The 60,333-nt window shown below is 41.8% G+C and overlaps 1 protein-coding gene across 1 annotated transcript; it reads left to right on the top strand.

Moving 5' to 3' along the window:
• Positions 1-595: 595 nt before the first annotated feature.
• Positions 596-40,899, top strand: adat1 (adenosine deaminase tRNA specific 1; the record flags this gene model as incomplete). Its single annotated transcript, XM_084172063.1, has 8 exons — positions 596-607; positions 753-865; positions 1,026-1,096; positions 1,220-1,274; positions 24,498-24,643; positions 25,969-26,068; positions 26,501-26,587; positions 40,878-40,899. The coding sequence occupies 8 exons, from the start codon at positions 596-598 to the stop codon at positions 40,897-40,899; spliced, it is 606 nt and encodes a 201-aa protein (XP_084028189.1).
• Between the last annotated feature and the right edge of the window lie 19,434 nt (positions 40,900-60,333).

Below are 60,333 nucleotides of genomic sequence, written 5' to 3'. Positions count from 1 at the left end.
GGTTCGATTCCCACGGGGGGCCAGTATAAAAAAAAAAAAAAAAAAAAAAAATGTAATCACTAACTGTAAGTCGCTCTGGATAAGAGCGTCTGCTAAATGACTAAAATGTAAATGTAAATGTTGAAGTAAGCCTAGGCCGAAGTACCAGAGTAGGCCTACAGCTACATAACCTTGAGTGTAGAGTAGGCTTACATCGATGCAGAGTCATGATTTGCCATACAATTTTGACAAAAGATGTGCTCGTTTTCATAAATCCTTGTCGGTTCAGTGTGACGATAGAAAAATATCTAATCAGCCCTGAACTTTTGCATTGTCAATGGGCATGTGAGGAGCTTGAACACACAATTTGGAGGCAATACAGAACTTTTGCCTCTGGGGGTGCTCTTTAGCCAAAAGGAGTCAAAAATTGGCTGAAATATTGCGCAAGAATTTCCGGATTAGACAGAATGGTTTATGTTATACTTTTTTTTATGTCGTGAACATGAGATAAATCGTGATCTTGACATAAGAATGGATATTTTTTCTTCTTTCATATGTCCTCTCTGGAATTATGTAAGTATTAGAGAGAGAAGTGGTCTGAAAAATGTGCAATGCAATGAATGTATCGGTGAGATACAACTATAATAAAAGAGTATAGCTTTTTAATTAAATTAACTAACCACCACAGCAGGGTGCTCCTGCCACCATAGTTAGCTAGCTAGTTGGTTTAAAACTCACTGCTACTGCTGCAGTATGTGGGCTGCTGATGCCAGCTGTGCTACGAGTGCTTCAGCGAGTTGCCCAACAGAGGAAAGCCCGAGCCGGGCAGAGAGTGGACGCTGTTGGCCGCGATAGTAAAAGTTTGCGTCCCCGAATCAAGAGAAAGGTCAAATATAAATGCATGTCGTTGACATTGTTTCTTCCCCTTCAGTTCATAATACAAATATCAGAGAAATAACTATATATGTAGGCAACCCAAGCAAAATTGTACTTGATTTTCTATTAAAGTAAATGCCAGTACAATAAGGACTTTGTTTTATCTCCACTGTTGAGAAGGAGGTGGTGTCTTTGGGAACTGGCACCAAGTGTATTGGGCGCTTAGCCATGAGCTCAAAGGGTTGGTATACCTGCACAGCCCCACACTTACACACACACTTTTTCTCACACACATGCTCTTACACAAACACACACACATAAAGCATAGACAGGTAGTAGCTCACTCACCTTCTCATCCCATCAGGAGATATGCTTAATGACAGCCATGCAAAAGTCATTGCCAGGAGGGGCTGCATTAGGTGAGAGCGTGTCCAACCTGGTCTCATAGACTAGACATAACATAGTAAATGTAAATCTGGGACACTCAAATTAGTATGATACCTTACGTTTGGTATGGTTACATTAGACAGATGGCAAAAAGGCAAAAACAGAAGAAGGGTGGTTGGTCGAGATGTATGGGTGGGCGTATAACGTGAATGTCTAGCAGCCCAAAGGTTGCGAGTTCGATTCTCATCACGGACAACTTTAGCTAATTAGCAACTTTTCAACTACTTACTACTTTTTAGCTACTTTGCAACTACTTAGCATGTTAGCTAACCCTTCCCCTAACCTTAACCTTAACCCTTTTAGCTAACCCTTCCCCTATCCCTAACTTTAACCCTTGGTATCCTGGTGGGTAAGAGTGTTGGTGATAGATTAATTATTAACGACTAATTATTACACCCTGAAACTGAGTGAAATGTGTTAGAATGTGTGAGTGTAGGACCAGTAAAGACTATGACATTGAGCTACTATTTAGCAATGTGAGTAAGAGTTAGACCAGACAACAAAGGAGAACTGTCTAAACCAAGATAAAGGGGCCTCCCAATTTAGGGAGGAGATAAACTGTTAGGCTTTTTGAGGAGTATGCAGGATATTGTGAGGATGCGATAACTGAAGTTTGCCACCTGGCCGAGCAAGGAGTAGGAAAAGATAAGAACAGTGAGTAACCTAATGGTCAGGAGAGCAGAGGAAAACATGAGCTGAACCGAAGTGTGTGTGCTTACAAGATTTGTATAGTGGAAAAATACAGGCCGCCAAAGGGGGGGGGGGGGGGGGGGGGGGGGCAGGATGTTTGTATGACATATGAGTATAAAAGATGGACTCTGAAATTGTGATGGCAGAATTCTCAATGAATAAATATCTCTGACTATGCAGACCGGGACTCTGTCCGTTACTTAAATCCCAAAAGACTTACAACCTTTTGGGAGACGCACAGAGACACTGAAATAGTGTAGTGTCGAGTCAATGTTGCTAATTATTGCTGTTAAACAAAGGAGTCTGCTTATACTGAACTTTGATCATAAGTTTTATTCATATCACAAGATTTCAGCATAAGTTTACAGATGTCATGATCACCCGGAGAGCAGTGTTTCCCAAATTGTAATGGCCGCTCTGCTCTTCTTTGTCTCCATCCAGTACTTATAATATTCCCCAAAATATGGGTGGCTCCCTCTACTGTCCAATCCCCTGTCTTCTATGGGGCGTCACCCTACAAACGGCTCCCTTTCTTCTAAATAAACATCCTCTCAGGTTCCACTTAAAACCTTATCAAAGTCATAATCTTAATACACTGCATATTTCCCCCCTTCGAGACTAACTAAAAGTCTCGAAAACAAAAAGAATAGGATTATGACAAGTAACAATTTCTCTTATTGAGTATCTTTAACAATAAACCCAAAACACTTTTCTCTGGAGTGTAAATACCTTTCTATGAAATATGAACAAATCTTCATGAAGTGTGAATACATTACTATGAAATATGAACAAATCTGTGTGAGAGTGAAAAACCTGTCTGGCAGCCTTCTTTCCAAATATCCATCCATCAATCAAGACAGTAAAATTCTCTCACGGCCCCTCTGCCCCAGGCAACCACCTAGGTACTCCAGATCAATTCATAAATCTTTATCAATGCATTTGAAACTATGATGCAATTAAATACACATGAAAGCCCCAGCAAACAAAATACTATCCAAAAAATGTCCACACTAAGGCTGGTCGACCCATCGGACCCTACGGTGGATTATCTCTATCCCTGCCTAGACTCCATGTCCCTAAGCATTCACGAAATAAACAAAAACATCTAAGATCCCCACATGTATCCAATAACATCGAATATCATTCTACAAAAATTAATACAGAAAGAATATGACACAAATTATGTATTACACATGCAAATATGTCTATATATCATTGCAGACACTGGAATGTAGTCCACTACACTTCATCTCCTCAGCAGTGTCGACTTCCAATGCATCGTTGATGATGGAATCGGAACATTTCCACACCTTCCTTGTTCCATCTCCTCCAGTCCCTTCATATTGTCCTTTCATATTGTTCTTGTTTGAGTATTTCAATCTCTACATATTCCCCCAAATGCTTCTGGAAGAAAAGAAAAGACCAAACAGTATATTTTAAAACATCAATATCAACTAAGAATATAAAATGATATAAAATGATATATGAATCACATTATCCTATTTCCCCCCTTTGATTCATAACAAAATACTAAAATCACACTAATATTGAAAAACATTTGAAAAATCATCAAATAATCAAAAAGGATATTTATCCATCAATACTCCTTCCAGTCCCACTTGTCCCTCTTCATCCAGATCAGGAACAGTCAACAACGGCATCTGAGTGTTGTCTCCAGGCATCACTACTCCAACCCATCTCAATATCATAGCCTTCTCAAAGGTCAGTAACAAAGTACAAAAGCAAAACATCTTCGACAGAAGATTAAACCCTCTTATCGTTTCATTTGCCAAACCCTTCAAAGTATAGGTAATATTATCAATATGATCTGCCAAAAATGTTACACCATACCATGGAAAAATCCCCACTTCTCTCTTAGACTTATCCTCTAATGATAGGCTTCCCAGACTATGAAATTCCTCTAAAATTGGTGCTGGAGCTATCTGCTCCCTTGTAATCAAATGCGATATATTTATGGCTTTAATAACTATCAATGTTGAAAGAGTTGAATTGCTTCTCAATGTTGTTTTAATATGCTGAAGTGTTGATGTCATTGTTGTTACTTCATCCATTCTCCCTAAAGCTTTGAACTCCTGACTTGTATTTCCATCTATCACCACTAGTGTCACTCCATTCACTCTCTTACTACTAACTAACATTGAAACTTAGCTTACTGTCCTAGAGTTCCTTTAACCCTAGTTCTCATAACTTTTTTTAAATCTAACTTTTCTCCTAACTTTTAAAAACCTATTTTCCACTGATTTATTCACAAAAGCCTTTACCACTAAATTTTAGAATATGTGATCGGGTAATCCCCACCTGCTTCTGACTTCTTTACACACAGACTTGGCAAACGACCGAACATCTTTTAGCCTAGTTTGAAATCTCTTGGTGTAGGAATGTAACCAAGAATAACAGTCACCCTCTGTAAACATTATTTTTCAGACAGATTGTGCACCTTCCTATCATATAGTCAATCTGTTCAAACAAATATGGTTCCCAAAAACCCTACTCCTTTATGATCTTACTATCAACCCCTCATGGTTTCTCCCAAAACAACAATTGATTCCTACTCTAACGATTTTTATATTGTCTTCAAAACACCTGCTTTTGAAAGTCCTTCAATTTCTAGTTCAATCCCTTGGATTGCTTCATCTTTTAATGGATACTGATTCTTCCAAGGAGGTCTGGCTCCTAAAAATCTTCACTCCTCCAAATCGCCAAATTCTCTTTCATCGGTACGAAAACAGCTTTCTCTGCTTCTGTCATAATTTCTCCTATTTGCTTCTGGTCATAGTCTTCCGAAACCAACAAGGTCACCTGTGGCACACTCTTCTCAATCTCAAATTCTTTATTCAGATAATCATCTGTGTTTATCTTCATAGCTGCTCCTTGTGGTCCTAAAATAATGCAACTTGAGCTAAGTTGAACATTCTTAGGTTGATGACTCAACCATTCCTCTGAGTCTGGTTGGGCAGCATTCTTGAAATACTTGAGCGTACAATGAAATGGATATTCCGGAAGCCTCGCATCTGGCATATTTGCAACAATAAATCTCTCCCATATCTTAGCCTGCTTCAAAAAATCTTCACTGAGATTTCCAATCCAGAATACTGAAGACGAATCCATCTCTGTCATCATCAACAATTTGTAAACCTTTTCCTTTGGCACTTCTACCAGACAGCCGTCTGGTGTACATCTTATTGTACAGTTCAACTTACACAATGCATCTCTTCCCAACAATGCAATATGTATATGTTCTGATACCAGTATGGGTATTGTAATTTCTCTTTGATTTTTATAGCAGAGCTCAATTGGTTCCTTAAGAGTAATCAACTGTTTTACTCCCTCAAATCCCTATCCTAATTAGTTAATTTTACATAGTGAGATGTGTAACCTCTTTAGGCTGAACACAGATAAAAGCTTTTCCACTATCACTTCTCATAGTCCTTTGTTTTCACTTCAATTGTTAGATATTTTTCCTTCCTAATTGGTGCTACCAGCTGACACCCCCCTTCGGATCTTCTAGGCACTCTAGAATCCTTGCTCCTTTAAGGGTTCACCTGTCCTCCAGATGATCTTCACTTGCTCCTGTATCTTCCTCTGAAATTCTTTCTCTCCAGAAACGATCTATGGATATGAAACAACTTGTACCACTTGTTGTGGCTGGTACAATTGCATTTGACCTTGTTCAGTTGAAGCTGTAGCAGTGATTGTTGATTTGGTTCACCCTGATTCTTCATAACCAAAGCTTCTCTTCTCCTTCTTATTCTCCACCAGTTGTATTTGATTGAGTTTTCTGAGAGTTTCTTGGTCCTGCTCTTTCTTGTTGTTGACATATCAGTATTCTTCAAAAGGTTATATTCTAAGTTCTGTCCTCGAAATATCATCTTCCATCATCTTCTTACTAGTGGCCTTTTTCCTTGGCCTCAATGTATATTTTTCTCAAATTCTTGGGATTATTTTCTCAGCAGTTTCTTCTTCTGTATCTTCAGCTTCTTGAGTTGTTCCTCCAGTTCTTTTACTTCTCCTAAATCATTCGCTTTATCCAGGCATGATACGCATCGGTCTATATCTCTTTCTATTTCTTCTGTGCTAGTCATTGTTGGATAAAATCCTCTTGAATATGAAGCACCTTTAATCTCCAAGTCTTCATCTTTGTCTTCATCTTTCCGAACCTCATTCTTCTCTTAGTTTCCAGACATCTCGGTTTTTTCTTACTTCTGGAGTTTTGGATTCATTTTTATGGTCATTTCTGCTTGTCCTCTCTCTATTATTCGTTCATCTTCATCTCTGATGCAATAATCACCCTCCTGGATGATCACCGGAAGCTGAGGATAGACGTCCTTAAGCTCTACTTCTTTCTCATAAGGTGGGGGTCTTTTTGCTAAATCCGTATGTGAGAAAGGTGTACTGACTTCTGCCATTAGTTTTTCTGTCGCCTTTCCTTGTTTCACCATTCTCTCTATACCTTTGTTTATTTTATCCCTGGCATCTTTTATCAGTTTTTGTCCTTCATTCTCAAACAACTTAAGAACACCCAGCTCTCTTTGTCTCTTTTCTTTACGTTGTTCCCTTTTTTCCATTTCTTTTGATCTGCTTTATGAATTGACAGAAGCACTTTCATTATGTTGATTACATCAGGGTTAAGAGTCCCTTCCACTGGCCATGGTTGTTCAATGTCAGGCCAACGTTTGTTCCATTTGCCGGATAACCTAGCAATACCATTAACTAAAGGATTACTATTTTGTACTATATCAACAGGTGTAATTACCTTCATAGTCCTTACGTCCTTTTTCCCCATTGTAACAACTCTTTTATATTCCTTTATTGTGAATAATTTTATTATTTTAGAATATATAGCTTATAGTGTCCTCCCTTTAATTATTATTTTTTAAATCTAAATAATAAAAAGTAATCAATAAAAAATATGCATATTCAAAAATAATTTTTATTTTTTATTAAACAATTAATCAATAAATTTATGAATAATCAAAAATTTGTTTTTTTTCTTCTATTTCCTATTTTACTAATTTATCAATTAGTGGCTATCTTACCACCTTCAATCAGGAAAAGTACAGGAAAGTAGACAACTTCAGAGCAATCCAAAAAGAAAACAACTATGATCCTACAGTACTCATAAACACTACAGTACTCATAAACACTACAGTACTCATAAACCCCATTATTTAATAAGCACCCAATTATCTTAATTTTACAGAATAATGTCAGTACTAGATTCCCAACACAACTCTAATCAAACCCACTCATGCACAAAAACTCCAATAAGCAATTACTTCAATTGATCAGTCTTTTGCCAAGTCTTTGTCAAATTGTCATAACATCAAACATCCTGTAGGGGAAGGCTTTGTAAACAGAACAGCACTAGCCTGATTCTCTTTTGACTTGATCCTGTCGCAGCAGCCTCTTGTCGCGTCACACCCTGTCACATGATGTACACGTCAGCACTTCCTCTCTTTCTCTCTCTCCTCTCATCTCGTTCCTCTTATCGTCTCTCATATGACAAAAGAACAAAGGAACAGACAATAATTTAGTAGTTTATGCAATCACTGAGTTACTTCAACCATTCAATATTCCTCCAGTCACATTCACGCTAAGAAATAAGCAAACAACTTAACTCAGGAATATTTATAGATAGCTCAATAACATTTTATTGTATTTATTTAATTATTTAATTATTTTATTTATTTTTAATCCGTCAACATATCTCTCTCATTTATCAATTCAATAGATCTCAACAAATAGCTTCATCATTAAGCAACAGCCTATGTAACAACTAGAACATTCCATTCGTGTTCAAATCTCTCTCTGTCTGCTTCTGAGTCTGCGTCTCCCAGCACCCAGTGTAGGCAGTGGCATATTCTCCCTACGTAACTCTAAAGTCATAAAATCACACGCATGCGCAGTTCATTCACCAATACGATTTCAGCGTGGACGGAGCCCTCAAGCAGCTCTCTCCCCAAGCCAAACAGAAAGTTAACAGTCCCGCTGTAACTCCGTTTTCTCCTCATAGCCAAACAATAACATTTAACAGAGCTCACAAAGCATAGAACTTAAATTCTACACACACAAACATAATTTAAGAGGCTTTATTCCATCTCAATGGCCCTCCAAGGTCACATGTTAGCATGTAGCATGTATGTAACATGTGGCATGTAGCATGTAGCAATGTAATCTACATTGCGCCAAAATTCCTGTTCCTTTGTCCCTAACTTTATGCTGCCGCGAGTTATGGATATTCTATGAGCGGTCACATCAAACATATACCTCGTCAGCTATAAGATGAGCACTAACTTGCAATATAATGTATATACCACAGTCTCCAGTCCCCAGGACTCACCCATTCCATCTAACATGTTACAGGATTTCCGGTCCATCCTAGAGATCGCCTTGTTTAGAGGTCTTTCCAGATTCGCAATGTCCTAATTTGTATACATATACCTTGGCCTTATTCCCGTCAAATAATTGTTATTGAATTCCTATTCAAGCAAAATATCTCTATAGACACTCCCCCCTATTTGCGCCGTTTACCAGTGCAAACAAATTTAGAATAGTTATGACAGACCCCTAGTCAACAGCAATAACAGCCACACCAGCACACACAAGTACTTTACACGGTACATCTCCCCAGCGCACACTCAAATAGCCTCCGAACTAACAAATGCCCAAAGTGGTGAGGAAACTCACCCTTATCTGGCCATGACTTCGGAACGAGAGTCAGCTTGGCGCCCATGAATGGAACAAAGGAGAGACGCAGACCGGTCCCTGTTCGGGCGCCATTTTGTAGTGTCGAGTCAATGTTGCTAATTATTGCTGTTAAACAAAGGAGTCCGCTTATACTGAACTTTGATCATAAGTTTTATTCATATCACAAGATTTCAGCATAAGTATACAGATGTCATGATCACCCGGAGAGCAGTGTTTCCCAAATTGCAATGGCCGCTCTGCTCTTCTTTGTCTCCATCCAGTACTTATAATATTCCCCAAAATATGGGTGGCTCCCTCTACTGTCCAATCCCCTGTCTTCTATGGGGCGTCACCCTACAAACGGCTCCCTTTCTTCTAAATAAACATCCTCTCAGGTTCCACTTAAAACCTTATCAAAGTCATAATCTTAATACACTACAATAGTTTGTTAAATAATTCACATAACAGCTTGGTCCTTCTGAGCCGGAATCCAATACCTGCTTCTGTTATTCCAGGTAACTCTGAAAACCGTCGACGGGCGAATGATCCATTCGTAAATAGAAAGTCCTGCCCTTTGACATTAAGGGTTAAAACAGGCCAGAGGACACCTGATTAATGACAGAGACGGTGACGGAATTCAAACCTACATTGAATCTCGGCTGCAAGGATAAGGTCAGTAGTCTTTATTCATTACTTGGTGAAATTGATTTGAGAACTTGCTAAAATATTGAAAAGTAGCAAATTGATCAATGCGTAGCCATTTTAAGTGAAATGTATGGGACTGTCAGGAATTATCAAGATTACATTGTAGGGATAAATTCCTCCGTAGAGTAGGAGATAATTCTGGGGGACTAGTCAACCTGTTGGTGGGTCCGTAACGATTCACGGTAATAGGCCATTACCAAAAGAAACTACCCGGTGTTGAAATAGAAGGAACTATTAAAAGTACACCTAAGGGATGTAACCTGTAAGAGATTATAGAACAGTCAACAAATAATCCGGGTTAAACAAATACAAAAAGTACACCAGAAGGAATTAAAATAGCATGTGTGAGAAATAGAATATTAGTAAAGTCAAAAGTCACAAACAACTGTAGATTTTGCCATAACTCTATCCATTTCATGAAACTGGAGCCTTACAAACTCCGGGTTACCGATAGTGTTAACCAATAATCATGTAAGGTTGTATACGTGTGAGACCTAATATTTCCTCAAAAGTCACATCTATGAATAATTCCAGGTGGTTGTATAGAGAAGAGGGAGAACCCATTCCTGTTGTATGAGACTGTCAGGAATTATCAAGATTACATTGTAGGGATAAATTCCTCCGTAGAGTATGAGATAATTCTGGGGGACTAGTCAAGACTACATATACAGGAAGGGGTGGTTCCAGGTGGTTGTATAGAGAAGAGAGAGAACCCATTCCTGTTGTATGAGACTGTCAGGAATTGTCAAGATTACATTGTGGGGATAAATTCCTCCGTAGAGTAGGAGATAATTCTGGGGTACTAGTCAAGAATACCTATACAGGGAGGGGTGATTCTAGGTGTTATGGTGTGAAGCTGTTTTGAATTACTAGTTATATTGACTTGTTATATAGAAGATGTGGCTAAGGGATTTTTAACAGTACCAACCATGTGTCAAGGGCTGATGTAAGTGTGGTGTGGAAGTCAGGCGCAGGACACCGAAGCTTAGTCCAACAAAGTTTACTAGTGAACCACTAGGAAAAAATACAATAAACGGCCTCAAAACACACAGAGGCGAGCGATTACGCAAAACTGTGCGTAAACACCAAAACAACAAACAGAGCAAACACGCAGCACAAACTGACATGCGAAAAACAACACACAACCTAACCAATACAAAACAGGCAACTTATAGAACACATAATCAGACACAAACGGACACAGGTGCAATAGACAGACAAAAGCAATCGAACATAGAAACATTCAACGGTGGCAGCTAGTACTCCGGGGACGACGAACGCCGAAGCCTGCCCGAACAAGGAGGAGGAGCAGCCTCGGCAGAATCCGTGACACCATGGGGGGCAAATCCTCACAAGAGGTCCCAGAATTTACTGGGGACGAGAAATACTTGATGCAATTAAACTGGAATCCATGATTAAACAAATGCATGTAAATTGTGGTACTGATCTAAAGAAACAGAAAAGAGAGGGCTTAGAAACAGCCAGGGTGTGGCTAGTAGAAGCTAGAAAGCGGGAAGAAGGCAGGAAAAAAGAGAAGTGAGTGAGAGTGAAAGAGAAGTGAAGGTCGAGGTCTCAGTGCCTCCCCCAGAGCAGAGGGCAGGAAGGTTATATCTAGTCCTGGCAGAACAGGCTTGGAAAGGGAACCCAGATGATGGGGTTGTTGTGTATAGAAGAAGAGTAGGACAGATCCCCGCACCTCCCCCGTCATATGATGGCAAAGCTGGACTGTTGAAGGAGGAAGGAGCGGGGGGGGGAAGGGGGAACTCAGAAAACTTAGAGAAAGAAGGGAGAATAATAGACAGGACCGAGTAAGAAAAGAACAGAAGGGAGCAGAGTATTTAATAGCCACACTAGGCGAGATAGCGGGTAAGGGTAGAAACCCAGGAAAGAGTGAAGGCTACAACGGGGGCAATAAGTGCTTTAACTGTAACAAGAGGGGTCATTTTGCAAGAGAGTGTAAGGCACCTTGTACTTACTGTAATAAGACAGGGCATCAATCCCGACACTGCAGAAACATAGGAAAAAGCAGACAAGTGGAAGGAAAAAAAGAATAGGAGGGATATGAGAAATCTTGTTGGAGAAAAAGGTCATGTGTACGGGGTTGAGCATATGACGTCAACACATTGTATTTCGGTTAAGCTTCAAGGGGGTAATTAGATTTGAGAAATGTTGAATTGCATTGTTTAAGCAAGAATGGTATTGAATTCATGCTTTCTAGTTATGTCTATGAAAATATGTTATTAAGTAGTAATGAGTTGTGGTTACAAGTACTAATGACATGATTTCGTAAGAAGGAAGATGATTAGGGCAGGTCCCCGCGCCTCCCCTGTTGTGTAGGAAGGAGCGGGGGGGGGGGGGGGGGGGGGGGGGGGGGGGGGGGGAGAGACAGTACATAGTTAAATGTATGCTTATCAACGATAGAAAGTATTTGTTTTATTAATTAGGGCCTAATCAGAGAGAACAGTTAAAGAAATTGAATAGCGAACTGAAAATTGCTATAGAGTTGGGACAATTATTTGAATTGAGAAAAAAAATCATGGTTCTAGTTCGCGGGTAAAAGAGTTGTACTTGCTTGACTGTATCGAGCAGAAGTTTGAATAGTTGAATGAAAAGCATTTCTTTGACAAATTCTAATGGTTATTACTTTATTGTATAGGTTGGGTAACACCAGCGGTGTATGAAAATAATTGGTGATTTCTAAAACGATAATCTGTTTATGGTACGTTGAACAATGGGATATAGTTGTGACTATTAGGATGATGAATTAAATAAACATTGGTTATAAGTATGAAGTTTTTAAACAATAGGCTTATATTTTAAAAACATCAATGCAACAGGTTGCGATTATTAAATTAATAGAAAGGGGTTATAGGTTTTTATTAGAAGGTGTAGTGAACTTAATGAAACGTGGTATTATATAGTGTCTTCCAGGATTGATGGAAGTCTCCTATAGCATTATGTTAAGGGGATGCCTGGGATAAAATATAATGTCTTACTTACACGGAGTATGTGATTGTATTGGCTAATGAATGAAATATGACATTTACAGGGGTGACAGGACAAATAGAAGGGGAGACAGATTTTCCTATGGTGTTGATCAAATAATTGATCATGGATCATTTGAGATGAGATCACATGGAGCAGATTTAGGGGTTCAATAATCATTGTGAGATTTAAAGAGGATATGATCTGAAGGGTAATCAATTAAACATAATCATTGTATACTCGAGGAATTTTGAGTGGTTTTATGGATTAGTTATGAGGAATTAGATTGATACAAACGATTATTGATGAGTTAGGACTGGGGATATCTGTATCATGTTTTGTGTGTACTTACCATCTTTAGATTACTGATGGTAATTGAAGGTTAACAAAATGAATAATTTCTCTTCCAGGAGAAAAAGATTCGCTTATCTCATTGGAATGTTGCCCAGTGATAGGGGGAGCAGTTTAATGGAGGTAGGCAGTATTTACGTCGTAAAAGTGAGCTACCAAATTAAGTGGGGCCTGGCTATTTTTGGTTGTTGTTTTTCAATTGGGTTTTTCAATTGGGTTTTTCAAATAAAAAAACAACACACCTAGTATGATGTTTATAAAGGGTTGTTATTTTGATTCTAGGGGGTTTTCAACAGGTCAAAGGTGATAAGTCTTAAAGGAGCACACACAGTGAATTTTATGGAGTTTTTCGGTTTTGACTGAGTTTAGGGTATACATGATTTCTTATGAGAATAAATGTAATGAGGACTTAATGAACACTTGGGATAAGTAACATTTATGAAATATTTAGAATGATGGTAATGTTTAGTATACTATGGGATGGAACAGTTCGTTGAATAATTTCAATTGCCTCTGAACTCTGTTTTGACTTTCTGGTGTTAATTAATCATCCACACTGGTAAATTCTAAAGGCATGAGAGGAGGACTTTAAGATAGTTTATTTTACCAAGTTGAGGGTAATTTATAATACAGTGAAAAGTGTGAAGAAGATTATAATTTGGTAATAATATATATAATTTGAACCATAAAACAAGAGAAGAGAGAGAGAGCTTTCCCTGAATGAGGGATACCTGTTGCTAGTAGATTGTACTAATCTTGGATTACTTTTACGGGATAGAAGTAAGTTGAGCTATTATCAAATGTTGTCATTCAAATTTCATTTTTATTATGCTTTAATAAACAACAAGTTGGTATTTGAAACTAAATTAATGCAATGAGCTGCAGTAATCAGAGAAAGGCACAATCTAATGCGAAACAGCTATTACCTAGATCATTTATTTAGTAATGAGATCAGGAAGATAGGAGCAATAAAGAAGCAAGGGACAGTCTGAAAAATAAATAAGGGATGGCAATTGGATGATGAATTAACAATATTACCTAAGTGATTGTTTAGGTAGGTGGTAATATTGACACATGGGCAGTGATGTGTCAAAAGGAGGGATGGATGGTAGAGCAGATTAGACAACACTTGGTTGCATATGGGATTACTAATTATTTAAAAAAAACTTTTGTTCAAGATGTGTTATCTGTGCTCAAAATAATCACCAGGGCAGACAAAGGGCACCTCAGGGTGAGTATCCTCCGGCTAAGTACCCTTTCCAGCAATTGGAAATAGATTTTAAAGAGTTATCACGGAGTGAAGGGAAGACATTTAGAGTAACCCCAGATAAAGATGGGTTATCCCCCTTTGAGAAAGTGTTTGTTGCCACAGTTGGCAGGACCAGACAGGCAGACATAGAACTAGAGAATACACTAGCAGAACACATGAGAAAGTTGTTCATTAACCGTATGTCTAAGAATTTGTGTCCTACAGGAGAATTAAAGGAGAAGGTGATTCATAGTATATAACCTGGAGACTGGGTGTGGATCCAATCGTTTAGGAAAAAGGATCGAAAGCAGTCACGCTGGGAGGGACCATACCAAGTCCTATTGGTAACTGCCTTCGCTATAAGAATAGCTGAGAGAGCCACTTGGGTCCACGTTACCCACTGCAAAAAGGTAGGCCCACATACCAACACCGTTGAACACACACAGAGTTAAAGAGAAGAACTGAACCATTAGGGTTCGGGGGTAAACTCTGTTAACGAAGAAACCCTACCCCGACCTTTCATCACTGTGGGGTGTTTATGGAGGTGTGGGTATGGGGAAGTACCAGGCAGGTGGGTCAGGGACAGGATTGGGATGGCGGTTTTGGGGATTTTGGGGGACTCTGAGCTGCATCATCATGTTAACCATATTATGGATTAATCCAGGTCAACCTAAACAGGGAAATGATGCACTGATTCGATCTTGTAGAAATACTGAAACCAAGAAAGACTATTGGGGGAATTATTATTTTAATAGTTAAAGTCAGTTTAGGACAAGATGGGAGATTCAAGATACCATTCGACTTCTCCCATGAAGAGATAGGAGGTTTTGGGGGCTTTGGTAAGAAGGGGGCGTGTACAAGAAAGTTAGGTCCTAGAAGGAATGGTAAATACATTTGCACTGGGGAACGCTCATGTCCTTGGGCAAGGGTGTTTAAACATACCTGGGGAACATACTATGAGAATGGAATGGACGCAGTACACCAATGGGGAATTAAACAAACCCATGATAAATGTAAAACGGAACTGGTGATAACGGTAAAGTCAATTATGCAAGATGACATAGCAAGGAACTATTGGGCCTGTGTTGATGATTTCGGGGCAGATATATGTTTGAGGTTCATTTTTCAGGAGAAAAATGAATCTTCCACCTCCAAGACAGATCAGCAGGTAGATCCAATGTTATCACCAGAGGTATCAACAAATAGTCTAATACCCCTTGGAAGGCCCTCAGAAGGAATCCTAAATAGCACTAAACCACCAAGGGTAGAATATTTCCTCTTGCAGGAAATGAACCAAGGAGGAGTAGAAGGAATTTCAAATGAGAACTTCTGGGTAAGGTGGATGAACTACACAGCTAGGGTGTTGGGTCAAAGTAATTGTTATACCTGTTCAACAGGTAGGCCAACCCTTGTAACTGCACCTATGCCTCAGACCATGTTCTCTTGAGTGATAGATTTGGGATCAAACCAAACCTCACCTAATTGTTCTGATATTAAAATAACCACTCTTAAAAAGGATAACACTAAGGCACCCCATTTCACCATGAACCCCAGAGATTATCAATGTTATAGACACCAAAGTAATGCGAATCACAGATCAAATTGGAGAAGGGTTTACAACAACGTTTTTCTGGTGGGTTACAATTGATAAAAATGTTGACTGGATTAATTACATCTACAAAGGTTCGTTAATTAGACAGGGGATGCAGTGAAGAGAATCTCAGGCCAACTATCCGCCACCTCACTCATGACCTGCAGAATAGTTTGGTTCTCGAAATGCTTTTAGCAGAGAAGGGCGGATTTGCAAGATGGTGGGAGGTCATTGTTGTATGTTTATCCCCAACAATACAGCCCCAGATGGTACAGTAACTAGAGCACTGGCAGGTGTCACTGCATTATGTAAAGCATGGGCTGAGAACTGGGGGGTGAATACATCAATGACTGGTTGGTTTGATAACATGTTTGGTAAATGGAAAACTATTGTTGTAACTATTTTAGGCGCGGCAATCACGTCTATGGGTATGCTTGTTCTTTGTGGATGTTGTCTTATTCCCTGTGTCCGAGGGTTGGTGAGCAAGGCGTTGGAGAATGCTGTATCACAACAAATGGTGAGATACGGCCCAATCCCGGACTCCGACCTAAGGAATGAAGAATATGACCCACCAGGCTTGGTGGAGGATGACAACTATTCAGATAGTTTGAGACTGGATGAAACTTTTCTTAGTTCTAATGTGTGAAGGTTGCAGTGAAAATCTGACGAAGAACTGTGACTGGATGTTTTCCTAGAACTATAGATCTCTAGTTTATAAGTTATTGTAATTATCTTTTGTGTATTAAAGTCTTGTTTTAAGTATAATGTACTAGTTAACCGATGTTGCAGGATGTGATGAAGCAAATGTTCTTTACTATAGGCTTAGACTGTTGTTTCCAGATAGGGGGTAAACAGGTTAGGTACCATTGCTAAAAAGTAACGTTACACTTTTAATCATGGGGTAACCCTGACGAACCTGTATTGAATGAGACAATTTTTTATGTTTTTATATGCAAACCAACTTATATGCTTCAATGTGTGTGATTCATTTCTATAACAACATATATTTTGTATGTGTGTAATATTTAGTCAAAGGGTGGATTGATAGATTAATTATTAATGACTAATTATTACACCCTGAAACTGTGTGAAATGTTTTAGAATGTGTGAGTGTAGGACCAGTAAAGACTATGGCATTGAGCTACTATTTAGCAATGTGAGTAAGAGTTAGACCAGACAACAAAGGAGAACTGTCTAAACCAAGATAAAGGGGCCTCCCAATTTAGGGAGGAGAGAAACTGTTAGGCTTTTTGAGGAGTACAGTGAGGGAAAAAAAGTATTTGATCCCCTGCTGATTTTGTACGTTTGCCCACTGACAAAGACATGATCAGTCTATAATTTTAATGGTAGGTTTATTTGAATAGTGAGAGACAGAATAACAACAACAAAAATCCAGAAAAACGCATGTCAAAAATGTTAGAAAATAATTTGCATTTTAATGAGGGAAATAAGTATTTGATCCCTCTGCAAAACATGACTTAGTACTTGGTGGCAAAACCCTTGTTGGCAATCACAGAGGTCAGTCGTTTCTTGTAGTTGGCCACCAGGTTTGCACACATCTCAGGAGGGATTTTGTCCCACTCCTCTTTGCAGATCTTCTCTAAGTCATTAAGGTTTCGAGGCTGACGTTTGGCAACTCGAACCTTCAGCTCCCTCCACAGATTTTCTATGGGATTAAGGTCTGGAGACTGGCTAGGCCACTCCAGGACCTTAAGGTGCTTCTTCTTGAGCCACTCCTTTGTTGCCTTGGCCGTGTGTTTTGGGTCATTGTCATGCTGGAATGACCATCCACGACCCATTTTCAATGCCCTGGCTGAGGGAAGGAGGTTCTCACCCAAGATTTGACGGTACATGGCCCCGTCCATCGTCCCTTTGAAGCGGTGAAGTTGTCATGTCCCCTTAGCAGAAAAACACCCCCAAAGCATAATGTTTCCACCTCCATGTTTGACGGTGGGGATGGTGTTCTTGGGGTTATATGCAGCATTCCTCCTCCTCCAAACACGGCGCGTTGAGTTGATGCCAAAGAGCTCGATTTTGGTCTCATCTGACCACAACACTTTCACCCAGTTCTCCTCTGAATCATTCAGATGTTCATTGGCAAGCTTCAGACGGCCCTGTATATGTGCTTTGTTGAGCAGGGGGACCTTGCGGGCGCTGCAGGATTTCAGTCCTTCACGGCGTAGTGTGTTACCAATTGTTTTCTTGGTGACTATGGTCCCAGCTGCCTTGAGATCATTGACAAGATCCTCCCATGTAGTTCTGGGCTGATTCCTCACCGTTCTCATGATCATTGCAACTCCACGAGGGGAGATCTTGCATGGAGCCCCAGGCCGAGGGAGATTGACAGTTCTTTTGTGTTTCTTCCATTTGCGAATAATCGCACCAACTGTTGTCATCTTCTCACCAAGCTGCTTGGCGATGGTCTTGTAGCCCATTCCAGCCTTGTGTAGGTCTACAATCTTGTCCCTGACATCCTTGGAGAGCTCTTTGGTCTTGGCCATGGTGGAGAGTTTGGAATCTGATTGATTGATTGCTTCTGTGGACAGGTGTCTTTTATACAGGTAACAAACTGAGATTAGGAGCACTCCCTTTAAGAGTGTGCTCCTAATCTCAACTTGTTACCTGTATAAAAGACACCTGGGAGCCAGAAATCTTTCTGATTGAGAGGGGGTCAAATACTTATTTCCCTCATTAAAATGGAAATCAATTTATAACATTTTTGACATGCGTTCTTCTGGATTTTGTTGTTGTTATTCTGTCTCTCACTGTTCAAATAAACCTACCATTAAAATTATAGACTGATAATTTCTTTGTCAGTTGGCAAACGTACAAAATCAGCAGGGGATCAAATACTTTTTTCCCTCACTGTATGCAGGATATTGTGAGGATGCGATAACTGAAGTTTGCCACCTGGCCGAGCAAGGAGTAGGAAAAGATAAGAACAGTGTGTGACCTAATGGTCAGGAGAGCAGAGGAAAACATGAGCTGAACCGAAGTGTGTGTGCTTACAAGATGTGTATAGTGGAAAAATACAGGCCGCCTGGGGGGGGGGGGGGGGGGGGGGGGGGGGGATGTTTGTATGACGTATGAGTATAAAAGATGGACTCTGAAATTGTGATGGCAGAATTCTCAATGAATAAATATCTCTGACTATGCAGACCGGGACTCTGTCCGTTACTTAAATCCCAAAAGACTTACAACCTTTTGGGAGACGCACAGAGACACTGAAATAGTTTGTTAAATAATTCACAAAACAGCTGGGTCAGTAACTGAACGTTTGCTGGATCGAATCCCTGAGCTGACAAGGTAAAAATCTGTCGTTCTGCTCCTGAGCAAGGCAGTTAACCCACTGTTCCCCGGGCGCCGATGATGTGGATGTCAATTAAGGCAGCCCCCCGCACCTCTCTGATTCAGAAGGGTTGGGTTAAATGCGGAAGAAACATTTCAGTTGAATGCATTCAGTTGTACAACTGACTAGGTATTGCCCTTTCCCTTTTAGCTAACCCTTTAATCTAACTCTTAAACTTAATCCTAACCCTAACCCCTAGCCTAGCTAACGTTAGCCAGCTAGCTAACATTAGCCACCTAGCTAGAATTAGTAAAATATCATACGTTTTGCAAATTCGTAACATATTGTACATTTGCAAATTTGTAACATATAATACGAATTGTAATTTGTGACATATCATACAAAATGGGTGATGGACATTCACAAATACATACATACAGTACCAGTCAAAAGTTTGGACACACCTATTAATTCTAGGGTTTTTCTTTATTTTTTAAAAAATTTCTACGTTGTAGAATAATAGTGAAGACATCAAAACTATGAAATAACACATATAGAATCACGTAGTAACCAAAAAAGTGTTACAAATATGTAAATATATTTTAGAATTGAGATGCTTTTCCAACAGTCTTGAAGGAGTTCCCACATATGCTGAGCACTTGTTGGCTGCTTTTCCTTCACTCTGAGGTCCAACTCATCCCAAACCATCTCAATTGGTTAGAGGTTGGGTGATTGTGGAGGCCAGGTCATCTGATACAGCACTCCATCACTCTGCTTCTTGGTAAAATAGCCCTTACACAGCCTGGAGGTGTGTTGGGTCATTGTCCTGTTGAAAAACAAATGATAGTCCCACTAAGCCCAAACCAGATGGAATGGCGTATCGCTGCAGAATGCTGTGGTAGCCATGCTGGTTAAGTGTGCCTTGAATTCTAAATAAATCACTGACAGTGTCACCAGCAAAGCACCATCACACCTCCTCCTCCATGCTTCACTGTGGGAACTACACATGTGGAGATCATCCATTCACCTACACTGCGTCTCACAAAGACACAGCGGTTGGAACAAAAAATCTCCAATTTGGACTCCAGACCAAAGGACAGATTTCCACCGGTCTAATGTCCATTGCTTGTGTTTCTTGGCCAAAGCAAATCTCTTCTTATTATTGGTGTCCTTTAGTAGTGGTTTCTTTGCAGCAATTCAACCATGAAGGCCTGATTTATGCAGTCTCCTCTGAACAGTTGATGTTGAGATGTGTCTGTAACTTGAACTCTGTGAAGCATTTATTTGTGCTGCAATTTCTGAGGCTGGTAACTCTAATGAACTTATCCTCTGCAGCAGAGGTAACTCTGGGTCTTCCTTTCCTGTGCCGGTCCTCAAGAGCGTTTATGGTTTCTGCGACTGCGCTTGAAGAAACTTTCAAAGTTCTTGAAATTTTCCGGATTGACTGACCTTCATGTCTTAAAGTAATGATGGACTGTAATTTCTCTTTGCTTATTTGAGCTGTTCTTGCCATAATATGGACTTGGTCTTTTACCAAATAGGGCTATCTTCTGTATACCACCCCTACCTTGTCACAACACAACTGATTGGCTCAAACATATTAAGAAGGAAATAAATTCCACAAATTAACTTTCAACAAGGCACACCTGATAATTGAAATGCATTCCAGGTGATTACCTCATGAAGCTGGTTGATAGAATGCCAAGAGTGTGCAAAGCTGTCATCAAGGCAAAGGGTGGCTACTTTGAAGAATCTCAATTCTATGTTTAACACTTTTTTGGTTACTACATGATTCCATATGTGTTATTTCATAGTTTTGATGTCTTCACTATTATTCTACAATGTAGAAAATAGTAAAAATGAAGAAAAACCCTGGAATGAGTAGGTGTGTCCAAACTTTTGACTGGTACTTTACATACCATACGAAACTTAACATATAATGTGTCTCGGATTTACATACAGAATAATACGAAATGCTCTGAGACCAGATTGGCATGTCAAGCATGAATTTGCAGGAATCTGACTGAGCAGCTGCGGATGGCAGTATGTGGGCAGGACCGCACTGTGTTCTGTCAGGGAGATGAGAGAGGAAAGTGGAAGGTGGAGTCAGGGGGGGTCTTTCCTGTTCTTCACTAGTCACACACCATGTGAGTTGGTTGTTTGCCATTTTTTTGGTTCATGAGAACTATAGGTTCTATATCAATATAATGCACTTAGTCTTTGTATTTCCTAGCATTACATGTGTACATACACTACCGTTCAAAAGTTTGGGGTCACTTAGAAATGTCCTTGTTTTTCGAAAGAAAAGCTAATTTTTTGTCCATTAAAATAACATCAAATTGATCAGAAATACAGTGTAGATATTGTTAATATTGTAAATGGCTATTGTAGCTGGAAACGGCTGATTTTTAATGGAATATCTACATAGGCCTACAGAGGCCCATTATCAGCGACCATCAGTCCTGTGTTCCAATGGCACGTTGTGTTTGCTAATCCAAGTTTATCATTTTAAAAGGCTAATTGATCATTAGAAAACCCTTTTGCAATTATGTTTGCACAGCTGAAAACTGTTGTGCTGATTAAAGAAGCAATAAAACTGGCCTTCTTAAGACTAGTTGAGTATCTGGAGCATCAGCAATTGTGGGTTCGATTACAGGCTCAAAATGGCCAGAAACAAATAACTTTCTTCTGAAACGCATTTCCACGTGGAGTGGAGAAATAATAACAAGTAGGGCACTGACAACTGCCAGTTTAGCTAGCTAGCATGCTAGCCTTATCTAGCTAGCTAATGTTATATGTTGTTGCTACACCATATTCAAAAGATTAGCCAGCTGGCTAGGCTACTGTATGGCTGGTTCTGGAGCTCTATTTGTCATAAGTATTTAGGGAAAACTTCGCCACAGATGGATAGGGGAAACCAGTATCTTTGACTTTGCCATCTATTGTTATCTCCAAAGTTTTGGCATGTTCCATAAATAACGGCCGTGAATCTACCATAGAGATAGAAAGAATAAGATTAAGCACCGGTAATATGGATAGCCTAACTATTGAACGGTTTGGACTAGCGTCTACATTGTAATGGACACGGTGTAACCTTTGGTAGGCTTCTGGCAGTCTGCGCTACAGCAATGCAAAATCATCCCGTGGACATGCCATGGTTCTCACAGCTAGGGGAAGTGAAATGATAGGCTACAATGACTTTGCTCATGATGCACTCCGCAAATGATATGTAACAACACCCTGAGTGCATCGGAAACGAAACACCAATACAAATGTAACAACAGCACAAAATAGATAAAGAAGTTTGTGGAATTTTATTTTGCGGGTGCCTTTTCATTATAGGATAGACACTTGTGATTTCTAGCTGCACCAATCAAAGCAGTGGAGCATGGTAAAAACCATTCATTTTGGGCGATGGGGGGAGCGGGGTTGCAAAACACAATCCTATTACACGCAATTGTACCATTTATAAAATGGTCATACATATTTTTTTATACAGACTAGCTAAAAAAGAAGTTAAACTTGACAATGATAATTTGCTGGTAAAACAAATAAACCAAAAACATAAGTTTGCACCCCATATTTTAATTTGCTCCATGGCTCAGGCGGCCAAGTGGAGGTTACAGCGAAAGCTGTTTGGCTCAGCCAAAGATTATGTAGTATATTGCTCAGCTCAGTCGCGACTCGCGAAGAGGAATAACTCTGCAGGTGTTTCCGATTAATAAACAATGCCTTGCTGGTGGGTGGTAACATTCAAATAAAACCCATCCCTGAAAAGAAACAGACTGAAAAGTATTAGCACATCATATCATATGGGAAGCACACAGAATTGGCCACTTCGGATTTCCCCCTTCAACCCCAAATATATCCTGCGTCATTCTTCGGAGGTGGAACCTTAACGAGAAATTCCGCTATAGGACAGGAATTACATCGATATAAGGGCACCATTGCCCTCTGGTGGGGGCCTTTAAAGCGAAATATCTACAATTCAACACATTTTGAATTATGCCATGTTAAAATGATATCTGAGTGACAGTGACTAACAATATCAATGTGGGCCCCCTGGAGGTCAGGGCCTCTGGGCACGTGCCCTGCGTGCCCGGTCGGTATTCGGACATGATTACTACAAGTTTAGATAGCTGGCTAGACTAACCACCAATCTAAAAATTGACATGGCTAATTGTCAGCTAATTGAGTGACTGACATAACAAGAGAAACATTGCACCTGGTGTATTTTATTGAGTCGGGGTAAGCTAACATTGACTGAAACCAACTAGCCTAGAGCTAGCTTGCGCTTAGCCAAGCTACATTTGGTTAGCATCAAGCTAGCGAACTGTTAAATGCTATTTTTGTACAAATATTAACACTTTAACATATTTTATCATGACATCACATATTTACATATACAGTTGAAGTCGGAAGTTTACATACACTTAGGTTGGAGTCATTAAAACTCGTTTTTCAACCACTCCACAAATGTATTGTTAACAAACTATAGTTTTGGCAAGTCGGTTAGGACAGCTACTCTGTGCATGACACAAGTAATTTTTCCAACAATTGTTTACAGACAGATTATTTCACTTATAATTCACTGTATCACAATTCCATTGGGTCAGAAGTTTACATACACTAAGTTGACTGTGCCTTTAAACAGCTTGGAAAATTCCAGAAAAGGATGTCATGGCTTTAGAAGCTTCTGATAGGCTAATTGACATCATTTGAGTCAATTGGAGGTGTACCTGTGGATGTATTTCAAGGCCTACCTTCAAACTCAGTGCCTCTTTGCTTGACATCATGGGAAAATCAAAAGAAATCAGCCAAGAACTCAGAAAAAAATGGTAGACCTCCACAAGTCTGGTTCATCCTTGGGAGCAATTTCCAAACGCCCGAAGGTACCACGTTCATCTGTACAAACAATAGTACGCATGTATAAACACCATGGGACCACGCAGCTGTCATACCGCTCAGAAAGGAGACGAGTTCTGTCTCCTAGAGATGAACGTACTTTGGTGCGAAAAGTGCAAATCAATCTCAGAACAACAGCAAAGGACCTTGTGAAGATGCTGGAGGAAACAGGTACAAAAGTATCAATATCCACAGTAAAACTAGTCCTAAATCGACATAACCTGAAAGGCCGCTCAGCAAGAAAGAAGCCAAACTCATGGACCATGTAGTTAACCATGTTGCCTCAATATTTTGAGTCATATTGCACTTTTGCACATTACATACCTGAATTAACAAGGTAAAATTATGAGACAGAGAGAAATTAGTAGTGTTCAGTAGTAGGCATTCTCCAAGATTGAAGAAGAAACCTCCAAGACCACCCGATATCACTAACGCTCCCCATTGACGCCACAGCTTCCCCTAGCGGCAGTAATCATTTACATTACTTTAAATGCAAATACCTGGGAGGCCTAGAAAATGATACAAGGGATGGCCCCATAAAATAACAAATGAAATAAAACATAAAAAATATGACCATACATATTTGTGTGTCACATTATGTGTGTTTCTGTTTGATCGTGTGTGAGAGACAGAGTAGGGAAACAGAAAGTTATTAGTGACCCCCACTGTTTAAACAGATTTGAGTACAACTAGAAGTGATTGGTTCTTCTGTGTTTCTCCAGGTGTTCTGACGTGACAGCCCTGCCTGCTGGCTTCACAGTGCAGGCTCCAGAGCTCCTGCAGTCCAGCCTGGAGTTTGCTCACAGCCAGGCACAGACGGAGCACAGTCAACAGCCCGGCCAGGGCAGAGTCTCACCCTGTGGAGCAGGTGGGAATACTGTTGTTTTACCCCCCTCAGTCACTGTCTCATTATGTAACACTTGTCCTTCACCCTATTTGTCCACTGTCATCCCATTTCACCTCATGTGCCCTTTCTAACTGTCCTAATCTTTTCTCAGCCTAAGGCTCTGTCGTAGCCGGCCGCGACCGGGAGACCCATGGGGCGGCGCACAATTGGCTCAGCATTGTCTAGAGTAGGGGAGGGAATGGCCGGCAGGGATGTAGCTCAGTTGGTAGAGCATGGCGTTTGCAACGCCAGGGTTGTGGGTTCAATTCCCACGGGGGGTACGAAAAAAATAAAATAATGTATGCACTCACTAACTGTAAGTCGCTCTGGATAAGAGCGTCTGCTAAATGACTAAAATGTAAATGTAAAATGTTATCTGGCACACAGTACATGACATCTGTTTATGTGGTTTATTTGCTGATATACATCAGTGTTGGGGAAGCTACTCTGAAAATATAGTTTACCAAGCTACCAAATACTTCACACTGGAAGACATTAAGCTACACTAAAGCTACCCTTAAGAAAAATATAGTTGACTTAGCTAAAGTTTTTTTGAAAAAGTAGTTTACTACATCCAGACTACTTTGTGATAAATTATAATATCTACATCTGAAATGTCATAGACTACAAATTGCAAGGACAGATCACTCTGAAGTCAGATGTCAAACAGAATGTGTAATTTAGTCTATTAAACACTATGTTTCAAGCACCTTAATTGGGGAGAACGGGCTTGTGGTAATGACTGGAGCAGAATCAGTGGAATGGTATCAAATACATCAAACACATGGTTTCCAGGTGTTTGATGCCATTCCATTTAATCCGTTCCGGCCATTATTATGAGCCATTCTCCCCTCAGCAGCCTCCACTGGTTTCAAGTCAGAATTAGGCAGTTCTGATGCCAAAAAAGAAAGGAAAGTATTACCTACTTCACCCATATGTTATTTTCTTTTTGAAAAATGTTTTATGTGTAGTTCCCCTGTTGCTCAGTTGGTAGAGCATGGCGCTTGCAACACCAGGGTTGTGGGTTCGTTTCCCACGGGGGACCAGTTTGAAAAATTTATGCACTCACTAACTGTAAGTCGCTCTGGATAAGAGCGTCTGCTGAATGACTAAAATGTAAATGTAGTTCCAGTAGTTAGCTAAACCGCTACATGGTAAAAAAAGTAATTAACTACTGAAAACACTACCAATATTTTAATTTAGTTTAACTACCACCAATCCACTGCAAAATGTAGTTAAATTACTAGTTAAACTACTTGTAGTTCACTTCTCCCCAACACTGATCTACACTGAGGCATGAACGTCAACTATCAACTGGTACACTGTGTCGGATCAGCCACTAGATGTCACTGCTAATGGATACAGACATGGAGTGACCAAAAAGGCTCGGGACACAGCAAAAGCACGGTAACAGAGGCAGGACATGTAGTTTAGGCACAAGTTAGACAAATTAAATCTGACCAGTTCCAGACCTTCTGTGCCCCCTATTTCAATGCACTCATCCCATCATATCCCGAGTGGCGCAGCGGTCTAAGGCACTGCATCTCAGTGTTTGAGGTGTCACTACAGACCCCCTGGTTCAATTCCAGGCTGTATCACAACCGGCCGTGATTGGGAGTCCCATAGGGTGGCGCAAAATTGGCCCAGCGTCATCCGTGTTTGGCCGGTGTCGGCCGTCATTGTAAATAAGAATTTGTTCTTAACTGACTTGCCTAGTGGAATAAAGGTTAAAAAATATATAAAATATCCATCTACATATAAGAAATGATGAGGCTGCCCCTATGTGTATTGTGTTAAGCCCCCTGAACTTGAGATTGACGGCTGTATATATCTTTTCAGGTCTCTTATTTGTAAAGTGGAACTTTTTCAGTCTTTCCTGTCACTGCTGGCTGCCACTGCCAAGTCCGACCTCCCTGAATCTCTAAGGTAATCGTCTCCCTGAGATCTGAGGCATTGTGTTGTGTGACAAAACTGCACATTTTAAAGTGGCCTTTTATTGTCCCCAGCACAAGGTGAACCTGTGTAATGATCATGCTGTTTAATCAGCTTCTTCATATGCCACACCTATCAGGTGAATGGATTATCTTGGCAAAGGATAAATGCTCACTAACAGGGATGTAAACAAATTTGTGCACCAAATTTGAGAGAAATAAGCTTTTTGTGCATCTGGAAAATGTATGGGATCTTTTATTTCAGCTCATGAAACATGGGACCAACATTATATTTTTGTTCAGTATAGATCAAAGGTGTGTGTGTGTTGCTGAGAATCCACTCCCAACGGAACAGGCACCCTCTGTTCTTCAGCTCTCCACCTGATAACCTGAGCCTACATCACCCCTCCCCCTTGGCAACCCCTCCTTTGCATTTCAGCTTCTGTGCCCTCTGAAATAATGATAGGATTTATACAGCAAGAAGGCCTGTTAGAAGAACACAACATTCATTATAAAATTTACAGGCAAATCATTATGGAATCCTAGTCTCCCTTACTGTATCTTTGGTGCTAACATTAGCAATGCTAGCTAGCTACCCAGCTAACAACAAACGTTCCCACAACTTGAGAGAACATTCCCTTAAGAGTCTCATTAGGTCATTAACTAATGTTTTCATATGAATGTTCCCGTGATGTGAAAGGAATGTTTCCAAGAGACCATTTCCTTAATGTCAAATAGAACTTACCCAGAACGTGGTTACCATATTCTCAGAACATAAAATATTAATGTTCTAGACAAGTTTCATGGAAACGTTGCAAGAACATTCATGTGTCCAGTTTTCTGTTGGTTAGGAGAATATTCAATCAACGTCACACCAAACATACACAGAACATGTTCTCAGAATATAAGAATATAAGATATTGATGCTCTAGACTTTTCATGCGAACGTTGCAAGAACATTTCTGTGTATCAGTTGTCAGGACGTCGCCTGATGGTCCCATAGAAACATTCTCCCCCCCAAAAAATTTAATTACACATCACGCCTTGTTACTGTTGCCGAGCCAATCAAGGCCCTGATTGGTGAACCACTGATCCATTCATAGCTCTTTGTCTGTTGGCAAGGTTAGGGATACTCACACATAGGGCTGTAGCGGTCACTAAATTTCATCAGCTGGTGATTGTCAAGCAAGTAACTGTCGGTGTCACGGTAATTAACGTAAATTAACATAAACACATTTAGCATCCCCTGGCTTCCACACATAGCCTACAAGCCACTAATGCAGTCTAATATATCCATGTAATATAGCCTACACCTTCACAATAAATCCATTATTTATTTTAGACAGATCTAAAGATGCATGATATTAAGAACATTTAGTCTATTTCAGAAGAACAGTATAGCATACTCTTGAGTTGTCCTTATGTTAGGTCCTGATCTAGCTATTCCAAATGGCTGTGGGCTACACAAGTTCATTTAGCAGACAAGATTTGCTTAGAATTCCGTGACATTATTTTATATTATTTTATAATATGAAGAATACAATTGAACAAAGCTGAATAAAATAGAAAGGATCTTTTCTCCAAACGATTTGAGGGAGTGAGCACATGCAGCTATTCTGTGTTGAGCAGTTAAATAGGTACTCCTATAATTTAGAGTTATTAATGTAACGTTGGGCTAAATGTTTTGATTTTTAATACATTGTAAGGCTGCATGATGTGACCCTAATGATGATTTGAAAAAAGTTGCTTGAAAGGCATGAGTTCTGCTTTGTTTTTTTGCGCAGGCTGTACACACTTTATCAGTCTCTCATTCACAATTTGACAAGCATTTGATAATGCCTCGAATTTCACGGCAGCCTCCCATTTGTGTGGCTGTAATGCACCCTAAAAATATCCATGCCTTTTGCGGCCAGTGGCACCTGGACTAATGTTCAGTCGTGTGGTCAGGTGCCACAAAAAGGGACTTCGAAAAATTGTAATTGGCTCAAAACAGGGCAGCACGGCTGGCCCTTGGATGTACACAGAGAGCTAACATTAATATGCATGTCAATCTCTCCTGGCTCAAAGTGGAGGAGAGATTGACTTAATCACAACTTGTATTTATGAGAGGTATTGACATGTTGAATGCACCGAGCTGTCTGTTTGAACTACTGGCGTACAGCTCGGACACCCATGCATACCCCACAAGACATGCCACAAGAGGTCTCTTCACAGTCCCCAAGTCCAGAACAGACTATGGGAGGCGCACAGTACTACATAGAGCCATGACTACATGGAACTGTATTCCACATCAAGTAACTGATGCAAGAAGTAAAATTTTATTTTAAAAAAACAGATAAGAATACACCTTATGGAACAGCAGGGACTGTGAAGCAACACAAACATAGGCCCAGACACATGCGTACACACACGATAACATACGCACTATACACACACGTACACAAGGATTTTGTATTGTAAATATGTGGTAGTGGTGGAGTACGGGCCTGAGGGCACACAGTGTGTTGTGAAATCTGTGAATGTATTGTGATGTTTTTTTTAATTGCCTTCATTTTGCTGGACCCCAGGAAGAGTAGCTGCTGCCTTGGCAGCAGCTAATGGGGATCCATAATAAATACAAATACATATAAACTGGCCACTGATTGTATGTTAATTTCATTATTTGGCAACAGTTACAACACCTATCTGATCTAAATAAAATTAGTTTATCAATAGCTAGGTTTCCATCCAATTGGTGACAGATTTTCCTGTGAATATTCTAAAATCTGCATTAAAAATGTTTTCCTACCAGTGCTTTTTCCACCAAATTGACTTGTTGTCAGTGTGTGATGATGTAGTGCACACAGAATGTACTTTTCCGCTTAAGTGTTCATGTACCAAATAACTCTACGGATAGTTTAGTGAAAAAAACGGTTCCGTTAAATAGTCTGGTCTTGGCACGTGCACTCTAGCCAACAGTTTGCAGATAGCCTACTATTGGATAGTCTACAATCAGCATTCAGGATTAGACCCACCCGTTGTATAATGCAGAACAAACATGTCAGTAACCACGTTTCCATCCACAGTTGGCAGAAACGCCTTTATGTGCAACTATTGATATAGTAACTGTCAAATTGAAGTAAACTTGGGAGTCACGCGACAATATGGTGTGTGGTCCTCCCACTACTTCTCGGAAAACCATGCAGTTTATTAAACTAGAGATTAAATAAATTATTATGAACTTCACAGGGTGGTGAAAGTGCAAGATGATGAGCTTGATGCTCCTTTCCAATAAATATCAAGGGTCTTATTCTGGTGACATGATGATCGATGCTTGACTGCCGTTTGACAAATAAAAATATGGTCGCTCTTATCCATAATAATCTCATCATGTTTAAAACCGCATTCCAGTCGATGTCTATTCCACAAATTACCACTGGCGTTGAGTTACCTATGACGTTGAAATGCCTATTTACTCTGTTCCATCTGATTGCACAATCCACTGTCTCATCAGCTCCGGCATGCACTTTATTACATTTACATTTACATTTTCGTCATTTAGCAGAAGCTCTTATCCAGAGCGACTTACAAATTGGTGCATTCACCTTATGATAGCCAGTGGGACAACCACTTACTTTTATCCTATCCCAGGTATTCCTTAAAGAGGTGGGGTTTCAAGTGTCTCCAGAAGGTGGTGTGTGACTCCGCTGTCCTGGCGTCGTGAGGGAGCTTGTGCCAGAGCAGCGAACAGTTTTGACTGGGCTGAGCGGGAACTGTGCTTCCGCAGAGGTCGGGGGGCAAGCAGGCCAGAGGTGGATGAACACAATGCCCTCGTTTGGGTGTAGGTGTAGGGACTGATCAGAGCCTGAAGGTATGGAGGTGCCGTTCCCCTCACAGCTCCGTAGGCAAGCACCATAGTCTTGTAGCAGATGCAGGCTTCAACTGGAAGCCAGTGGAGTGTGCGGAGGAGTGGGGTGACGTGAGAGGACTTGGGAAGGTTGAACACCAGATGGGCTGCAGCGTTCTGGATGAGTTGTAGGGGTGTAATGGCACAGGCAGGGAGCCCAGCCAACAGCGAGTTGCAGTAATCCAGACGGGAGATGAAAAGTGCCTGGATTAGGACCTGTGCCGCTTCCTGTGTAAGGTAGGGTCGTACTCTGCAAATGTTGTAGAGCATGAACCTACAGGATCGGGTCACCGCTTTGATGCTAGCAGAGAACGACGGGGTGTTGTCCAGGGTCACGCCAAGGTTCTTTGCACTCTGGGAGGAGGACACAACGAAGTTGTCAACCGTGATGGCGAGATCTTGGAGCAGGCAGTCCTTCCCCAGGAGGAAGAGCAGCTCTGTCTTGCCGAGGTTCAGCTTGAGGTGGTGATCCATCATCCACACTGATATGTCTGCCAGACATGCAGAGATGCGATTCGCCACCTGGTTATCAGAAGAAAATTAATTGTGTGTCGTCTGCGTAGCAATGATAGGAGAGACCATGTGAGGATATGACAGAGCCAAGTGACTTGGTGTATAGAGAGAATAGGAGAGGGCCTAGAACTGAGCCCTGGGGGACACCAGTGGTGAGAGCACGTGGTGCGGAGACAGATTCTCGCTACGCCACCTGGTAGGAGCGACCTGTGAGGTAGGACGCAATCCAAGAGTGAGCCGCGCCGGAGATGCCCAACTCTGAGAGGGTGGAGAGGAGGATCTGATGGTTCACAGTATCAAAGGCAGCAGATAGGTCTAGAAGGATGAGAGCAGAGGAGAGAGAGTTAGCTTTAGCAGTGCGGATAGCCTCCGAGACACAGAGAAGAGCAGTCTCAGTTGAATGACCAGTCTTGAAACCTGACTGGTTTGGATCAAGAAGGTCATTCTGAGAGAGATAGCAAGAGAGTTGGCTAAAGATGGCACGCTCAAGAGTTTTGGAAAGAAAAGAAAGAAGGGATACTGGTCTGTAGTTGTTGACATCGGAGGGATCGAGTGTTTTTTGAGAAGGGGTGCAACTCTCGCTCTCTTGAAGACGGAAGGGACATAGCCAGCGGTCAAGGATGAGTTGATGAGCGAGGTGAGGTAAGGGTGAAGGTCTCCGGAAATGGTCTGGAGAAGAGAGGAGGGGATAGGGTCAAGCGGGCAGGTTGTTGGGCGGCCGGCCGTCACAAGTCGCAAGTTTCATCTGGAGAGAGAGGGGAGAAAGAAGTAAAAGCATAGGGTAGGGCAGTGTGAGCAGGACCAGTGGTGTCATTTGACTTAATAAATGAGGATCGGATGTCGTCAACCTTCTTTTCAAAATGGTTGACGAAGTCATCCACAGAGAGGGAGGAGGGAGGGGGAGGAGGAGGAGGATTCAGCAGGGAGGAGAAGGTGGCAAAGAGCTTCCTAGGGTTAGAGGCAGAGGCTTGAAATTTAGAGTGGTAGAAAGTGGCTTTAGCAGCAGAAACAGAGGAAGAAAATGTAGAGAGGAGGGAGTGAAAAGATGACAGGTCGGCAGGGAGTCTAGTTTTCCTCCATTTCCGCTCGGCTGCCCGGAGCCCTGTTCTGTGAGCTCGCAATGAGTCATCAAGCCACGGAGCAGGAGTGGAGGACCGAGCCGGCTGGAAGGATAGGGGACTTAGAGAGTCAAAAGATGCAGAGAGGAGGGTTGAGGAGGCAGAATCAGGAGATTGGAGGGAGAAGGATTGAGCAGAGGGAAGAGATGATAGGATGGAAGAGGAGAGAGTAGCGGGAGAGAGAGCGAAGGTCACGACAGCGCATTACCATCTGAGTAGGGGCAGAGTGAGTAGTGTTGGAGGAGAGCGAGAGAGAAAAGGATACAAAGTAGTGGCCGGAGACTTGGAGGGGAGTTGCAGTGAGATTAGTAGAAGAACAGCATCTAGTAAAGATGAGGTCAAGCGTATTGCCTGCCTTGTGAGTAGGGGGAGACGGTGAGAGGGTGAGGTCAAAAGAGGAGAGGAATGGAAAGAAGGAGGCAGAGAGAAATGAGTCAAAGGTAGACATAGGGAGGTTAAAGTCACCCAGAACTGTGAGGGGTGAGCCATCCTCAGGAAAGGAACTTATCAAGGCGTTAAGCTCATTGATGAACTCTCCAAGGGAACCTGGAGGGCGATAAATGATAAGGATGTTAAGCTTGAATGGGCAAGTGACTGTGACAGCATGGAATTCAAATGAGGATATAGACAGATGGGTCAGGGGAGAAAGAGAGAATGTCCACTTGGGAGAGATGAGGATTCCTGTGCCACTGCCCCGCTGACCAGATGCTCTCGGGGTATGCGAGAACACATGGTCAGATGAGGAGAGAGCAGTAGGAGTAGCAGTGTTTTCTGTGGTAATCCATGTTTCCGTCAGCGCCAAGAAGTCGAGGGACTGGAGGGTAGCATAGGCTGAGATGAACTTTGCCTTGTTGGCCGCAGAACGGCAGTTCCAGAGGCTGCCGGAGACCTGGAACTCCACGTGGGTTGTGCGTGCAGGGACCAACAGGTTAGAGAGGCAGCAGCCACGCGGTGTGAGGCGTTTGTATGGCCTGTGCGGAGAGGAGAGAACAGGGATAGACCGACACATAGTTGACAGGCTACAGAAAAGGCTACACTAATGCAAAGGAGATCGGAATGAAATTAACTAAACATCTGGGGAAGCGAGGCCTCCCTCACTAACCTTTCACTGAAACACTCAAATACAACTCTTCCAACTTCCACTTTAGAAATTATAATTGCTGTAATCTACAGTAGTTCAAGGTTTCCAGGAATAGACTAACTTAGTTTATTCAGCTAGCTAACTTGGTACAGTATCTTCTGTGACAACCGCCCAGGGCACCATATCCTATGATGCCATAGCTAACTAGCATGCTAGCATCCAATAACACACAGTTTAGCACCAATACTTGGTTACAACAAACTACCAATGGATCATTCATATCTGTGTCTAGTTCCTTTCATAACGCAGAAGTAATTAAACGTTGGCTAGCTAGCACAAAGTCAGTCATGCTAGCTACACAATTGGACTACACATCTCGAATGTTCAGAAAGTGCTTACGTTGCAAAATTCTCATTGACTAAAATGATACAGTACTGCTAGCTGGTAATGTTGGCTAGCTAGCAGCGGCTGCGGTGTTGACTGTTTGAAAATGTAGCTGGCTAGCTAACCTCGATAGTTTCTCTATACTACACCTTTGTCTTTGATACCAAGACAACTATGTAGCTAGCTAACTTTACACTAATCAAAACGTTCCGTTTAAATGTATTTAGTTGCTACAGTACTGCTAGCTGGTATAGTTGGCCAGCTAGCAGTGGCTGTGGTGTTGACTTAGTATGGAAAACGGCGTCGCTGCGAACGAATGTAGCTGGCTAACATTACACTAATCAAATCAAATAGTTCCGTTGTAATGTATTTGGTTGCTACAGTACTGCTAGCTGGTAAGGTTGGCTAGCTAGCAGTGGCTGCCGTGTTGACTGCTAGCTGGTAAAGTTGGCTATAACTACCTACAATAACTACCTAGATAAACTATCTACAATACCTACAATACCTACCTACAATAATTACAGGTACTCTTAAGCGTGAAATAACATTGGAAACAACTATCCACAGTTGCTAACAGTTACCAAATTACCAGTAGCTACCCGCTAGCTAGCTTTATTGGTCCAAGTAGTGGGTTAGCTAGCTAGCCTCGTGCTTCACCGGGCTCAGCCGAATACACTACAATACTTACCTACAATAACTACCTACAATAACTACCTGGATAAACTACCTACAATACCTAACTACAATACCTACCTACAATCTAAATGCATGGTTTAAGCTTTACTCAACACATATAAAGAAGAAGCCAAGCTTACCTCTCCGCTTAGAAGAACACAACCTCACCCCATTGCCTCTCTGATCCTGACTGGTCCTGACTTTATAAACTTGATTTCCACTATAAAAAGCATCTAGACATTATCTCACATTTCTTTTAGAAAAACATTTCGTTTTCAACAGCGGAGATTTGTATAAACCTTGCTGTCTGTCTCGTCGACATTTGCAACATTGTTTACATTTTCAAATTCGATCTCCAGCTGTCCCATAGTAATGAACATGTCAGGAGTCGGGACGAGACACACAGACAGGCAGCGTTTCTCAGCTAGTCGAAATCATGAATCATACGTGTAGATTTCAAAAATACAATAGAGTTCTTTTTTAGATGCTCAGCTATATAGAATTAATGTGGTCATAATAAATATATCTACAGATTTCCATCTTTCAATAACCAGGTTCCGTTCCCATCCAACCTTTTTATGGAAGTAAAGTGCATGTCGGATAAAACATTTCACAACAGGCCTGATGGAAACAGCTAATTTGTCGGTAAACTTTCCAAATGTTGACAAAACAAAATATGCTAAACAAGGTGGGATCTTTTTGTGTATGTAAAATATATTATGCGAGAAATATAGGTGGAAACACTTTTATGCGCAAATATTGATATAATAGCCATAATATCGAAGTGACGCGATGATGTGTGGTCCTCCCACTTCGACTTGGGTCTGGGAAATCATACAGTTTATTAGGCTACAGATGAAATAAATTATGATGAACTTCAAATGGTGGTGAAAGTGCAAGGTGATGAACTTGATGCTCCTTCCACTAAATATAATATAAATAAATAACTAGTATTGTTTTATTGGACATTTATTTGAGAATTTAACCACAGAAGTTATTTTTATGTGCACTTGTCATCACAGACAGCCTTTTATCCCCAACAAGTCAATTTGATGGAAATACCTCTCTGGTGGGAAAATATGCATAGTGTTTTTATGCAGATTTTAGAATATTCACATGAAAATCTGTTGCCAATTGGATGAAAACCTAGCTAATGAGAAACTCATTTTAAGTAGATCAGATAGCTGTGTTGTAAATGTTGCCAAATAATTACATGAATATATTTTGCTAGCAGGTCTCGAACCCAGTCCACCAGCACCAACGACTGTCCCAATAAGGGATATCTCTAGGACATGTGCTTATTGGGCAAGTATAGTTAGGCCCTGTCCTGTCCATAAGAAACCCTACCCCCTCCTCCATAGGCACTTGTGAAGATCTGAAACAACTTGATAGGTGTATGGCTGTAAGCAATAGGGTGAATGCACTTCGAAGTAAATCTCAGCTCTGTTAAAAGTAGGCTACACTCAAGAAAAGCTTTTATTGATCATAGTGATTCAGGAGTATCATTAAAACAGGTTAACATGCCCCACCAACATTAGACAACTATACAGAAAGCCCTTAAATTGCTGACATAAGTAAATAAAATAAATGATGAATATACTCAGACTAAGCAATTCATTAACCTGGACTCAGGGGTAGACATTACATAGTAAACATACATTCAGAAAACTACAAGTAGTATGATATGTTACGTTTCGTATGGTATGTATTAATTTGTGGATGTCCATCATCCATTTCGTATGAAATGTTATGAATTTCACGTACAATATGTTACGAATTTGGAAAAATGTATCATATATTATGAATTCCAATTAGTTGTGTCTAACGTTAGCTAGGTGGCTAACGTTAATGTTAGCTAGGTGGCTAACGTTAGCTAGGCTAGGGGTTAGGGTTCGCGGTTAAGGTTAGGGTTAAGATTAAGGTTAGGAGTTAGGTTAAAGGGTTAAGGTTAGGGGAAGGGTTAGCTAACATGCTAAGTAGTTGCAAAGTAGCTAAATAGTATTAAGTAGTTGCAAAGTTGCTAATTAGCTAAAATGCTGAAGGTGTCCGTGATGTAATTAGAACACGCAACCTTTGGGTTGCTAGACGTTCCGCATTATACCTTTGGGTTGCTAGACGTTCGTGTTATACGCCTACCCATCCACCCTGACCAACCACCCTAGTTTTGTTTTTGACTTAAGTCATTATCTGTCTTATCTAACCATACCAAATGTAACATACTGTATCATAATAATTTGAGTGTCACGGATTTACTATGTCACGTCTAGTCTATGAGACCAGGCTGGAAATATGACACAGATATGGTGGCATACGACTAATTAAACATGAAACTTGAAACTGTGTATGTTTGGTGGGACGTTGATGAAATATTCTCCTAACCCTCAGAAAACTGGACATGAAAAGTTCTTGCAACATTCCCATTAAACGTATCTAGAACATTCATATCTTGTGTTCTGAGAACATGGCAACCACGTTCTGGGTATGTTCTGTTTGACACGAAGGGATGCCAAAACATGCTAAAAAGGTACTCAGAAGGTTTTTGCTAACATACAGTGCATTCGAAAAGTATTCAGACTCCTTGACTCTTTCCACATTTTGTTACGTTACAGCCTTATTCTAAAATTGATTAAATTATTTTTTCTCTCATTAATCTACACACAATACCCAATAATGACGAAGCAAAAACAGGTTTTTATAAATTTTAAAAAAATCAGAAATACCTTATTTACATAAGTATTCAAACACTTTGCTATGAGACTCGAAATTGAGCTCATGTGCATCCTGTTTCCATTGATCATCCTTGAGATGTTTCTACAACTTGATTGGAGTCCATCTGTGGTAAATTCAATTGATTGGACATGATTTGGAAAGGCACACACCTGTCTATATAAGGTCCAGCAGTTGACAGTGCATGTCAGAGCAAAAACCAAGCCATGAGGTCGAAGGAATTGTCCGTAGAGCTCTGAGACAGGATTGTGTCGAGGCACAGATCTGGGGAATGGTACCAAAATATTTCTGCAGCATTGAAGGTCCCCAAGAACACAGTGGCCTCCATCATTCTTAAATGGAAGAAGTTTGGAACCACCAAGACTCTTCCTAAATCTGGCCGCCAGGCCAAACTGAGCAATCGGGGGAGAAGGGCCTTGGTCAGGGAGGTGACCAAGAACCCTATGATCACTCTGACAGACCTCCAGAGTTTCTCTGTGGAGATGGGAGAACCTTCCAGAAGGACAACCATCTCTGCAACACTCCACCAATCAGGCATTTATGGTAGAGTGGCCAGACAGAAGCCACTCCTCAGTAAAAGGCACATGACAGCCCTCTTGGGGTTTGCCAAAAGGCACCTAAAGACTCTCAGAACATGAGAAACAAGATTCTCTGGTGAGATTAAACCAAAATTGAACTCTTTGGCCTGAATGCTAATCGTCACGTCTGGAGGAAACCTGTTACCACCCCTACAATGAAGCATGGTGGTGGCAGCATCATGCTGTGGGGATGTTTTTCAGCGGCAGGGACTGGGAGACTAGTCAGGATTGAGGGAAAGATGAATGGAGCAAAGTACAAAGAGATCCTTGATGAAAACCTGCTCCAGAGTGCTCAGGACCTCAGACTGGGGCAAAGGTTCACCTTCCAACAGGACAACGACCCTAAGCACACAGCCAAGACAATGCAGGAGTGGCTTTGGGACATGTCTCTGAATGGCCTTGAGTGGACCAGCCAGAACCCGGACTTGAACCCGATCTAACATCTCTGGAGAGACCTGAAAATAGCTACACAGCGATGCTTCCCATCCAACCTGACAGAGCTTGAGAGGATCTGCAGAGAAGAATGGGAGAAACTCCCTAAATACAGGTGTGCCAAGCTTGTAGCATCATACCCAAGAAGACTGAAAGCTGTAATCACTGCCAAAGGTGCTTCAACAAAGTACTGAGTAAAGGGTGTGAATACTTGTGTAAATGTGATATTTCAGTTTATAATATTTTTACATTTGCAAACATTTCTAAAAGTGTGTAGATTGATGAAGATTTTTTTTTTAAATCCATTTGAGAATAAGACTGTAACATAACAAAATGTGGAAAAAAGTCAAGGGGGTCTGAATACTTTCCGATGGCACTGTAGATAGAATGTTCCTCTAACTAACAGAAAACTGGTCACTCAAACATTAGCGGAACATTACGAGTAACATTACAAAAACTTTCTCTGTCCCTAGAATTGTTAGCTGGATAAGTAGCTAAACCTTCTGCATCTGTAATAAAGTGTTTTCAACGATAACAGACAAATACAGCCTCAGCGACTGTCCAAGCAACCATCCAACAACCCTGGAGGCCTATTAGAACTAATAAAAGTATCACGGTTACAAGAAATTCAGTATGAAAACATAAACTATTTGGAAAGGGCACAGTTGCTGCCAGAGCTGCAACTTCGGTCGGTGATGGTGGGAGAGGTTTTGCAGAATGGAATCATGGGAGTTTGAGCCTTGAACAACATAGAAATATTGGAGTAAGTTGACTGTAAATATAATTCTGTAGGTTTTTGAGGGTCTATTTAAAATATTTAGAGATGTTATTAGACAACGACAACCACAGCAACATATAGCAGGGAGTTCTAATATGATCAGAAAACTACAGACAGGTTATATAGATTGCTGAAAATGACTGTCCTTAATTTATTGTATTAGTCATCTCACGGATCCTACTTGAAAAGGTAACAGAAAATTCTGCACACTATCTCCATGTATTTAGGTAAAGATGAGAGAGGCCTGTAATTTCATCATAGCTACACGTCAACTATGACAGACAAATTGAGAAAAAAAATCCTGAAAATCACATTGTAGGATTTTTAATGAATTTATTTGCAAATTATGGTGGAAAATAAGTATTTGGTCACCTACAAACAAGCAAGATTTCTGGCTCTCACAGACCTGTAACTTCTTCTTTAAGAGGCTCCTCTGTCCTCCACTCGTTACCTGTATTAATGGCACCTGTTTGAACTTGTTATCAGGATAAAAGACACCTGTCCACAACCTCAAACAGTCACACTCCAAACTCCACTATGGCCAAGACCAAAGAGCTGTCAAAGGACACCATAAACAAAATTGTAGACCTGCACCAGGCTGTGAAGACTGAATCTGCAATAGGTAAGCAGCTTGGTTTTACGAAATCAATTGTGGGAGCAATTATTAGGAAATGGAAGACATACAAGACCACTGATAATCTCCCTCGATCTGGGGCTCCACGCAAGATCTCACCCTGTGGGGTCAAAATGATCACAAGAACGGTGAGCAAAAATCCCAGAACCACACGGGGGGACCTAGTGAATGACCTGCAGAGAGCTGGGACCAAAGTAACAAAGCCTACCATCATTAACACACTATGCCGCCAGGGACTCAAATCCTGCAGTGCCAGACGTGTCCCCCTGCTTAAGCCAGTACATGTCCAGGCCCATCTGAAGTTTGCTAGAGTGCATTTGGATGATCCAGAAGAGGATTGGGAGAATGTCATATGGTCAGATGAAACCAAAATATAACTTTTTGGTAAAAACTCAACTTGTCGTGTTTGGAGGACAAAGAATGCTGAGTTGCATCCAAAGAACACCATACCTACTGTGAAGCATGGGGGTGGAAACATCATGCTTTGGGGCTGTTTTTCTGCAAAGGGACCAGGACGACTGATCCATGTAAAGGAAAGAATGAATGGGGCCATGTATCGTGAGATTTTGAGTGAAAACCTCTTTCAGCATGACAATGATCCCAAACACACCGCCCGGGCAACGGAGTGGCTTCGTAAGAAGCATTTCAAGGTCCTGGAGTGGCCTAGCCAGTCTCCAGATCTCAACCCCATAGAAAATCTTTGGAGGGAGTTGAAAGTCCGTGTTGCCCAGCGACAGCCCCAAAACATCACTGCTCTAGAGGAGATCTGCATGGAGGAATGGGCCAAAATACCAGCAACAGTGTGTGAAAACCTTGTGAAGACTTACACAAAACGTTTGACCTGTGTCATTGCCAACAAAGGGTATGTAACAAAGTATTGAGAAACTTTTGTTATTGACCAAATACTTATTTTCCACCATAATTTGCAAATAAATTCATTAAACATCCTACAATGTGATTTTTCTGGATTTTCTTTTCTCATTTTGTCTGTCATAGTTGACGTGTACCTATGATGAAAATTACAGGCCTCTCTCATCTTTTTAAGTGGGAGAACTTGCACAATTGGTGGCTGACTAAATACTTTTTCCCCCCACTGTACATACACATACACAGATACACACACTCTGCTGCTAATGTCGGAACCTCTCCACTCGAACTCAGACACAGGAAATGAAGCGGTGTTGGCAGGGCATGGAGGAATGAGGTGGATGTCCAGTCTGATGAGATGCAGGGTTTGAGCATCAGAGACAGAAACACAGAGGACAGGAATCCTAGGGACATGTTTCCACACCCTGGAAATAAATCCTTAATTTCCTCAGTAGTGTAAAAAGGGTTCATTCCATAGAAATAGAATGATTCATTCTCATTCGATGGTTCATTCACCATTTCACCTCAGGTCTTGTGATTTAGAGGTTAATATGTCATGGTAACGGACACTGAGTTTCTGTATTTGTTGTTTCTGTTTGTTTGTGTCTGTAGGGGAAAGGAGCTCCCCATCTAACAACAAACGTTCCCACAACTTTAGAGAACATTCCCTTAAGAGTCTCATTAGGTCATTAACTAACATTTTCATAGGAATGTTCCCGTGATGTACAAGGAATGTTTCCAAGAGACCATTCCCTTAATGTCAAATACAATAGAACTTACCCTGAACGTGGATACCATGTTCTCAAAATTTAAGATGTGAATGTTCTAGACAGGTTTCATGGGAACTTTGCAAGAACATTCATGTGTCCAGTAGGGGTTAGGATAATATAACATTAACGTCCCACCAAACATACACAGAACATGGTTGCCATGTTTTCAGAACATAAGATATTAATGTTCTAGACATTTTTCATGGGAACGTTGCAAGATAATTAATGTGCTTGGACAGTCGCTGGGGCGGTATTTGTCTGTAATTGTTGAAAACACTTTGTAATGATGTCATGTTATAGTATTGTGAGGGCAGAGGAAGAGTTAAGAGATGAGTGGTTTGGGGCCATGAAGTCTACATTCCATTATGTCAAGGTAGATTAGTGATGTTTAGAATAGCATGAGTGATGGGCAGGATACTGACTTGGGGTAAAAAGTGATCATCAAAGACAGGGAGTGCCCATGGAGACTTGCCAGATGTATGCCAGGAAGATGGTAATAAAGGCTATATAAGATAGTGTCTTCTTTGTTCAAGTTAGTTCAACTGATGAAGGGCAAAGCCATGTCCGTTTGTTAGATGAACCCACAAGCTCGTGATTCAATAAATACTTGGTATGAAATCTCCACAGAATGTCTAAGTATATCCTTGCATCCTTGATTCTTTGATACCTGAGAAACTCATCATAACAGATTGGCGTCTAAACGAACAGGATGCAGTTCACAGCTCAACTAACAGGTAAGCAGGCTTTCATTTTTTGAATTATGTCCAAATCTGCTTATCTGTGGTAAAGCTGAGCTGTAACGAACGTTTAAAATGCTATATTTTAAAAGGGGATGATGAGTGGTGTTGAATTATGTAAAGGGATGTAAGGAGAAATATTGAATTGCAAAATGACATGATGCTATGATTCAAAACAAGGTGTGTTAACAGTAATTAGCATAAATTGGTAAAGAGAGACTGATGTGTTGTATCATCATGGGAGTAAAATAGATGAAGTTCTGATGTGTTGTATCATCATGGAATAATTCATGAAATAGAGAGATGTGCTGTATCACTATGAAAGCGATAAACGTCTTTGGTAGACGAACGTAGAAAGATGCGAGGTTCGAGTCCTCAACATGACGAGATTATGGAGTGTACGACATTATAAAATAGAATCAAAGGTTACAGGCCTTAGTGCAGAGTTGTGAGGTTCGAGGCCCCAACAGAGCAGGAATTCTTTATTGTGATGTTTAATTCATAATGGTTAAAAAAAACATTATGAATGAATGGGTTTAAGGCCCTTTTGAATTAATACTTTAATGAATTACTCAAAATGGCTAGGAGAGGGAGCCAATGACAAGTAACATATTGAGTCATAGCACCAAAAAAATGACATTTAAAGGCGAACTACATTTTAAAAACATTATCAGAAGTGGATTTGATGCAAGAATTTAAATTACTAACATTGAATGTTACTAACATTGCATGGGTGATAATGAATATCCTCAGGAGAGTATTTATAAGGGGTAAATAGAGCTTGATGTTATTGTAGAAAGTAGTGGAAGAGTCTGTGTTTTCTGGGACAGGAACGGCAGTGTCCTTGGAAATTACCGTCTGTTTTTTTGGTTCCGCTGAGAGAATGAAGGAGAGGCTGATTTGGGTTGAATGAGGATTATTAAACTAACTGAAGTATTCTTTGATGTGATTATCTAGAAGTTTCTAGCGGTCTATATGGAGTTTGTGACAAATGTGAAAATATGATCCATTTTACGTATGGGTAGGTGATTATTAGAGATTTCATAAAATAATAATTGGAATAATAATAAATATTAACTTGTTTACCCAAATGTAGACGTACGTCGTGGGTGAAGAAAGTAATTAATATGGGCTTTCTAAGTTTATACCGTTGTTGGATCATGTGATGGTGGAATAAACTGACCATAAGTAAAGTTGTTTTAGACGTAATGTATAATATAGTACAAAGCCAATATAGGGTTCAATTGAACTAATTATCATGGTAGAGCTAACGTAGTAAAGTGATGGAACTTCATTTTGTATCAGAGGGTAAGATGAGAAATCATTGTAATGGTGCTATTTGTGGAATTTATTTATCATTTCAAGGCATGGAGTAACAATCTGCATTTATGAGTGTAAATTCCACTGCTGATGTGTTGATTGAATGGGTACGACGGAGTATTTGGTTTAGTGATGTTGAATGTATGATTTGAAGCGTGTGTGGTTTAAATAGCAGGACTCTTGTAGCTCGGTTGGTGGAGAATGGTGCTTGCAACGCCAGGGTTGTGTGTTTGATTCCCAAGGGGGGCTAGTATAAGTATAAAAAATGTATGAGCTCACTAATTGTGGGTCGCTAGGGATAGGAGCGTCAGCTAAATGACTAAAATGTAAGAATGTTAACGGTTATGGAGAGAAGAGTGCGTGGTAGTAATTTTTTGGGCATTGAATAAGGTTTTGCTACATTAAACGAGTGAGAATGGTGGAATATGTCTATAAATAAACTGGATCGTGATAAATGGATGATTTCAATATATGATGGTAAACTACAGCAAGTGTTTGGTGTTACTTGTAGCCTACTTAGAAAGGATAGTTGACTAGATCTCATTCATTCTGATAATGGCGGAGTGATGGTTTCATTGCGTGGCTATGATTTTGGTTGATTACAAGAGAAATAGGATATAGTTTACGACGCATGGAGAAGTGAATGTCTTATATGGTAATAGATAAACTGAACCAAACATGACGTTACTACGGCAATTTAGGATGGTTAATGTTGTTAAGTTTGTTTTTAAACCCTATGATAGAGGTAAATGCAGAACACTGTTTGAAAGTGTGTCTTATTAGGTCTGCTAGTAATAATGGAAGAATTTAAATTTTTGTCTGCGGGTGTTAACCATTGGGGCTTGCTGAAACGTGAGGGCGCTGTAAGGGACATTATGGGTTACGTTAGGTTTAGAAGGATCGCGTATTTTGTAGGACGTCATAGGGGGTTGAATATTATCGGCAGGAAATGGCTAACTAGTTAGCGGTGAGAGCTAGTGCGGTTTTCATTAGATGACCTCACTTGCTCTATGAACTGGAAGTAGTTGCTTTGCAAGAATCGCGGATTTTGTATGGTGTGTCGATGGTGAATGTTGTCGATATGTGTAGAGGGTCCCTGGTTCGAGCCCAGTAAGGGACAGAAAGCAAATCTTTTACATTGATGCTATTGACGTGAATTACTGGTTTAATTGATAACATTATAGGAAAGATATTGTCCTACCAATCCATGTCGGATAGGATAACATAGTAATTAAAATTGCATATCGGTGAATGGATGTTTTATTGGTGTCACGATCGTCGTAAGCAACGGACCAAGGCGCAGCGTGATATGCGTACATCTTTTTAATGTGTACTTAGCAACACGATACAAACAACAAAAACAACAAAATGAAACGTGAAGTCCTCGGTCATAAATACACAAACCTACACGGAACAAGATCCCACAATTAACTAGTGCCAACAGGTTGCCTAAGTATGGTTCCCAATCAGAGACAACAAGCCACAGCTGCCTCTGATTGGGAACCACCCTGGCCAACATAGAAATACACAAACTAGAACATGAACATAGAAAACACAACACAGACACTACACACCCTGGCTCAACTTTTAAGAGTCCCCAGAGCCAGGGCGTGACAATTGTTTTTGACTATAAATGTACAATTAATTTGTCATCTGTTGAGGTACCGTTATAAGGAAAGTTAGCGGTAGAGTATGATAGATATTGTAGAGGGTTTAAAAAGTAAGTAAGTTAATTGGGTGATGAGACAGGTTGACTTGATGTTCAATGGGATTGTTTAATATTAGTAATTATTTATATTTAGGTGAATAAGAATATGTTATTAGGTAGTATTGCTTTGTGGAGACGATTTACTAATGAAGAACATGTCTAGATAGTTGAATAAGGAATGATATTTGATAATTGATCATTTTATTATGACATTAGATAGTTTGTTTAAACAACGGTGAGTTATGACGATGGTTCATTACTTCTGATAACTATAGGCTGTTTATAGTACGTTGAACGATGGGAGATAGTTGTTGCTGTTGGCCTGATGGATTAAGTAGACATCTTTTGTGGGTTTTGGATTATTATATTTTAATAACATCAATACAACAGTTTGCGATTATTAAATTACTAGAAAGGGGTTATAGGTTTATAGTGGAAGGTGTAGTTAACTTAATGAAACGTGTTATTATCTAGTGTCTTCTAAGTGGGAGTTTTTTTTCCATGATTGATGGGAGTCTCCTATAATATTATGTTAGGGGTAGAGTAGGAGACAACGTATCAAACTATTTTTAAATCGATGCTGGGGATAAGAGATCTGGTCTTACTTAAGAGGAGTACATGATTGTATTGGATAATGTATGGAATTTGACATTTAGAGGGGAGTTAGGAACAATAAAAGGGGTAGCTGATATTTCCTAGGTTGTTGATACTGTGGTGTCCGAGACAACGATGCTGATTATGCTGTGATGATAATAATTCCGCTGACGCTGTACTTTGATTATAAAGGTTTATTATTTCAAAGGATTCCAGCGTCAATTTACAGACATCTGCAGATATCTGGAGAATAACCGGACCCAATCCCTAATATGTTATTTCTCCCCGTCCTTTGTTCAAAACATGGTATTTATCCTATGTAACATAAGATGGGTGGTTTTTTGACAGACCAATCCCCGGCTTCCACATATCTCCAAATGTCCTCTATTCCAAGAAGCCTATGTAGTAATGCTTTCCAGATGTTTCAGCAAAGCAGAGTAAAGTTGATATATTGCACCATTTGCAAATGTCAGCAAAATCATAGACCTTCAGACACTACAATACTGTAAACGATAATGCTTTATTTGATATGGGATCACAAGGAGCAGATGTAGGGGTTCAATAATCATGGTGAGATTTAAAGAGGATATGATCTGAAGGGTAATCAATTCAACAGAATCATTGTAAACTCAGAGGAATTTTGAGTGGTTTTAATTTTGTGAAAGGTTTTATATAATATTTTTATGGAGTAGTTATGAGGAGTGAGATTGATATAAACGATTATTGGTGAGATAGGACTGTGGATATATGTATCATGTTTTGTGGGTACTTACTATCTTTGGATTACTGATTGTAAATAAATGTTAACGACATGTATACTTTCTCTTCCAGGAACATGGGGATTTCTTTATATCTCATTGGGATGTTTCAAAAGCATGTAGGCTAGGTGGAACTAGTTTATTATATTTATAATTATATTAATTATAAATTAAGTAGTCTTATTTTTAGGTTGTCATAGGGAGCTACCAAATTAAATAAGGCCATGTTTGTTTTATTTGTTTTCCAAATGGGTTTTTCAAATAAACACACAACACACCAGTTTCAACAGGTCAAAGGTGATATGTCTTAAAGGAGCACACACAGTGAATTTTATGGAGTTTTTATTTTTATTTTTTGGTGTACATGATTTCTTATGAGAATAAATGTCATGAGGATTTTATGTACACTTGGGGTACATAACATTTATTAGATGTTTTGAATGTTGGTAATGATTAGTATACTGTTTGATGGAACAATTCGTTGAATGATTTCAATGACCTCTGAACTCTGTTCTGACTTGCTGGTGTGATCTGATCACCCACACTAGTAATCCTGGGTGAGGAATTTAAGATAGTTCATTTTACTGAGTTGAGGGTAATTTATTAAAACTGACTATTGTGAAGCGGTTTTTATAATTTGATTTTAATATATATGATTTGGGCTATATAATAAAAAGAGAGAGAGGGAGCTATCCTGAATGAGGGATACCTGTTGATAGTTAAGTGTACTAATCTTGGATTACTTTACGGGATAGAAGTAAATTGAGGTATTATCAAAGGTTGTCTTTTTAATTTCATTTTTATTAGGGTTTAATAAACAATGTTGGTGTTTTGTTTTTGAAAGCATGAATCACGTTGTGACTCGTGTTCAAAAAAGGAGGTAGTATTGATGGTATGAGGATTTATTGGTACATTTGCATATTGTATTAAGAATATGAGCAGTAGTAAGTAATGTGTTATGGGTTAGATTAAATGTTTTAGGGGAAAATGTATTTGTGGTATAAGGCAGAATTTAGAGGAGACCTTTCTATGACATTAGTAGACTGCAACAAGCTGCAAGAATGTGCACTTCCTAATCTAGAAGGCTTATCAGGAATGATAAGACGAAAGGATGAAGTAGCATGCTGTGTCTCAACTAACAATGTTATGAAGATTTTTTTTCGAAAAGGTGAAGGCTTCTCTGACAGACCTACCAGGAGAATCTGGACATTTTTTGCAATTTGGAGACTATGTGGTGGTAAAGGATTAATGAAGTCATTGATGGACAACACCCAAGTGGACTCTGCATTTCCACAACAAATGTCAAATAGAACATACCCAGAACCTGGTTGCCCTGTTCTCAGAACATAAGATATGAACGTTCTAGATACGTTTCATTGCAATGTTGCAAGAACTTTTATGTGTCCAGTTTTCTTTGGGTTAGGAGAATATTCCATCAGCGTTCCACCAAACATACACAGAACATGGTTGCCATGTTCTCAGAATATAAGATATCAATGTTCTAGGCACGTTTCATGGTAACGTTGCAAGAACATTCATTGTAGATGTGTACAAATAAAAAAAGCAGACACTGAATATCCCTTTGAGCATGGTGAAGTTATTCATTACACTTTGGATGGTGTATCAATACACGCAGTCACTACAAAGATACAGGAGTCCTTCCTAACTCAGTTGCCGGAGAGGAAGGAAACCGCTCAGGGATTTCACCATGAGGCCAGTGGTGACTTTAAAACATTTACAGAGTTTAATGGCCGTGATAGGAGAAAACTGAGGATGGATTAACAACATCATAGTTACTCCACAATAATAACATAAATGAGTGAAAAGAAGGAAGCCTGTACAGAATAAAAATATTCCAAAACACTCATCCTGCTTGCAATAAGGCACTAAGGTAAAACTGCAAAGAATTTGGCAAAGAAATGTACTTTATGTCCTGAATACAAAGCGTTATGTTTGGGGCAAATCCAACACAACACTGAGTACCACTCTTCATATTTTCAAGCATGGTGGTGGCTGCATCATGTTATGGGTATGCTTGTCATCGGCAAAGACAATGGAGTTTTTGGGGGATAAGAAAATGGAATAGAGCTAAGCACAGGCAAAATCCTACAGGAAAACCTGGTTCAGTCTGCTTTCCAACAGACACTGGGAGACAAATTCACATTTCAGCAGGACAATAACCTAAAACACAAGGCCAGATATACACTGGAGTTGCTTACCAATAAGACTGTGAATGTTCCTGAGTGGCCTAATTACAGTTTTGACTTAAATCGACTTGAAAATCTATGGCAAGACTTGAAAATGGCTGTCTAGCAATGTTCAATAACCAACTTGACAGAGCTTTATTCATTTTTTTTAGAATAATGTGCAAATATTGTACAATCCAGGTGTGCAAGCTCTTAGAGACTTACCCAGAAAGACCCACAGCTGTAATCGCTGCCAAAGGTGATTCTAACATGTATTGACTCAGGGGTGTGAATACTTACGTAAATTAGATATCAAGGGGTATGGATACTTTCTGAAGGCACTGTACATGTTCATTCATACAGTAATTATTATTCAACATGTCTTCACCTCTGTAACGTGTACGCTGGGAGTCGGGAAGCAAGTACAGGGAGTGAATTTAATAATGAATAATACATGGAACAAAACAATAAACACGAGTAGCGTACAGACATGAAATACAAACACAGACTCAATAACGCCTAAGGAAGGAACCTGTAGAGCCTGCCGAGGCACGGGAACCTGTCGAGCTAGCCGAGGCACGGGAACCTGTCGAGCCAGCCGAGTCACGGGAACCTGTCGAGCCAGCCAAGGCACGAAAACCTGCAGAGGCGCGGGAACCTGTCGAGCCAGCCTAGGCTCGGGAACCTGTCGAGCCAGCTGAGGCACAGAAGCCTGTCGAGCCAGCTGAGGCACTGAAGCCTAACGAGCCAGCTGAGGAGCCTCAGGACGACGACGTCCAGAGGGACGGTCCCGAGGACCAGTGGCAGAACAGTTGCCTCTGCTGAGGCGCGGGAACCTGTCAAGCCTGCTGAGGCACGGGAGCCTGACGAGCCGGCTGAGGCACGGGTGCCTGACGAGCCGGCTGAGGCACGGGTGCCTGACGAGCCGGCTGAGGCACGGGTGCCTGACGAGCCGGCTGAGGCACGGGTGCCTGACGAGCCGGCTGAGGCACGGGAGCCTGACGAGCCGGCTGAGGCACGGGAGCCTGACGAGCCGGCTGAGGCACGAGAGCCTGACGAGCCGGCTGAGGCACGGGAGCCTGACGAGCCGGCTGAGGCACGGGAGCCTGACGAGCCGACTGAGGCATTGGAGGTTGCTTCGGCTGTGGCATTCGGACTCGACGTCACCAACATTTTTTAAATACAAATAATACCTGATGCTCCCCTTTGGTGAGGCGTTATTCTGTAACGTGTATGCTGGGAGTCGGGAAGCAAGTACAGGGAGTGAATTTAATCATAAATAATACATGGAACAAAACAAGAAACACGAGTAGCGTACAGACATGAAACACAAACACAGAGTCAATAACGCCTAGGGAAGGAACCAAATGGAGTGACATATATAGGGGAGGTAATCTGGAAGGTGATTGAGTACAGGTGTGCCTGATGATGACGTGCAGGTGCGCGTAGTGATGAAGGCAGGTGGGCGTAATGAACAGTCGACTGGCGACCTCGAGCGCCGGGGAGCGGGAGTAGACGTGACAACCTGGGATATGTTCTGTGAATGTTTGATGGGATGTTGATGGAATATTCTGCCCCACCAACATTAGACAACTATACTGAAAGCCCTTAAATTGCTGAAATAAGTCAACCCAATCAATGATGAGAATAGTCAGATTAACCAATACATGACATGGACATGGTGGGGAAGCAGGGATATTGGTGTACTGTGCAACCAAGAGGTTATGAGTTCAAATCCCAGGTGAGGACTGTTGAATAATATTACTGTATAAATGAACATGCACAACGTAATCATGTATGTAAAAGTATGTCAAATATTTCAGTTGAAAACACTATTTTAAAAGCTGTGTGTATGTGTGTGCGTGTGTGTGAGTGTGAGTATCGCAACCAACAAAAAACTATAAATGGATCAGTGTTGCACAAATCAGGTGAACGGTAACAAGGCGTGATGTGTAATGGGTGGGAGAACGTTTCTTCTTTCTGATACACAGAAATGTTCCTGCAAGGTTCCCATGAAACGTGTCTAGAACATTAATATCTTATGTTTTGAGAACATGGCAACCATGTTCTATGTACAGTATGTTTGGTGGGACTTTGATGGAATATTCTCCTAACCCACAGAAAACTGGACACATGACTGTTCTTGCAACATTTCCATGAAACTTGTCTAGAACATTAATATCTTACATTCTGAGAACATGGTAACCATGTTCTGGGTAAGTTCTATTTGACATTAAGGGAATGGTCTCTTGGAAACATTCCTTGCACATCACGGGAACATTTCTATGAAAATGTTAGTTAATGACCTAATGAGACTCTTAAGGGAACATTCTCTAAAGTTATGGGAACATTTGTTGTTAGCTGGGGAGGTCCTTTCACCTACAGACACAAACAAACAGAACAACAAATACAGAAACTCAGTGTCCGTTACCATGAAGTATTTACCTCTAAATCACAAGACCTGAGGTGACAGGAGGTGACGTGGTGAATAAACCATCGAATGAGAATGAATCATTCTATTTTTATGGAATTAACCCTTTTTAAACAACTGAGGAAATTAAGGATATATTTCCAGGGTGTGGAAACATGTCCCTACGATTCATGTCCTTTGTGTTTCTGTCTCTGAGGCCCAGACCCTGGATCTCATCAGCCTGGACATCCACCTCATTCCTCCATGCCCCGCCAACACAGCTTCATTTCCTGTGTCTGAGTTCGAGTGGAGAGTCTTCGACATTAGCAGCGGAATGTGTGTATGTGCGTGTGTATGTATTTGAGCCTTCACAGTCTTATTAACTGGTAACATGATCCTTTCAAAAAAATGGAATGCACTCATTGGGCATACTGCTCCCCTAGACAATTAAATGTAACTGCACTCCAATGGGACAGAGAATGGTTTACTCCTAAAGGACGTAAATAAATGGCAATAGTGTGCAGGAGATAGTTTTGAGTCTTAAAAGACAACTCCGTCTCTTTTAACATTTGGGTTGTTATTATGAAGGATTTAGTGAAGTCCTAAACAGTTTGTGTCATTTTATGATTTCATATCTATTGCTTCTCTGTTACGTTTCCAAGAAGGATCCCTGAGATGACTAATACAATAAAATATTTTCCATTACGTACCACACCTTGTTACTCTTGCCGAACCTGTATGCTAAAAGCAGTGTGTGTGTGTGTGTGTGTGTGTGTGTGTGTGAGTATCCCTGACCTTGCCAATAGACAAAGAGCTATGAATGGATCAGTGGTTCACCAATCAGAGTCTGGACCATGTTTTTCAATTAGACACACTTTGACCTAGTTGATTACATTGTGCATGTTCATTTATACAGTAATTGTTATTCAACATGTCTTCACCTGGGATATGTTCTGTGTATGTTTGGTGGGATGTTGATGGAATATTCTGCCCCACCAACATTAGACAACTATACTTAAAGCCCTTAAATTGCTGAAATAAGTAAACCCAATCAATGATGAGAATAGTCAGATTAACCAATACATGACATGGACATTGTGGTGAAGCAGGGATATTGGTGTACTGTGCAACCAAGAGGTTATGAGTTCAAATCCCAGGTGAGGACTGTTGATTAATATTACTGTATAAAAGAACATGCACAACGTAATCATGTATTTCAAAGTCTGTCAAATACTTAAATTGAAAACACTATTTTAAAAGCTGTGTTTGTGTGTGTGTGTGTGTGTGTGTGTGTGTGTGTGTGTGTGTGTGTGTGTGTGTGTGTGTGTGTGTGTGTGAGTATCCCAACCAACAAAAAACTATGAGTGGATCAGTGTTTCACAAATCAGGTGAACAGTAACAAGGCGTGTGTGTAATGAAACAATTTTTTTGGGTGGGAGAACGTTTCTTCTTTCTGATAAACAGAAATGTTCCTGCAAGGTTCCCATGAAACGTGTCTAGAACATTAATATCTTATGTTCTGAGAACATGGCAACCATGTTCTGTGTACAGTATGTTTGGTGGGACTTTGATGGAATATTCTCCTAACCCTAAAAAAAACTGGACACATGAATGTTCTTGCAACGTTCCCATGAAACATGTCTAGAACAAGAAAATCTTATGTTCTGAAAACGTGGTAACTCTGTTCTGTGTATGTTTGGTGGTACATTGATGGAATATTCTCATAACCCACAGAAAACTGGACACGTGACTGTTCTTGCAACATTCCCATGAAACATGTCTAGAACATTAATATCTTAAATTCTGAGAACACGGTAACCACGTTCTGGGTAAGTTCTATTTGACATTAAGTGAATGGTCTCTTGGAAATATTCCTTGCACATCACAGGAACATTCCTATGAAAATGTTAATTAATTACCTAATGAGACTCTTAATGGAACATTCTCTAAAGTTATGGGAACATTTTTTGTTAGCTGGGAAGGTCCTTTCCCCTACAGACACAAACAAACAGAACAACAAATACAGAAACTCAGTGACCATTACCATGATGTATTAACCTCTAAATCACAAGACCTGAGGTGACAGGAGGTGACGTGGTGAATAAACCATCGAATGAGAATGAATCATTCTATTTTTATGGAATGAACCCTTTTTAAACTACTGAGGAAATTAAGGATTTATTTCCAGGGTGTGGAAACATATCCCTACGATTCATGTCCTTTGTGTTTCTGTCTCTGAGGCTCAAACCCTGCATCTCATCAGCCTGGACATCCACCTCATTCCTCCATGCCCCACCAACACAGCTTCATTTCCTGTGTCTGAGTTCGAGTGGAGAGTCTTCGACATTAGCAGCGGAATGTGTGTATGTGCGTGTGTATGTATTTGAGCCTTCACAGTCTTATTAACTGGTAACATGATCTATTGCTTCTCTGTTACGTTTCCAAGAAGGATCCCTGAGATGACTAATACAATAAAATATTTTCCATTACGTACCACACCTTGTTACTCTTGCCGAACCTGTATGCTAAAAGCAGTGTGTGTGTGTGTGTGTGTGTGTGTGTGTGTGTGTGTGTGTGTGTGTGTGTGTGTGTGTGTGTGTGTGTGTGTGTGTGTGTGAGTATCCCTGACCTTGCCAATAGACAAAGAGCTATGAATGGATCAGTGGTTCACCAATCAGAGTCTGGACCATGTTTTTCAATTTACATATTAGACACACTTTGACCTAGTTGATTACATTGTGCATGTTCATTTATACAGTAATTATTATTCAACATGTCTTCACCTGGGATATGTTCTGTGTATGTTTGGTGGGATGTTGATGGAATATTCTGCCCCACCAACATTAGACAACTATACTTAAAGCCCTTAAATTGCTGAAATAAGTAAATCAAATCAATGATGAGAATAGTCAGATTAACCGTTCTGAGAACATGGCAACCATGTTCTGTGTATGTTTGTTGGGACGTTGATGGAAGGAATATTCTCCTAACCCTCAGAAAACTGGACACTAATGTTCTTGCAATGCTTTCATGAAATGTGTCTAGAACATTAATATCTTATATTCTGAAAACATGGCAACAATATTCTGCGCATGTTTGGTGGGACGTTGATGGAACATTCGCCTAACCCCACAGATAACTAGACACATAAATGTTCTTGCAACGTTCTCATGAAATGTGTTTAGAACATTAATATGTTATATTCTGAGGACATGTCCAACATATTCTATGTATGTTTGGTGGGACATTGATGCACTATGCACTACGTCATCACGCACAGCTTTTTATCTGCAACAAGTCAATTTGATGGAAACACATCTCTGGTGGGAAAATGTTTTTATGCGTATTTTAGAATTTTTGCATGAAGATCTGTCGCCAGTTGGATGGAAACCTAGCTATAGATAGAATGTTCCCCTAACTAACGGAAAACTGGAGCCTCAAACATTAGGGGAACATTACGGGTAACATTACAAAAACGTTCCCCCTCCTTAGAATTGTTAGCTGGGTCCAGATGTACTGGGACTACTAGCAGGCGGCTCTGTTGTAACAGTAGGCCGGCTGCAGCTGCGCTAAGAGGCCTTCCCACTGTGGCTCCGCAGTGACTTAAACCTGCTGCTGTTTCACTTAAGCACAGCACGACTTTGTTGCTTACAGCAACAAGGGACTGAGAGACCGGTTTGTACATAATGCTGTGTGATTTTAGAGGGACATTCAAACACAGGTGAAAGAACACAGTCATTCCCTGTCATGAAGCATTATTGTACTTGTAGATGTGCCAAGGAAGCAATGACCAATTCTGTCAGGACATGCAAAGACCTGAGTTTAGAAGGAGCTTGGCGCTCACATGGTCAGTGTCCCGAACTAGCCCTTTTGGTTGCTTTGTCTTTAGTTTCATGTGCCTATGGAGAGCTTTGAGGAATGTGGTAAAGTGGAATGAGGAAAAGTGGTAGATGAGATACAAGGCCTGCACTGTTGATCTAACTCATTTGTTATCTGTGCATATTTACAGTAGCTATGTTCATGAGATCTGAGTCATTATATACAGTATTTGTGACAGTCTTTGTTCCTGTATGTGTATAGAATTATATATGCATCCGTGAATATTTCTCTGTTGAAAAAATGAAATTGTTGTTTTGAATGAGTACAGAGAATAAGTTACATTTTATGTGTTTTATTGGTCATCAAGCTACCTTACCTTTCATTTATTCAAATTCTTGGTATTTATCATCTTTAAAGATAATAAACAAATCAAATAACATTGATAAATTAAAACAAAACCGTTATTACTGTATATCATAGCTGACATGAATATGTTAAACTGCTAATAATAAGGCAACAACATTCCCAAACAGCTTGTTTTCTGTCATGAGCACTCTCTCTCCCTGGTAGCAACATTAATTGCATTCAATTCTCTGCCACTCTGCTCACTCTCTTCCTACTCTGCCTAACGAGCTCCACCTGGCTCCGCCCTGCTCTGCTCTTGTTACCTGGCCAGCTGCACTGCATTTCCCACTCACCATCCTCACCTTGCCTCACTCTGTTCTAATTACTCTGCCAGCTGAACTGCATTTCCCCACTAACCTCTCCCAGTATATCAAGCCCTGTTTTTCAGCCAAGCCCTGTCAGATCGTCTTCAAACCCGGACCAGTAACCTGCCTGTCTGCGCTCTGACTCCTGTTTGTGATACCGATCCTTTCTTGACTGCCTCCTTGTTCTACTGCCCCGTCTATCCCGACCTGCCTTCTGGACCTCGACTACTCTCCGATCTTCAGCCCCTCCGGTAACTCGATTCTGCCTTCTGTCTCTCACCACGATATTTGCCCAGCCCTGATCTGTACTTCTGCCTGCCATTCATATTGCTGTTGTGTGTGTGTTCCCCCAGGTCTCCGACCACCAGATGAGCGTGCCCAGACGCTTCACCACCCTCAGCCCGATACGCCGCTCCATCACTGGGGAACACACACACTAAGCACTTGGACTGGACACCCCCGGACATTTGGTGACCCCCGGAGCACAGGTACCCACAGGACCCTGTAGCACCCCTGGAACCCCTGACACCCCTGGCCCTCCTCTTCCCGCCTGAAACCTTCAATAAAGAACTCTGAATTTGAACTTGCGCTCTTGGGTCCTCTTCTGTCCGTGACAGAACGATCTGACCATCATGGACCCAGCGCACTCCCTGACCACGATGGAAGAAGAGCCAGAGATGACTGCCCTACAGCGACTGGAACGCTCTGAGGGAGACATAAATCGGATGGCTGGCGACATCGCTTCCCTTCTCCAGCTATTCAACCAGCAGCAACAACAGTTCCAACTGCAGCAACAACAGCTAGCCCAAGCCCTGCAACTACTCTCAAACCCGGCTACTCCACCTGCACCCCCCCCTGGTCCTTCTGTTCCTGTACCACCGACACTCCTTCATCCCTCCGCTGGAGGTCCCAATGCTGCAGGCCCGGCAGTGCTGCCACCAGATCCCCACGCTCCTGAACCAAAGATTGGGAACCCGGAACGTTTTGATGGCAACCAGAAGCAAGTAAGACCATTCTTGAGCAGCTGCCGAATCCAGTTTGCACTACAGCCCAGGACTTTCTCAACAGAGGGAGCCAAGGTGGGGTATGTCATCACACATCTCACCGGTCGAGCTCGGTTGTGGGGAACGGCGGAATTCGACCGGCAAACCCCAGCCTGTGCCTCCTTCAGTGCCTTTGAGGAGGAGATGTTAAAGGTCTTTGACCTAGGCTCGCCAACAGCCGAAGCGTCACAAGCTCTGCTCACCATCCGTCAGGGCAATCGGACAGTGGCAGACTTCTCCATTGACTTTCGTACCCTGGCCAGTCAAAGCTCGTTTAACCCAGAGGCACTGGTGCAAGCCTTCCTCCATAGCCTGGCGGACTATATCAAAGACGAGCTTGTTTCCCATGACCCGCCCTCAACGCTTGATGCCGCCATTGACCTTGCCGTCCGCATTGACCGCCGTATACAGACCCGGAGGAGGGAGAAGGGCCGTCTCAGTCAACCTGCCATCCGCACTCGGGTCGATACCGCTTCTGTCCAGCCCCTGCCTGTCAAGTCCCATAGCCAACTCAATCAGCCTGAGCCCATGGAGATTGGCCGTGCCTCTCTGACTCCCGAGGAGCGTCGGCGCCGTCTAAGCTCCAACCTTTGCCTCTACTGTGGTGGCGAAAATCACCGTGTCGCCACTTGTCCGGCAAAAGCCGCAGCTCACCAGGTGTAGGGGAGATCCGGGTGAGCTCAACAAGCCTTCAGTCTCCCTCCATCCGAAAGACCCTGCTTCATCTCCGCCTTCAGCTTTCTGACAAGACTCATACATTGGCCGCCCTTGTGGATTCCGGAGCCGAAGCAAACATCATGGACCCTGAGCTTGCACAGCAACTGGGCGTGAACCATCATCAACTGACACAACCCATTCCTGCACGAGCCCTGGATGGGCATCATCTTGGCACTGTCACTCATATCTCCGCCCCTGTGACAATCCTGCTGTCAGGAAACCACCAGGAGTCCATCCAGTTTCACCTCCTACACTCACCTGGCCAACCACTCATTCTTGGATACCCGTGGCTCCGTCAGCACAACCCCCACATCGACTGGGAGACAGGAACAGTCCGTGAGTGGGGAAGGAGTTGTCACCAGACCTGTTTAAGGGGGGCCACCCTGCCCGTTCACCGGGAAAGATCTAGCGCTACCCCCGACATATCCAATGTTCCGGCCTGTTACCACAGCCTGAAAGAGGTGTTCAACAAATCCAAGGCGACATCTCTACCCCCACACAGACCCTATGACTGCGCGATTGATCTCCTGCCTGGCACAGCACCTCCCAAGGGTCGTCTGTATTCACTGTCAGCCCCGGAAAGAAAGGCCATGGAGGACTACATTAATGACTCTCTTGCCGCCGGGATAATTAGACCGTCATCTTCCCCCGCAGGAGCGGGATTCTTCTTTGTCGGCAAGAAGGACGGTTCTCTTCGTCCATGCATAGATTACCGGGGTCTGAACGACATCACGGTTAAGAATCGCTACCCACTGCCCTTACTTTCGTCTGCCTTCGAACTGCTGCAGGGAGCCACTGTATTCACAAAGCTGGACCTTCGCAATGCCTACCATCTGGTGCGGATGAGGGAGGGAGACGAATGGAAGACAGCGTTCAACACACCAACCGGCCACTATGAATATCTCGTCATGCCCTTCGGCCTCACCAATGCCCCAGCAGTTTTTCAAGCCCTAGTGAATGATATCCTCAGGGACATGCTAAATACGTTCGTATTTGTGTACCTTGACGATATTTTAATATTCTCAAAGACTCTGTCAGAACACACGCACCACGTCCAGTTGGTCCTGCGCCGCCTGCTGGAGAACTCTCTTTTCGTGAAGGCAGAGAAGTGCGAGTTCCATGCCAAAACCGTTTCATTCCTGGGGTATGTGGTGACCGAGGGCAGCATTCAGATGGATCTCACGAAGGTGTCGGCTGTCACTTCCTGGCCAGTTCCTGAGTCTCGGAAAAAGTTGCAACAGTTCCTGGGCTTTGCCAACTTTTATAGGAGATTCATCAGAAACTATAGCACAGTGGCTGCACCCCTCACGGCGCTAACCAGCACTAAACAACCGTACCAATGGACATCAGCTGCTGATAAGGCCTTCAATATCCTCAAGACATGTTTCACTTCTGCTCCCATCCTCCAGATGCCAGATGCAGCAAGGCAGTTTGTGGTGGAGGTAGATGCTTCGGACGTGGGAGTGGGTGCAGTGCTTTCTCAAAGAGCAGCTGAGGATGGCAAGATGCACCCCTGTGCCTTCTACTCCCGTCGGCTAACCCCTGCCGAATGCAACTACGACATTGGGAACCGCGAGCTGTTGGCTGTCAAGCTCGCCCTTGAAGAATGGCGGCACTGGTTAGAGGGGTCAAAGGAACCATTCGTAGTGTGGACAGACCACAAGAACCTGGAGTATATCCAAACAGCCAGGAGGCTGAACTCCCGTCAACAGCGGTGGTCTCTGTTCTTTACGCGCTTCAATTTCACGCTCTCCTACCGCCCGGGATCTCGCAACATCAAACCTGATGCTCTTTCCCGGATGTTTCAGAAGGACGAGACCACCGCCATGACAGCCCCCATTCTTCCCAGCCACTTGGTCGTAGCGGCCCTCACCTGGGAGATCGAGAAGCAGGTCATGGAGGCTCTTCGGGACCAGCCAGGTCCAAGCACCAGCGCCCCCAACCGTCTGTTTGTTCCAGCAAATCTCAGGTCACCTGTGATTCAGTGGGGGCACGAATCCCGTCTGGCCTGTCATCCCGGCATCACTCGCACCCTTCATCTGGTCCGCCAGCGGTTCTGGTGGCGGCGGATGAGACGGGATGTCCGAGAATTCATCCGAGCTTGTCCCACTTGTAACCGAAACAAGACCCCCAACCAGCCTCCTGCTGGGTTGCTGCAACCCCTACTCATACCCAAGAGGCCCTGGTCCCACGTTTCACTGGACTTTGTTACGGGCCTTCCGCCCTCTGACGGACACACAGTCATCCTTACCATTGTTGACCGCTTTAGTAAGATGACCCACTTCGTGCCCCTTCCCAAACTACCCTCTGCTAAAGAGACCTCCCAGGTGGTCCTGGAACATGTGTTTCGTATCCATGGCCTACCCCAGGATATAGTGTCAGACCGGGGCCCGCAATTCTCAGCAACCTTTTGGAAGGAGTTCTGTCATCTCCTTGGGGCCACCGCCAGCCTATCGTCTGGATTCCACCCGCAGTCAAACGGCCAGACTGAACGCATGAACCAGGAGCTGGAGAAGGCACTGAGGTGTGTGGCTTCCCAAAATCCCCGGGCCTGGGCTCAACACCTGCTCTGGGTGGAATATGCCCATAATTCACTCACCAGTTCCTCCACCGGGCTCTCCCCCTTTCAGTGTGTCTACGGGTATCAACCTCCACTGTTTGCCAGCCAGGAGGCGGATGCCACCTGTCCGTCTGCTCTTGCGTATGCCCGCCGCTGCCGCCGCACTTGGGCCCAGGCTCGCACTGTGCTCCTGAAGTCTGGAACCAGCTACGCCGTCGGTGCCAACCGACGGAGGACCCCAGCACCTACTTACCGGGTTGGTCAGAAGGTCTGGCTGTCTGCCCGGGATCTGCCGCTGCGGGTTGAATCACGAAAGCTGGCCCCTCGCTTCATTGGTCCTTTTCTTGTGCAGAAAGTCATCAGTCCAACGGCGGTCCGACTTCAGTTGCCCGCTTCCATGCGGGTCCACCCCACCTTCCACGTCTCCAAGGTCAAGCCGGTCCATGAAAGTCCCCTGGTCCCTGCAGCTCCGGCGCCACCTCCTCCGCGCCTCGTAGATGGCGGTCCTGTCTTCACCGTCCGGCGGCTGCTCCGCTCTAGGCGAAGGGGTAGGGGTCTCCAGTACCTCGTTGACTGGGAGGGATATGGTCCAGAGGAGAGGACCTGGATCCCGGCCAGGAGGATAGTGGACCGGACCCTTATCACTGACTTCCACCGACTACATCCTGATCAGCCTGCAATCCGTAGGGGCCGTCCAAGAGGGGTTCCTAGCCGTCCTGCCCGCCCTGCTTCCTGT

This window comes from Coregonus lavaretus, assembly GCF_964263955.1.
Source record: "Coregonus lavaretus genome assembly, chromosome: 11".
Lineage (NCBI taxonomy): Eukaryota > Metazoa > Chordata > Actinopteri > Salmoniformes > Salmonidae > Coregonus > Coregonus lavaretus.
The sequence above is the reverse complement of the archived record's forward strand: the minus strand, read 5'-3'. Positions and strand labels throughout refer to the sequence as shown.